Source organism: Bufo gargarizans, chromosome 2, assembly GCF_014858855.1.
Source record: "Bufo gargarizans isolate SCDJY-AF-19 chromosome 2, ASM1485885v1, whole genome shotgun sequence".
Taxonomy (NCBI): domain Eukaryota; kingdom Metazoa; phylum Chordata; class Amphibia; order Anura; family Bufonidae; genus Bufo; species Bufo gargarizans.
Genome location: NC_058081.1, coordinates 92850782 through 92922870, shown reverse-complemented (window position 1 = coordinate 92922870; position 72089 = coordinate 92850782).

Here is a 72089-nt window from a genome sequence, read left to right as displayed (position 1 = left end):
TGCCCTCAGAGGAGCTGGCCGTGACACAGCTGCCTTGGCGACCTCTTGCTCCTCCTCTGCCTTGGCCTTGGGCTTCCACTTGTTCCCCTGTGACATTTGGGAATGCTCTCAGTAGCGCGTCTACCAACGTGCGCTTGTACTCGCGCATCTTCCTATCACGCTCCAGTGCAGGAAGTAAGGTGGGCACATTGTCTTTGTAGCGTGGATCCAGCAGGGTGGCAACCCAGTAGTCCGCACAGGTTAAAATGTGGGCAACTCTGCTGTCGTTGCGCAGGCACTGCAGCATGTAGTCGCTCATGTGTGCCAGGCTGCCCAGGGGTAAGGACAAGCTGTCCTCTGTGGGAGGCGTATCGTCATCGTCCTGCCTTTCCCCCCAGCCACGCACCAGTGATGGACCCGAGCTGCGTTGGGTGCCACCCCGCTGTGACCATGCTTCATCCTCATCCTCCTCCACCTCCTCCTCATCCTCGTCCTCCTCGTCCTCCAGTAGTGGGCCCTGGCTGGCCACATTTGTACCTGGCCTCTGCTGTTGCAAAAAACCTCCCTCTGAGTCACTTCGAAGAGACTGGCCTGAAAGTGCTAAAAATGACCCCTCTTCCTCATCCTCCTCCTCCTCCTCCTGGGCCACCTCCTGTTCCATCATCGCCCTAAGTGTTTTCTCAAGGAGACATAGAAGTGGTATTGTAACGCTGATAACGGTGTCATCGCCACTGGCCATGTTGGTGGAGTACTCGAAACAGCGCAACAGGGCACACAGGTCTCGCATGGAGGCCCAGTCATTGGTGGTGAAGTGGTGCTGTTCTGTAGTGCGACTGACCCGTGCGTGCTGCAGCTGAAACTCCACTATGGCCTGCTGCTGCTCGCACAGTCTGTCCAGCATGTGCAAGGTGGAGTTCCACCTGGTGGGCACGTCGCATATGAGGCGGTGAGCGGGAAGGCCGAAGTTACGCTGTAGCGCAGACAGGCGAGCAGCGGCAGGATGTGAACGCCGGAAGCGCGAACAGACGGCCCGCACTTTATGCAGCAGCTCTGACATGTCGGGGTAGTTGTGAATGAACTTCTGCACCACCAAATTCAGCACATGCGCCAAGCAAGGGATGTGCGTCAAATTGGCTAGTCCCAGAGCTGCAACGAGATTTCGCCCATTATCACACACCACCAGGCCGGGCTTGAGGCTCACCGGCAGCAACCACTCGTCGGTCTGTTGTTCAATACCCCGCCACAACTCCTGTGCGGTGTGGGGCCTGTCCCCCAAACATATGAGTTTCAGAATGGCCTGCTGACGTTTACCCCGGGCTGTGCTGAAGTTGGTGGTGAAGGTGTGTGGCTGACTGGATGAGCAGGTGGAAGAAGAGGAGGAGGAAGCCGAGAAGGAGGAGGTGGCAACAGGAGGCAAAGAATGTTGCCCTGCGATCCTTGGCGGCGGCAGGACGTGCGCCAAACAGCTCTCCGCCTGGGGCCCAGCTGCCACTACATTTACCCAGTGTGCAGTTAGGGAGATATAGCGTCCCTGGCCGTGCTTACTGGTCCACGTATCTGTGGTTAGGTGGACCTTGCTACAGATGGCGTTGCGCAGTGCACACTTGATTTTATCGGATACTTGGTTGTGCAGGGAAGGCACGGCTCTCTTGGAGAAGTAGTGCCGGCTGGGAACAACATACTGTGGGACAGCAAGCGACATGAGCTGTTTGAAGCTGTCTGTGTCCACCAGCCTAAATGACAGCATTTCATAGGCCAGTAGTTTAGAAATGCTGGCATTCAGGGCCAGGGATCGAGGGTGGCTAGGTGGGAATTTACGCTTTCTATCAAATGTTTGTGAGATGGAGAGCTGAACGCTGGCGTGTGACATGGTTGAGACGCTTGGTGACGGAGGTGGTGGTGGTGGTGTTGGTGGTACATCCCCTGTTTGCTGGGCGGCAGGTGCCAACGTTCCTCCAGAGGCGGAGGAAGAGGCCGAGGCGGCAGCAGCAGAATAGGCCGAGGCGGCAGCAGCAGAAGAGGTAGCAGGGGGAGCCTGAGTGACTTCCTTGGTTTTAAGGTGTTTACTCCACTGCAGTTCATGCTTTGCATGCAGGTGCCTGGTCATGCAGGTTGTGCTCAGGTTCAGAACGTTAATGCCTCGCTTCAGGCTCTGATGGCACAGCGTGCAAACCACTCGGGTCTTGTCGTCAGCACATTGTTTGAAGAAGTGCCATGCCAGGGAACTCCTTGAAGCTGCCTTTGGGGTGCTCGGTCCCAGATGGCGGCGGTCAGTAGCAGGCGGAGTCTCTTGGCGGCGGGTGTTCTGCTTTTGCCCACTGCTCCCTCTTTTGCTACGCTGTTGGCTCGGTCTCACCACTGCCTCTTCCTCCGAACTGTGAAAGTCAGTGGCACGACCTTCATTCCATGTGGGGTCTAGGACCTCATCGTCCCCTGCATCGTCTTCCACCCAGTCTTGATCCCTGACCTCCTGTTCAGTCTGCACACTGCAGAAAGACGCAGCAGTTGGCACCTGTGTTTCGTCATCATCAGAGACATGCTGAGGTGGTATTCCCATGTCCTCATCATCAGGAAACATAAGTGGTTGTGCGTCAGTGCATTCTATGTCTTTCACCGCTGGGGAAGGGCTAGGTGGATGCCCTTGGGAAACCCTGCCAGCGGAGTCTTCAAACAGCATAAGAGACTGCTGCATAACTTGAGGCTGAGACAGTTTCCCTGGTATGCATGGGGGTGATGTGACAGACTGATGGGGTTGGTTTTCAGGCGCCATCTGTGCGCTTTCTGCAGAAGACTGGGTGGGAGATAATGTGAACGTGCTGGATCCACTGTCGGCCACCCAATTGACTAATGCCTGTACCTGCTCAGGCCTTACCATCCTTAGAACGGCATTGGGCCCCACCATATATCGCTGTAAATTCTGGCGGCTACTGGGACCTGAGGTAGTTGGTACACTAGGACGTGTGGATGTGGCAGAACGGCCACGTCCTCTCCCAGCACCAGAGGGTCCACTAACACCACCACGACCATGTCCACGTCCGCGTCCCTTACTAGATGTTTTTCTCATTGTTATGGTTCACCACAACAACAAATATATTATTTGGCCCAATGTATTGTATTCAAATTCAGCGGGATATAAATTTGAGGCCTAGTATTTAGGCGCTGGGTGACCGGTATGGATTTAGTGACAGAATTAGACTTGGAAATGCACAGAAGCGTGTGTGTGAAGTTATTCTGAATGACCCAATGTGCACCTTGAATATTATATACCCTTTTTGGGATAGATTTCAAATAGCTCTGATATAGCAGGAACCACTAAATTATGAAATTGCTAAATTGGGAATTGTACTTCAACCCAGAACAAAAAATGTGCTTTGACGGGCACTAAATATCTTGCCCAGCAACAACAGTACAGCGGTGGGTAACGAGAGATTTAGAGGGATTTAAATTTGAGGCCTAGTATTTAGGCGCTGGGTGACAGGTATGGGTTTAGTGACAGAATTAGACTTGGAAATACACAGTAGCGGGTGTGTGTGAAGTTATTCTGAATGACCCAATGTGCACCTTCAATATTATATACCCTTTTTGGGATAGATTTCAAATAGCTCTGATATAGCAGGAACCACTAAATTATGAAATTGCTAAATTGGGAATTGTACTTCAACCCAGAACAAAAAATGTGCTTTGACGGACACTAAATATCTTGCCCAGCAACAACAGTACAGTGGTGGGTAACGAGAGATTTAGAGGGATTTAAATTTGAGGCCTAGTATTTAGGCGCTGGGTCACCGGTATGGATTTAGTGACAGAATTAGACTTGGAAATGCACAGAAGCGTGTGTGTGAAGTTATTCTGAATGACCCTATGTGCACCTTCAATATTATATACCCTTTTAGGGATAGATTTCAAATAGCTCTGATATAGCAGAAACCACTAAATTATGAAATTGCTAAATTGGGAATTGTACTTCAACCCAGAACAAAAAATGTGCTTTGACGGACACTAAATATCTTGCCCAGCAACAACAGTACAGCGGTGGGTAACGAGAGATTTAGAGGGATTTAAATTTGAGGCCTAGTATTTAGGCGCTGGGTCACCGGTATGGATTTAGTGACAGAATTAGACTTGGAAATGCACAGAAGCGTGTGTGTGAAGTTATTCTGAATGACCCTATGTGCACCTTCAATATTATATACCCTTTTAGGGATAGATTTCAAATAGCTCTGATATAGCAGAAACCACTAAATTATGAAATTGCTAAATTGGGAATTGTACTTCAACCCAGAACAAAAAATGTGCTTTGACGGACACTAAATATCTTGCCCAGCAACAACAGTACAGCGGTGGGTAACGAGAGATTTAGAGGGATTTAAATTTGAGGCCTAGTATTTAGGCGCTGGGTGACAGGTATGGGTTTAGTGACAGAATTAGACTTGGAAATACACAGTAGCGGGTGTGTGTGAAGTTATTCTGAATGACCCAATGTGCACCTTCAATATTATATACCCTTTTTGGGATAGATTTCAAATAGCTCTGATATAGCAGGAACCACTAAATTATGAAATTGCTAAATTGGGAATTGTACTTCAACCCAGAACAAAAAATGTGCTTTGACGGACACTAAATATCTTGCCCAGCAACAACAGTACAGCGGTGGGTAACGAGAGATTTAGAGGGATTTAAATTTGAGGCCTAGTATTTAGGCGCTGGGTCACCGGTATGGATTTAGTGACAGAATTAGACTTGGAAATGCACAGAAGCGTGTGTGTGAAGTTATTCTGAATGACCCTATGTGCACCTTCAATATTATATACCCTTTTAGGGATAGATTTCAAATAGCTCTGATATAGCAGAAACCACTAAATTATGAAATTGCTAAATTGGGAATTGTACTTCAACCCAGAACAAAAAATGTGCTTTGACGGACACTAAATATCTTGCCCAGCAACAACAGTACAGCGGTGGGTAACGAGAGATTTAGAGGGATTTAAATTTGAGGCCTAGTATTTAGGCGCTGGGTCACCGGTATGGATTTAGTGACAGAATTAGACTTGGAAATGCACAGAAGCGTGTGTGTGAAGTTATTCTGAATGACCCTATGTGCACCTTCAATATTATATACCCTTTTAGGGATAGATTTCAAATAGCTCTGATATAGCAGAAACCACTAAATTATGAAATTGCTAAATTGGGAATTGTACTTCAACCCAGAACAAAAAATGTGCTTTGACGGACACTAAATATCTTGCCCAGCAACAACAGTACAGCGGTGGGTAACGAGAGATTTAGAGGGATTTAAATTTGAGGCCTAGTATTTAGGCGCTGGGTGACAGGTATGGGTTTAGTGACAGAATTAGACTTGGAAATACACAGTAGCGGGTGTGTGTGAAGTTATTCTGAATGACCCAATGTGCACCTTCAATATTATATACCCTTTTTGGGATAGATTTCAAATAGCTCTGATATAGCAGGAACCACTAAATTATGAAATTGCTAAATTGGGAATTGTACTTCAACCCAGAACAAAAAATGTGCTTTGACGGACACTAAATATCTTGCCCAGCAACAACAGTACAGCGGTGGGTAACGAGAGATTTAGAGGGATTTAAATTTGAGGCCTAGTATTTAGGCGCTGGGTCACCGGTATGGATTTAGTGACAGAATTAGACTTGGAAATGCACAGAAGCGTGTGTGTGAAGTTATTCTGAATGACCCTATGTGCACCTTCAATATTATATACCCTTTTAGGGATAGATTTCAAATAGCTCTGATATAGCAGAAACCACTAAATTATGAAATTGCTAAATTGGGAATTGTACTTCAACCCAGAACAAAAAATGTGCTTTGACGGACACTAAATATCTTGCCCAGCAACAACAGTACAGCGGTGGGTAACGAGAGATTTAGAGGGATTTAAATTTGAGGCCTAGTATTTAGGCGCTGGGTCACCGGTATGGATTTAGTGACAGAATTAGACTTGGAAATGCACAGAAGCGTGTGTGTGAAGTTATTCTGAATGACCCTATGTGCACCTTCAATATTATATACCCTTTTAGGGATAGATTTCAAATAGCTCTGATATAGCAGAAACCACTAAATTATGAAATTGCTAAATTGGGAATTGTACTTCAACCCAGAACAAAAAATGTGCTTTGACGGACACTAAATATCTTGCCCAGCAACAACAGTACAGTGGTGGGTAACGAGAGATTTAGAGGGATTTAAATTTGAGGCCTAGTATTTAGGCGCTGGGTCACCGGTATGGATTTAGTGACAGAATTAGACTTGGAAATGCACAGAAGCGTGTGTGTGAAGTTATTCTGAATGACCCTATGTGCACCTTCAATATTATATACCCTTTTAGGGATAGATTTCAAATAGCTCTGATATAGCAGAAACCACTAAATTATGAAATTGCTAAATTGGGAATTGTACTTCAACCCAGAACAAAAAATGTGCTTTGACGGACACTAAATATCTTGCCCAGCAACAACAGTACAGTGGTGGGTAACGAGAGATTTAGAGGGATTTAAATTTGAGGCCTAGTATTTAGGCGCTGGGTCACCGGTATGGATTTAGTGACAGAATTAGACTTGGAAATGCACAGAAGCGTGTGTGTGAAGTTATTCTGAATGACCCTATGTGCACCTTCAATATTATATACCCTTTTAGGGATAGATTTCAAATAGCTCTGATATAGCAGAAACCACTAAATTATGAAATTGCTAAATTGGGAATTGTACTTCAACCCAGAACAAAAAATGTGCTTTGACGGACACTAAATATCTTGCCCAGCAACAACAGTACAGCGGTGGGTAACGAGAGATTTAGAGGGATTTAAATTTGAGGCCTAGTATTTAGGCGCTGGGTGACAGGTATGGGTTTAGTGACAGAATTAGACTTGGAAATACACAGTAGCGGGTGTGTGTGAAGTTATTCTGAATGACCCAATGTGCACCTTCAATATTATATACCCTTTTTGGGATAGATTTCAAATAGCTCTGATATAGCAGGAACCACTAAATTATGAAATTGCTAAATTGGGAATTGTATTTCAACCCAGAACAAGAAATGTGCTTGAACGGACACTAAATAACTCGCCCAGCTACAGCACTAGGGACAGATTTAGCTGGATATAAATTTGAGGCCTAGTATTTAGGCGCTGGGTGACCGGTATGGATTTAGTGACAGAATTAGACTGGGATATGGCCAAAAAATGAACAGACTATTGCTGGTTAAATGCACTTGGTGTGACAGCTTCACCCTGATGTAGGCTTTAGCCAAAAAACAACCACACCATTGAGGGTTAAATGCACTTGGTGACAGGCGCAGCTTGCCCCTGATTTTGTATATGGCCAAAAAATGAACAGACTATTGCTGGTTAAATGCACTTGGTGTGACAGCTTCACCCTGATGTAGGCTTTAGCCAAAAAACAACCACACCATTGAGGGTTAAATGCACTTGGTGACAGGCGCAGCTTGCCCCTGATTTTGTATATGGCCAAAAAATGAACAGACTATTGCTGGTTAAATGCACTTGGTGTGACAGCTTCACCCTGATGTAGGCTTTAGCCAAAAAACAACCACACCATTGAGGGTTAAATGCACTTGGTGACAGGCGCAGCTTGCCCCTGATTTTGTATATGGCCAAAAAATGAACAGACTATTGCTGGTTAAATGCACTTGGTGTGACAGCTTCACCCTGATGTAGGCTTTAGCCAAAAAACAACCACACCATTGAGGGTTAAATGCACTTGGTCGCAGCTTGTGCTGGCGCACCACAAGACACAAAATGGCCGCCGATCACCCCAGAAAAATGAGACTGACAAACGGTCTGTGCAGCCTAAAAACAGTGAGCAATTGAGGATCAGCAGCTCAATGATCCACAGCTGCAGATCGATCAGTTAATCAAGTCCTTTGGAGGAGTTAATCTGCCTAATCTCGCCCTACTGTCGCAGCCGCAACCTCTCCCTACGCTAATCAGAGCAGAGTGACGGGCGGCGCTATGTGACTCCAGCTTAAATAGAGGCTGGGTCACATGGTGCTCTGGCCAATCACAGCCATGCCAATAGTAGGCATGGCTGTGATGGCCTCTTGGGGCAAGTAGTATGACGCTTGTTGATTGGCTGCTTTGCAGCCTTTCAAAAAGCGCCAAGAAAGCGTCACAAAAGCGCGAAGAAAGCGACGAACACCGAACCCGAACCCGGACTTTTACGAAAATGTCCGGGTTCGGGTCCGTGTCACGGACACCCCAAAATTCGGTACGAACCCGAACTATACAGTTCGAGTTCGCTCATCCCTAATTGCCACCTCATTTACATGTGCCCCTAACATTATACAGTTGGAGACTCTCCTTTTTGACAAATTTTGTCACCTCACCTATACTCCAGGATACGGCATGCTGGGTGACACTGTATACAGTTCAGGTAGAAAGAATCCCATCACTTGCTTTCACTTCATTTATTACACACTCGTAAAATCCTAATCCATAACGTGCCAGAGATGAGACACGCGTTTCAGGGCTTACATAGCTCGGTATGTCTAAGGGCCATGTAAGGCCTGAAACGCTTGCACATAATGATGGATTTTACAAATATCTGATAAATTAAGTGAGTTTATTCTCTGAAAAGTGGATCCTGGAATGTTTTGTACTTCAGCTGTCTATCCTGGGCCTAGGTCTACAACACGTATTTGGAAAGGTAGGAAACACCTTTATTGCACAGTAATTAACCCCTTCCCACCCTGTACTGTAATGGCATATCACGGCAAGGAAGTAGTTTGCGCAAACTGTTGTTCTATTAAAAGGGTTGACCACCTTCTGGCTACTGTTGACCAATGTTTAGGTAAGATGAATATATGACACTTACTGATATAGCCTTTGTAGATATTCAGTGCCATTTGCTATATTTTATGTACCATGACTTCTTCTTGGGCAAATGTTCTGTGCTTTCTGCATAGAGGTTCTGTCCTTAAGAGATGGCTGCTGATGGAGGTTCATGTAACCAGACACATCATTCAGACTCCTCGATGCTAACACACTGCACCTACACAAAACTCCCAACAGTGTGAATGCAGATGGCAGGTCCAGGGTATTTTAATAGAGGGGGATGCGTGATGTATCTATTACATGACCCTCCATCATCTGCCATTTTATGGAGAGGAAGTAGGAACAACACAAGACTTGGCCAACAAGGGGGCAGACTTTATGAAATATAGAAAATGAAATAGAATATCAGCAAAGGCTTTATTATTAAGTATCATATAGTTATCTTTCATACATATTGATCAACTGTAACCAGAAAGGGGTCAATTCTCGTAACCATACTATTGACACACTCATTTTTTTCTAGCTCTGGTCGTGTGCTATGCAATCAGTTGCAGGTAACAGCTGTATTAGGCTACTTTCACACTAACAATTTTGCTAAATCCGTCAGGGTTCAGCAAAAACGCTTCCTTTACTGATAATACAACCTTCTGCATCCGTTATGAAGGGATCCTTTTGTATTATCTATAACATAGCCAAGACGTATCCTTCATGAACTTCATTGAAAGTCAATTGGGAACGGATCAGTTTTCTATTGTGTCAGAGTTAAAGGGATTCGTCCCCATTGACTTGCATTGTAGGGCATGGTGGATATGTTTTGCTCCACATCCCAGGACGGAAAGCTAGTGTGAAGGTAGACTTATACGGCTGATACTCAACTCTCACAGGTAACTCTAATCCAGGGTATTTAACCCCTTAGACGTCACTGTCAATTCTGACTGTGTTATTTGCGTGGTTAGAGATAGTAAGGGTGCACCCTCTCTCGCCCCATAGGCCCCCTGCAACATAGATTGACAATTTGTTACAAATTGACTTAGGGCTAAACCAGGGAACGGAGTCTAATAATTTGTTGTTCTTCACCCTTAACCCCAGCAATAGGGTGTGGCCTCTCCCACAGGGAACTCCCAGGTCACTACCCTGAAGTGGTTTTAGTTAGCTGCGGCTGACCTCTAAAAGAGATGAAGCAACTAAGGCCTAAGTACTAAGGTAATAAGTCAGAGGACGGAAATTGTAGTCAGATGGAGTTTGAGTGAAGGCATACAGGGTTCGGTGGCAAGGGAAAAGCAGGTGTGGAAGGCAAGGAGGGCAGCAGGCAAGTTCACTGGGTCAAGAGCAAAAGCTGGGTCAAAACCATATTGAGCAGCGACAAACACACCATAGCAGACACAGAGATGAATTGGATCTTATTACGCAGACCCAGAGGAATGTGATAAACACACATATGAAGCCAGTGCACACACTTGCCCTTTAAGTGACTGGGAAATGGCCCATGCATTCGACCATTCAGCAAACCAATTTTATAGAAGAGTAAAGCAACAGCCAGGAGGAGAATGCTGGTCACCAAGAAAGGTGACCAGGCATATTGTGACACCTTGCGCAACTGCCTGACACTGGTTGCTACAGTGTGCATCTGTTCTTACAGGTGACTTTTCATAATAAGCTGTCCTGTGTGCACATACACACTTTATCTGGCCATTATATAACTTATATCCTGCATTTTCACCAGGTTTCCCGGCTTTATCTCTAATTGAGGTGGACTACCTAGTATGATGTCTTCTATACACTAAACATAGGGAAAACAAGAGAATCTGCTCCCTAACTCTCACTCTCTATAACTCAGAAGCAGCAACACCACCACAAAAGACATTATAGAGAAGTACTGATCAGTGCTGATGTGAATAAAGCACTTAGCATTATGTGATATGAGATGGGGTGAGAAAAACATTAACAGAATCATTTTTTGGTGTCTCTCTGCTCTGGATACCCTCTTTACTCTTCCTCCATGGACTTGTATGAGCATGTAACCGGATCACTTAGTGAGCTGGAAGTCCATCTTGTTTCCCAATTCAGATTTAGAGTGAGTGAACAGTTTAGGAGAGGGTGGAGAAAAGGCACTGGATAAGTTGAGAAAGAAGCATTTTTTCTGATAGAATATATTACAAGACTTGTATTAACCGGTACTATAGATTATTGCAAAGTTTATAGAAAGTACAGTGACCATTTAAGTTTACTCTACAGTTTTACCCAATGTTTACCTATATTTTATAAAATTTTGGATTGTATTTTCACTCCCCAGGTGCATTACCTAACATTTATTGGTGTTAAGTCTCGTTTCCCACTACTTTACTCAAGACGGCAACTCACTCAGGTCTTATTGTAGCTTAATACTACCCTACCCAGGATAAATGATGAGTTTTGCCATAATGTACCATAGTATAATGAAAATGTCTTATTTTTTTAAAATAATTCTCTGTGTGCTCTATTAATGTATTAAACCCATGGCATGCAAGAAAGTGATTTTTATTCAATAGATGACTTAATGAATAGGAAATAAAGATTGCAACACATATACTTTGTAAAGAAAAAATCTTGAAAGAAATACTATGCTGCATTGGACCTCCATTCAAGTCTTCCTCTGCTATTGGGCTAATGATAGTGATCACACTTATAACTTCGCCTCAAGCTATATTTCTGTAACGTAGTAGACTGTCTCATGAGTTTCTTGTGTGACAAGCCTTTCCGACAGAGAAAAGGCTCTATTAACCAAAGTAATGTAACTCTAGCCGAAGGCATACATCCCAAGGAAAAATAAACATCTAAAGCTCCCATATGAGGCATCACATTTTAGACATATGTCTGAACTGATTAGTCATATTCAATGCAAAATAGTGTTGTCTCTTCCGACCTCTGCTCCTAATGTCCCCTCACTCCACCATTCTCTTTGCTAAATAATGGAACACTAAGCATGAAGTAAGGATGCTGAGCTATATGAAAGATGTGCTGAGCACAAGACCAATAATAAAGGCTTTCTGAAGTTTTTTTTGTTGGTATCCTCTTCTCATTTCTCTGTAGAGGCTGATTCTTCAGATATGCCAATCAAGCTCATGCCATGTCAGAGAATGGCACATCAATCGGTGAGTGATGTTTTTATTTAGAGTCTACTGAATAAATCTATCAAGTATCAAACTACAAGCTGAGCCTAGTGAAGGTGATACATAAATTTATAGAAAGGCAAAAACGAACAACCGACCAAACACACATTGTCTACCTAAACAGCACACAAATAAGGTGATCCATGTTATGTGATATTAGCAATAATGTTTAGGATACACCGTGGAATTACACATGTAATAATGACATTATTCAAATGAATCTAAGCACAATCTGTCATTCAATCTAAAGGTCTGAAATGTAGTCAAGGTAAGCTGGACTTTCTTATGTTGTCCTGTTCAATCAGCAGTGCACCATGCATTCTCCATCTGGATGATGCTGGAGTCATCTACTTGGATCGAAGAATGGTGGCCACTTTATTTTCGTGAAAGATGGGGGTCCCAGAGATTAAAAAAACGCCTGTCAAATATACGTTGGATAAATTTATCATGAGGCTAACAGTTGACGTCAATTTTGCTTGAGTTTCCATTGGTGGTCAAATGTATCAAACGGCACCTATAGATTTCACGGCTATCATGGTCTGGTGGTAGTGGACCGTGACACTTTTGCCTTGCATGCTTGTTGCTGGTGGCAACGTGTTGTTAGCATGATTTTACACTTTAAAGCTGGTGTTCCTTCCCATTTTGGTTTATTTAGGGTTAAAGAAGTGTGCAAGGTGGAGCTGGGTGTGGCCTCATGACACTTCTTATACTGGAGTTGTGAGCTTGAGGTTAGTAGTATGTTTGCCTTTGTATGAGTAGGAGCTTTGCTCCTCTCTGGAAGTGTCACCTGTCCGTGAGGGCCTCCTTGTGGAACATCAAGCTCTTTAGCGATCTCTCACTTTGTTCTTCTCCTTGTTCCCTACCTTACTTGTTGTTATGTTTGCTGTGGGTTTGTTTTGGGGATTTGTTATTTCTAGTTTGGTGTTCTATGTCTGGTATGTTTGGTATAATGCCCGGCATCGTTGCTAGACATCCCCTTGTTTGTCTGTGCATCCGGAAGGGGGTCTCAGGGTTCCAGGGAGGCGGAACCACTAGTAAGTGTGCAGCTCTGCTGGAGCCGCCATGCATCCTATCCACATGGGGGTCCAGGCAATTTCTGGTTTGTGTTTTGTGCTGTGTCCTGTGAGGTGAATGGGTTCCAGTACATCTGCATGGGGTCCAGTCATCGTGGTTGCAGTGGCAGGTAAGTGCGTGTTGTTCGGGGCTCTTGCCTGCCGATCCCTTCCCTGGCAGCAAGGCCAGTGAGACTTCTATTAATCCGTGTCTGGGATGAACAGGTCGTCTCATCCTCTTTCTCTATTTGAGGGACTATTAGGGTGACTCAGGGTCCTAGGTTTACTGGATATGAGCTGTGCTACCATCTAGGTCCGCTCATATGGTGAGGAGTTAGGGCGTGGATTAGGGATGCAATAGTAGGTGACCAGCTCCCTTATCCCAGCTTCTGCCCTAGTTGCATTCCCAAATTCCCTACATTTTACGGTGGGGGGTTTCCCCTACTCCCCACCATGACAATAGGCGTATTTGGTGCATTTTAAAGCCTAATACTTTTATCTATAAATGATACTCCCCTGTTTAATGCCAATCCCTACCAAAATGAGTCTGCACCTTCTTTTGCGACTTTTTAAAAAGCTGCACTTCATAAGTCTAAAGTAAGACTAATTACTGTAGCTATCTGCACCCACTTTCCCTGCAAGATCTGGCTGGTATCCATCAGTCTAATGCATAAAAAACAATATGAGACTGTGCTATTCCATGTGTACTTTAGGTAAATGCATCCTTTTTTTTAATAGAATCCTAAGGGTGATGGACACCACTGCATCGCATCCATCATAGGCATCCATTTAATGTATACATCTTAGTGTATAGTTAAAAGGAGGCCATATTCGTGTTGTGAACAGAGTCTTATAGGAAACTATTGTCATAACTTCCATGGAGGCAGACTATCCATGGCTGCAATGCAAGTCAGGGGGAAGGTAGCCCAAAACTGAACTTTTTCTTCTGTTTCTGACATGAAAACACTGCATGCAGTTATCCACTAGGGGGACTAAGTACAGCAAGACTTTTCACAGTTTCCATTGTTGTCAATTATACCTGTATAAATCCCTATGCCATGTGCTCTCCTAGTAGTGCCTTCAGCCAGACAGTACATAGAGGGAAGCAGAGGACATACAGCTATGTGGGCAGATTTATTGATGTATTTATGTTGTGTGGTGTAAATGGTGCAGAGAATGACAATAGCTATAGGGGTAGCTGCTGCTTTGGGGCCCCAACTCAGAAGGGGCCCATCCAGGAAGAGGACTAAAAGATTGTATTGTCAGGACTCTCTCAACAGCATTATACAATGACATTATATACATTGACACTGTAGGAAATGGATGGAGTGGCTGCTGGGTCTCCTCTGACTAGCCACAGGAGTGAAGGTTGTGAAGAAGTGGAGGGGGGAAGGAACGTTCAAAAATTTGCTGTTGGGCCCAGTCATTACTAGTAACACCACTGGAAATTTACAAAGCACCTTTTCCACTTTTTCAAACATAGAGGTTGGCTAGAATTGATGAGGTGGAGGACAAGTTTTTATTGATTTTTTTTTTTTTTTTATTGCACATTTTATTTTTTATTACAATTTCTTCCACTTGTTAACAAAGAAACATACATAAAAAATAAAAAAAAATATATGAAGCACTGCGCTTTGCGTTGTGTGGGAGTAATTGATGCACACCTCCTGGTAAACTGGGTGCAGCGGGTGGCTCAGACTCATTGTTGCTATTGGGCCCCATGAGATCTGTGTATGCCTCTGTAGGAAACAGAAAACTCTTCTTATTCTTATAAGTCATTCTTAAGTCTATATCTTTTTTATTGTCCAGGCAGCTTTTCTTTTATAGGAGATGACGCTTAGAAATTGGTTCACAGATTTATTGCCGTTATCGAGATGAGTCAGCAGAATCATTGACTAGACAGCACATCACTAATTGTTCTTCCATCTTCTCAACTCAGCTTAAAAATTTATGCATCTTTCATACCTCAAAGATATACAAGTTGTTTGTTTAACAAAGCTCTTACATATTTGATGCACTTTTAATATCAGATTTTGTTACCTGAAGCCTGATGGAAAATATTTTTGTTATCCTAATCAATTTCACCCATTAACATGAAGTGAATCATTAATACTCTATAAAAGCTCGTTAAACCAGAAAAGTGTCTCGAAATGCATCCAAAACTTAAATCAAAGGGGGCGATTTATCAAAGGCAAGGTGTTTTACACTGGTTTATGATATTCCCTGCGCTGCCAGAGGAAATTTATAGTGAGGCTCAGTGCTGCCATAGATTTCTGTCTTCATTTATGCCAGAACACTGGCGTAAATGAAGAAAAATTTTCCAGGCCCACTGGTCCCCACCCTCACCATGCCTCCATTTTGGAAATTTGTCACAAGTCGCGTTTAAAAAGCTGCAAAAACAGGGTTTTGACTTTTTTATGCCATAAAAACGATGCATGGGGAGGGGTCACTGTTTTATAGCAGATATGCAGAAGAAGTAGACACACCCAAAGGCTCCTCTGCCTAAAAAAAACCAAACACAAAAAAACCCACACCAGAATTATAAATGGCACTTTCAAGGTAGGGGGTGCTATTACAAATTTTGCAATGAAGCCCAGGAGCTTCGAGATACACAGCGTTGTCCCATCCATCAGATCCATGAGGCTTCATGTAAAAAGTATTTTATCTTAACCACCTAACTCTTCAGTCCGAGCTGAGCTGGAAAGGTGGGGGCTGCTTCAGCTGCTGATATCCCCTGAATGGTAGCAGCTAGAAGCATGGTACTGGTCTTGTTTGAAAGCTGTTATTTCAGGCATTAGCACAAGCTAAGGAGATACACAGGAGATATCACTGTTAAAAACTCAGTTGGGAATAATCGCGGGTGAAACATGCTTTTACTTTCACTTTCAGCTGTATTTGCTGCATCCCGATTTCTAACAGTGATATCTTCCCATGTAGTAAAGATAATGCTGTCACTCTCTGAAAGCTTGGATTGTTTTAAAATAATACAAAGCCCATATCTCTAGCTGCTACCAAACCAGAGATATAAGCAGTTAAAAAGGACCTTTCACCTCTCCTGACATGCCTGTTTTAATTACTACATGCATTCCCCATCCAATAACAATTCTGGAGCATCTATTCTTATGGCTCTATGTTGTTCCATTCCTGTATTATTTCTACTAGAAGTTATGAATGAATTGCTAGCAGTCTGCTAGGGTACAGAGGGGTGGTAACCAGTTGGGGGGGGGGGAGGGGGTGTCCCTTCACAGACTTACTGAATCCAATCAGTGCTGCCAATATCAAACTGTGCAGGGACATCCCCCAACTTGTTAACACCCCTCTGTTCCCTTACTCCAGACTGCTTACAAGTCAATCATAACTTCCAGCAGAAATAATAAAGGCAAGGCACAACATAGAGTACATACACTACTCATAAAAAGTTAGGGATATTTGACTTTCGGATGAAATTTCTGGAAAACATAAAAAGTCTGGAGAAAGTGCAGGCCACTCCATTAAAGTTACCCGAGTCTCCAGCAGTAGTTCCCTAATGATGCTGTAATGGTAACGTACACACACACACACACAGGGGAGGATAGTGCTCCACCCTCACCCCTGGCCCTGCCTATTTGCCTCACAAGTCCTGATGACAGGGGACAACTGGACGGCAGTCCCTAACTTAGGATACGTGCAGGAAGGACAGACAAGACAAATAACGGATAGTGAACGGACCGGATCAAAACTGAAGAGGACAACGCAGTACAGAGGGATAAGCAAAGAATGGTCAGGAGAAGCCGGGGTCATAAATACCAGGAGAGTCGAGAAGTACCAAAGGAGTCCGCAAAGAATAGTCAGGTGGAAGCCGAGGTCAAAATACCAGGAAGTATGCGCAGTACAGGAGGAGCAGGCAAAGGATCGTCAGGGAATAGGATCAGGTGAGTATACAGCTATCCAACAAACGCCAGGAACCTAAATTAACAGGCAACCTGTGGCCAGCAGGCTGCCTGTATTTATAGTGGGGAGTGAGGGTCATGTGACGTGGCCAGCGTCACATGACCGACAGACCGACCAGTCGAGCACCAAGTGATCAGCGCTCAAGGCAGACCTAGGAGCAGGGAGCCTCCCAGCTAGCAACGCCGCCCTGGGAACGAGGTCAATCACAGATCCTCGCTCCCAAAGCTAAGCAGCAGGTCTGCGGCTGATCGGAGACCGAGTGTGCCTTCGGCACCCCGTTACAGTTGCGACCTTGATGAGCTGGAGAATTGTCATCCATGAAGATGAAATTAGGCCTAGTGTTGATCATGCAGAGGCACAATGACTGCATTAATGATATTCAAGTAGTATAGGCTTGTTACTGGACAATTCACAAAATGTAGGGCAGTTCTGCATTGACTAGATACGCCTGCCCACACTGTAACACCACCACCACTAAATGCTCATCAGGTGACAACAATAGTTGATGCATAGCTCTCTTCTTGATGTCTCCAACATCGTTGGCGGCCTATTTTTTCTGTTCAGCATGAATCGACTTTCATCAGTGAACAGCACTGAGGCCCACTGGTCCCTTGTCCGGTGTAGATGCTCCCTGGCCCATGTAAGACGATGACACCTGTGGTCAGGTACCCTTGCAGGTCATCTAGCATGCAGACCATGCTGATGTAAATGGTTTTGAATTGTCTGACATGACACTTGGGTGCCTCTCACCTCCCTTAAATGTGCCTGGAGTTGTGTGGCATTCATCATCCGGTTCAGCAGGGCATTGTTCACAGTGAAGCAGTCATCAGTGTGGGATGTGGCCAAAGGACGTCCACTTCTCTGACTTTCTGTGACTCTTCCAGTCTCTCTGTATCTCTGTTGCAACCTGCTTATGACACTCTGTGACACTCTAAGCTCAGTGGTCACTTCCATCTGAGAACATCCTGATTGAAGCCTCGCAATGGTGAGGTACTGTTGACAATTGTTAGGTGTCATCTTGGTCTCATGATGTCAAAATGTGAACAGCAGGATGAGGAGAACTGTTTGAATACCAATTCTAATTGAACTAGGAAATGTATTGGGCGATTCATGAATCGAACACCTGTTGTGAATTCACAGGATCCACTATTCAAAATCAATGATATCACAGTTTATCCACCTCTTTCCTGTTCAATGAGCTGAGAAGAGGTCACAGAATATGCCCAGAAAACTGTCCCAAAGAAGTAATCGAGTCATCTCCTGTCATTGTGTTCTATGGTACATGCAGCTGCTTCAAGCATATGTATGCATGCTTTTCTTTGGTTTTAATTAGTGAAAAAATATAGTTGAAAAATAAGAACAATATGGCTTTTGGATACAAACATAAAAAACGTGAAAAATCTCTGCATCCTTAAAGGGGTTGTCTCATTTCAGCAAATATCATTTATTATGTAGATACAGTTAATACAAGCCACTTACTAATGTATTTTTTATTATCCATATTGTTTCCTTTGCTGGCTGGATTCATTTTTCCATCACACTATAGAGGCCAGCACATTCTCCTATAGTGTGCAAGCATGACCACCGCTGCTGGATTGCAGGGTGGTTGTAACAATGGAAACAAGCAGTGTATAACTTGATGGAAAAATGAATCCAGCCAGCAAAGGAAGCAATATGGATAATAACACTACATTAGTAAATGTATTAACTTCCTGTACATACTAAATGCTGTTTGCTGAAGTGAGACAACCCCTTTAAGGATGCAGAGATTTTTAAGCTTTGTTATCTTTGTATCCAAGAGCCATATTGTTCTTATTTTTTTTGTGGGACAAATATTTTTTAGTGGAACATTGGGTACTTATACCTTATTTTGTAAAGGGGATCTGTCACCATGAAAATGCAGTGCAATCTGCAAGCAGCATTTTATAGAGCAGGAGATGCTGAGAAGATTGATATATTATTTTAGGGGAAAAGATTCAATAAAACTTGTAATTTACTGAATCTTTAGCCATGAAACTATATATCAATCTGCTCTATAACATGCTGTTTTTTACATTTTGAAATTTGCTCTCTTTGTCATGCAGCAGAAACATGCTACTTATGCCTCACGACTTTTGCATAGGACTGATATGTATCTAATGAATTGGCAGCAAGCAGAGATCTTGAAAGCTGTGAGGAATTAGTGGAGATAGTATTTTGGAATATTGAATGACGTTTAATTAGCCAAACAACATTTATTTGCCTAAACCAGAATACCCCTTTAACAGAATCATTGCACACTATAAGTGTGTTTTAGTAATTGAAAATGTTAGCTATCTGTCATATTATAATTATTTTATTTATAATATTTTCCATATTTTTCAAATTTGTATGTCTCATTAACCAAATAGCACCAGTTTCCTCTGCAACACAACAAAGGCTATTATGCGATTGGATATACAGTACATAGCTAATGGTCTCTCATATATGAATATACTTTGCGTAGCTCCCATACAAAACAATTTCACACCGTCATTGTTATCATATTTAGTTTTTTTGGGAAAATGGAAAGAGAAACAAAACAAAGCTTTAGCTGAGATTTTATTCTTGAAAACAAAGCCTTTAATCCAGAATTAATGCAAATACCATCATAAAACAAAAGATAGCACATTCATTTTAATCTCTACATTAGCACTTTCTGAGTAATCCCTATTCATTAGGTGGGAGGATGTTACCCCCTGCTTTAAAATAGTTTTCAGTCATTTCTAATCCCTGCATAACTATTTAAAAAAATAAAAAAATTATAACTTTTTTTCTGATATTGTAGGCTCTGAAAATACACATCATTATATCTTGATCACCCTATTGTATTGCCACTGTCAGGAGTTCTCCAAGCCAAATCACTATACAGTGTTGTGCTGGGAGGGGCTCTGGCTGGTTGAGCTTCAAATAGTAGATGACGGCAGCATCGTTCTCCATTAATTCTTTATTTGTCGTTAATCCATGAAATATGTAAAAAAAAGACCAATAATAGCAGCAACGTTTCGACTACGATGTAGTCTTTGTCAGGCTTGAAAAAGACTACATCGTAGTCGAAACGTTGCTGCTTTTATTAGTCTTTTTTGTACATATTTCAAGATTAACGAAAAATAAAGAATTAATGGAGAACGATGCTGCCGTCATCTACTATTTGAACGTCTATTGTGGGCGACTGTGTATCTGGTGCCTGAGACAGCTTGATGCATATCTCCCGAATTGAGTCAGTAAGGTACAGAAGTGCTGCTCTACACACAAAATTACGCTACTATTCGCTGGTTGACCTGTCAGTGTATAACTTTTAATAAATCATTGTTAAAAAGCCATTGGACCCTTCTGATACAAAAATTCATGATAAATATCAAAATAAATAAAAAACCTAAGTGTGGAAAGAAGTTTTTCCACTAGCCTATGTTTGCAGGATAGGCAACCAAATATTTATAATAGGCTGTTGGGGCAGTATCCCTAGATATCTTGTATCCCTAGATATCTTGTATCAGAAGGGTCCAATGGCTTTTTAACAATGATTTATTAAAAGTTATGTCTTAGAATTATTGGTATTTCTGTGAAGTCTTTTGCAATTGACCATATTCTACCATATTCCCTCGAACGGGGTTATGTTCATTCTGTGAGTTTGACCTGTCAGTGTGACTGGAAGCTGAGCCAATCAGGTTTCTGATTTTGAGTCCAATCTCAGAGTTAGGCGGGGGATTTAAGACTGCTGATTCCTAACTGACTTGCCTGTTAATTTGTTTGTATCAGGTTCTATATTGTGCAATCTCCTATTGACTTTTCTGATAAACTGACTTCAGGCTTGTTTTTGGATTTCCCAATAGCTACTGTTCCAGCATATATTGACTTTCCTGGTAACTCACCTTGGTCTGCCTCTGGATTAACCCCTCATGTACTGCATTAACCATGTCTGTCTATCCTGTTTTTGACTCTGCTGACTTCTCTTTGTACCGCCATTCTTGAAGGTTTACCACTAGTGTGCCCAGCACAAGTTTTCTGATATCTACTTTGCAGACATCACTTGGGTCTATCTAGCCTCATAGAGAGCTCTGATGAAGAACTTAGGGGTAGCCTTAGCCTCATACCATGTGGAGAGGTCTTGGAAGACTGGTAGCAGTTGTGGGGTTTGCTGGCTGTATTCTAGATGGTCATATGATCTTTCTATTGATGTGTGGACTTTCTGGTATTTTTGTAGGACAATTCTTGCTATAAAAGAGTCAGTGAGATCATGTCTCCTTTTTAAACAGAAGTCATGATACTAGTAGGAACAGATCCTTGAAGGATCACAGAACTTCACATTAGACTTTGACATACAGGTATTAACCACAAAAATGGTTTAGAATAGGAAAACATTGGAAATAGTAAGGAGCACTTTTTTTAATTCGATCAGGATTAAATTCGGCTGAATAGATCGGGTGATTCTATTCGGATGCGACCCAAATTGAAAGTGCTCCAATTGCCCTAACAAACTGTGGATGGCAGCTACTTTTAAGCTGTTAAACACCAAGCTTGCATTAGTAATCTTAAAGTGACAGCGGCATATATGGCTCTGAGTAAACACATGGGTGCTGGTGGTAACAGAAAACAAACAGCACTGTAAATAGGTCTGAAAAAGTTTTGCTTTCTGGCAGCAAATACTACCTGGGGTCATGTGATCTTCCTTCTTCTTCTTTCCTATATTTTCATCTGAAAAATGGTTCAGGCCATTTTGAAACATTTGCCGAATCAAGTTGCCATAATTTTTTTTAAATGTGAATCAGATTTTTTATTTAGAAAAACCAAGCAATAATATTTCCATACAAAATAAAACATTAAAATTGTTATTTCCATTTTCTTAACCCTTACCCCCCAATTCCTTTCAAACTCTCTCCCCTTTGTGATGTGTCTCCCAGCCCCCCCATCAACAACACGGAAAGGGGATAGTGAGGAGGTTGAGCCAGGAAAAATTTTAAATTCCATTCTCCCCATACCTTGAACCATTTATCCTTAGAGTTTCTTTGTTTATATAAAATATTTTCATGTCTTTTAATCTTATTAACGAGATTTAACCATGTATTTATACTTGGAGTATTCGATGAGAACCAAGTCTGCGCAATCAAAAGTCTCGCCAAAAACATTATTTTAACCAGAAGAGTCCTTTTATATTTATGGCACCCAACCTAGGAAAGGTCACTCAAAATCAAAAAGACTTTACTGTAAATGGAATCACCACTTTCAGTTTTGCCCCCCCCCCAATATTCTTTTAATTCTATATAAGTCCAAAACATATGTAGATGGTCAGCCTCAGGTGAATCACATCGTGGACAATTAGAAGTGTTTCTCAAACCTCATTTGTTAAGCCATAAAGGTGTAATATAGATTTTATGTAAAATATTAAATTGAATCAAAATGTGATTAAAATTATAAATTCATCAATATATTGTCCCAGTCATCTAATTGAATCATTGAGCAATCACTTACCCAGGCCTTTTGCCCAGGAGAGGGTATATTATTAAATCGTGCTTTAAGTAAACATTTATAAAGTTTAGAAATCTTAACCCTGTGCTGGCTTTGCTATCAAATCATTCAAAAATGTGGAAGTACAATGATTTTTCCTATATACTAAAAAGTGACGAACGTAACTGAAAATACCTAAACCAAGATAGATTAGATATATTTTCTCTTTGTGCTAACTCGAAAAACGAAAGACTATCCCCAACCACCTGTGCAACATAGAGATAGAGAATCTTATTATTTTGCCAATATTGATCCCCAACCAATTAATCTAGGGCCTGTAAATAGTAATTATGGCAAAGAGATGTACAACAAATGGATCCCTTTATTCCCAACCAATCTCTAATAGTACTCCAGGACTTAATAAACAGCTTTGCAGTAACTCTATAGTCCTATTGGAGATTGATTAATTGGCCAGATTCCAATAAAGTAAAGATATTATCATGTGAGGAAATCCTCACAACGGTTCTCAAAAGTGGGCTTTTCTCCCATTCATAATACAGCCATAGCCGTGATGCTATAAAATAGCCATTGAAACACAGAAGATTTAATCCTCCCTGTTCCATCGGCTTAAGCCTTACTTGCTTTCTCCCCCAAAGTAGATCATTAACGATTCTCTCAATTAATTTAAAAAACTTGTCTTCAATCCATACTGGGGATTTACTAAGGATATAAAGTAATTGGGGCAAAATCACCATCTTCACCAGGGATATTCTATCGGCTCTAGATACTGGAAGTCAGAGCCATATCGTTATTTTAGACCTCAATTTGGTTAATAAGGGGATCAAATTAAGCTGTAAAAAATCTTCAATCTTAGAAGAGATAGCAATACCCAAGTATTCAAGTGATTCAGAGATCTTCAAACTACTGGAAGACTCCTCGGTAAAAAGTTCAAATCACAAATTGGGAATAAAACGAAAACGGTGATGTCAACAATATTTAAAACCCCAACGCACACAACTCGGCAGGTGGCAGTCAAGACATGGATGGGGCACATCACCAGTGTTATCACTCTCTAACAACAGGGGAGCCCTTGTGATACATCTAGCCCCAGCACGGTCTGCCTCATTGTCTCATTCAGGACATAGTACATTTTCTATCTATTTATCTTGTTTTGATTTAAGATGTTATTCACATGAATTATCTATTTCTAACCGATCCCCTGATGAACCCTGGTGGGGGAAACGCGTCAGGGTTATAAATATTGTTGACATCACTGTTTTAGTTTTATTCCCAATACATAGGGTTGTACAGGGCCAGACAGGGCAGGCACGCGGACAGGGAAATCCCACGATCTGGGATCATCCTTCGGCAAAGGCTAATCTTGGGCTGGTACAGGGAGAGATTTTTCCCAGCACCTATTGAAGTGCCCTTAGCCTTCCTTTAGTCCATACCTATAGCCAACGTCATAAGTGCCCTTGTGGATTTTGTACTATTTATATGGCATCAAATTCACCATTCACGGTGGTAGCTGGGCGTCATTCTTGCCCTTATACATTAATTGAGGTCACCCAGATATCACAGGGTGATTAACTCTCTTTTTAATTGGAATTAATAAAAGCTATATTTTAAAGGGTCCAATACTCTACATTAATACTAACTCTGCGGACACCTATACTATTGTTATATATATATAACTTTTTTTGAGATTTTCTTATTAATGTTCAACCTCGCCTTAGGGGATTTATACAAAAGCTTAATCATATTTATAAACTTAATACCAAATCCCATCTTCTGTAGCACCCTCCAGAGGAATCTCCCTTCCATGCTGTCAAAAGCCTTACAGGCATCCAAAGACAGGATGGAACGAGAGACCCCCCGGGAGGACTGAATATTAGCAAAGGGGCGGTGCAGATTATAAGGAATAAACCCATTTTGATCAGGATGTACTGTATAATTGATTAAATAACTTTAGACAGTCTTGTGGTAAGTATCCTTAAGAGAAGCTTAACATCCTTATTAAGTAAAGAGATCAGCCTATATGAACCCATATCTAAGGCATCTTTGCCTTTTTTCAATATTAGTACTATTACAGCTTCTGTCATTGATTCCGGGAGACTACCGTCCTCTATTGACTCAGTACATACCTTCAAAAGACGGGGGAAAATAACCTCCCTATATTTACGATAAAATAAATATGGGAATCCATCAGATCCGGGAGAGGAGTTTCCCACACAAGCCTTTATTGCAGCCTCTAACTCCTACAAGTAGAGGTCCGCCTCAAGGGATTCTCTTTGAGTATCTGTAAGAACTGGAAAAGAGATAGAATCCAAATATTAATCAATCGCTTAATCTGAAACAGTATTATCTGATTTATACAATTCTGAAAAGTATTTCACAAATGTTTCTTTAATATAATCCTGATCTTGGGTAATTGTACCTTCAGAAGAACGGATACTAACTATCTCTTTTTTTTTTTATCCTGATCGGAAATCACCCTAGCCAACATTTTCCCTGGACAACCTGATTCAGAAAAATATTTTTCTCCTGTAAAAAAAAGCCTTTGCTGAACCTCATCTAGAAGAAAATCAGAATAAGCCTGTCTTGTCCTCTTCATAGTTTCCCTAGTTTGTTCTGTGTTCTTACTAGAAAACTCATCCATACTAGCAGCCGCTGCTTCTTGCAAGTCTCTCTCTTTCTTAGCATAGCTTTTTCTTAAATTAGAAATATTACTAATAAACACCCCCCTCATAAAGCCCTTGAATGCATCCCATACCAAATGGGTCCTTGCTGAGTTATACAGACGTGGACAAAATTGTTGGTACCCTTTGGTCAATGAAAGAAAAAGTCACAATGGTCACAGAAATAACTTTAATCTGACAAAAGTAATAATAAATTAAAATTCTATAAATGTTAACCAATGAAAGTCAGACATTGTTTTTCAACCATGCTTCAACAGAATTATGTAAAAAAATAAACTCATGAAACAGGCATGGACAAAAATGATGGTACCCCTAGAAAACACAGAACATAATGTGACCAAAGGGACATGTTAATTCAAGGTGTGTCCACTAATTAGCATCACAGGTGTCTACAACCTTGTAATCAGCCATTGGGCCTATATATATGGCTCCAGGTAATCACTGTGTTGTTTGGTGATATGGTGTGTACCACACTCGACATGGACCAGAGGAAGCAAAGGAAAGAGCTGTCTCAAGAGATCAGAAAGAAAATTATAGACAAGCATGTTAAAGGTAAAGGCTATAAGACCATCTCCAAGCAACTAGATGTTCCTGTGAGTACAGTTGCACATATTATTCATAAGTTTAAGATCCATGGGACTGTAGCCAACCTCCCTGGACGTGGCCGCAGGAGGAAAATTGATGACAAATCTAAGAGACGGATAATCCGAATGGTAACAAAAGAGCCTAGAAAGACTTCTAAAGAGATTCAAGGTGAACTTCATGCTCAAGGAACATCAGTGTCAGATCGCACCATCCGTCGTTGTTTGAGCCAAAGTGGACTACATGGGAGACGACCAAGGAGGACACCATTGTTGAAAACGAATCATAAAAAAGCAAGACTGGAATATGCCAAACTACATGTTGACAAGCCACAAAGCTTCTGGGAGAATGTCCTGTGGACAGATGAGACAAAAATCGAAGTTTTTGCCAAGGCACATCAGCTGTATGTTCACAGACGAAAAAATGAAGCATATCAAGAAAAGAACACTGTCCCTACTGTGAAACATGGAGGAGGCTCTGTTATGTTCTGGGGCTGCTTTGCTGCGTCTGGCACAGGGTGTCTTGAATCTGTGCAGGGTACAATGAAATCTCAAGACTATCAAGGAATTCTAGAGAGAAATGTACTAGCCAGTGTCAGAAAGCTTGGTCTCAGTCGCAGGTCATGGGTCTTGCAACAGGACAATGACCCAAAACACACCGCTAAAAACACCCAAGAATGGCTAAGAGGAAAAAAATTGGACTATTCTAAAGTGGCCTTCTATGAGCCCTGACCTCAATCCTATTGAGCATCTTTGGAAGGAGCTGAAACATGCAGTCTGGAAAAGGCACCCTTCAAACCGGACACAACTGGAGCAGTTTGCTCATGAGGAGTGGGCCAAAATACCTGCTGAGAGGTGCAGATGTCTCATTGACAGTTACAGGAAGCGTTTGATTGCAGTGATTGCCTCAAAAGGTTGCGCAACAAAATATTAAGTTAGGGGTACCATCATTTTTGTCCATGCCTGTTTCATGAGTTTATTTTTTTACATAATTCTGTTGAAGCATGGTTGAAAAACAATGTCTGACTTTCATTGGTTAACATTTATAGAATTTTAATTTATTATTACTTTTGTCAGATTAAAGTTATTTCTGTGACCATTGTGACTTTTTCTTTCATTGACCAAAGGGTACCAACAATTTTGTCCACGTCTGTAGTTGCTATCCCAAAAGAACTCTATCTCCTGTTTAATCAATTCATGGTTGTCAATTTTAGAAATTCAATGGGGGTTTAATCTAAATGGGGGCCTCACACTGTATTTATTATCTACCATACATAACTCAATGGAGAGAGGTAGATGAAGACCGATAAAGACCTAGCCTCATACTTCATACGTTTTATATACAAACCGGATTCCAAAAAAGTTGGGACACTATACAAATCGTGAATAAAAACTGAATGCAATGATGTGGAGGTGCCAACTTCTAATATTTTATTCAGAATAGAACATAAATCACGGAACAAAAGTTTAAACTGAGAAAATGTACCATTTTAAGGGAAAAATATGTTGAATCAGAATTTCATGGTGTCAACAAATCCCCAAAAAGTTGGGACAAGGCCATTTTCACCACTGTGTGGCATCTCCCCTTCTTCTTACAACACTCAACAGACGTCTGGGGACTGAGGAGACCAGTTTCTCAAGTTTAGAAATAGGAATGCTCTCCCATTCTTGGCCTCTAACTGTTCAATCGTCTTGGGCCTTCTTTGTTGCACCTTCCTCTTTATGATGCACCAAATGTTCTCTATAGGTGAAAGATCTGGACTGCAGACTGGCCATTTCAGTACCCGGATCCTTCTCCTACGCAGCCATGATGTTGTAAAAGATGCAGAATGTGGTCTGGCATTATCTTGTTGAAAAATGCAGGGTCTTCCCTGAAAGAGATGACGTCTGGATGGGAGCATATGTTGTTCTAGAACCTGAATATATTTTTCTGCATTGATGGTGCCTTTCCAGACATGCAAGCTGCCCATGCCACACGCACTCATGCAACCCCATACCATCAGAGATGCAGGCTTCTGAACTGAGCGTTGATAACAACTTGGGTTGTCCTTGTCCTCTTTGGTCCGGATGACATGGCGTCCCAGATTTCCAAAAAGAACTTCGAATCGTGACTCGTCTGACCACAGAACAGTCTTCCATTTTGCCACACTCCATCTTAAATGATCCCTGGCCCAGTGAGAACTCCTGAGCTTGTGGATCTTGCTTAGAAATGGCTTCTTCTTTGCACTTTAGAGTTTCAGCTGGCAACGGCGGATGGCACGGTGGATTGTGTTCACTGACAATGGTTTCTGGAAGTATTCCTGAGCCCATTCTGTGATTTCCTTTACAGTAGCATTCCTGTTTGTGGTGCAGTGTCGTTTAAGGGCCCGGAGATCACGGGCATCCAGTATGGTTTTACGGCCTTGACCCTTACGCACAGAGATTGTTCCAGATTCTCTGAATCTTCGGATGATGTTATGCACAGTTGATGATGATAGATGCAAAGTCTTTGCAATTTTTCGCTGGGTAACACCTTTCTGATATTGCTCCACTATCTTTCTGCGCAACATTGTGGGAATTGGTGATCCTCTACCCATCTTGGCTTCTGAGAGACACTGCCACTCTGAGAAGCTCTTTTTATATTCAATCATGTTGCCAATTGACCTAATTAGTATTAATTGGTCTTCCAGCTCTTCGTTATGCTAAAATTTACTTTTTCCAGCCTCTTATTGCTACTTGTCCCAACTTTTTTGGGATTTGTTGACACTGTGAAAATTTGAATCAACGTATTTTTCCTTTAAAATGATACATTTACTCGGATTAAACGTTTGATCTGTCATCTACGTTCTATTACAAATAAAATATTGACATTTGCCACCTCCACATCATTGCATTCAGTTTTTATTCACATTTTGTTTAGTGTCCCAACTTTTTTGGAATCCGGTTTGTATTTCAAATAATTATTTATCAGAGCTAAAGCTATCCTGGACATCGACTTCCCAGATTTGCTAACACAAGAATATGCTCGTGGCCCCTTCTCTAAGTATCCCCATACATCCACAAAACCGGATTCCTTGCAAAAACGGGACAAAGGGGACCCTTGGCACTAGGTATACATATCTCTCCCCATGGAAATCCTATCCTTTTCTGGATTGATAACACAATTAAAATCCCCATTCACTATGGAAGGACATTCAGGCCACTGATCCATAAAAGTTAATAAAAGTTAAGTACATGAAATAAAAGGGGGGGGGGGGAGAGGGATATAGATAAAAGCCAGAATGCATAATTTTCCAAATAATTATCCATAAAGGAAAACAAATCTCCCCTGCTTATCGATGGACGATGCCCGCAGACAAAATTAATCCCTTTATGAATTAATACTGTTATAAATTTATACTGAATAGCTAGTAAAAGTGGAATGATAGATCTGCACGGCCCATCCCCCAGCAAGGCGAAGGATCGCCCCCTCAGTGAAATGGGTCTCCACTAAGCTGACAATCGCTGAAAGATGTCTCTGAACCAGATCACAGACTGCCTGTCTTTTTAATTTGTCACCAAGACCCGGAACATTCTAGGTTAGAGTTCTAATTGACATCAATCAGCCAGAAGAAAAAGTTTAAAAAATTCCCAAAGTGAAGAAGCTCACATTTCCTACCCCCTCCCCCTCCAACCTGGGAGACGCATTTCAACCCACCCCACAGACTACAACCCTCCCCTTCACTTCCATCTCCACCATCTAGGCCTATCTTCCATCTCCACCATCTTTTTTTTCTAAGGTGTTACCCTCAGATCTCAACATGGGGATTTCCGTTTTAAACATTTTAACTTCCTTCTCAAAGACCTCCACAGTTTTTTCCATGGTAATTACTCTGTCCCGTATCTTTCTGACATCATCTCTTATCAAGACCACATCGGTCTAAATTACCCCAAGTTGTATTGAGATATCTTTTATTAGCTCTCCATTTTTTTTAACCGCAGCCAAGATTTCCTTAAGTGGAGAAGATTAATCTTTGGATAAGACATGTACCTCCTCTCTCTCCGCCCCCACTTCCTGAATGTAATCATCCAATACTTCTTCCACTCTAAATCCGCCTTTTTTTTCTGCATTCAGATCATGCAACCCTTTTTGTCCTGCTCTTGTCGTTACACTTGGGGGTTTCAAGAACTGTTAAATTTTTGCAGATTCAGTCGGTTTCTGGCCTGTTTTGGCAGATGTATACTCGGCGGAACGCCTGATTTTCTTAGGGGCCTTTTTTTTTTTTTTTACCCTCCCTTATAATAGGTTTGTTTTCCCTCCTTTGCCTTTTTGTCCTCTTTTTTCCTTCCCCATTTCTTCTTTTCTTCTTATATTAATTACTTAGACAAAAATAAATAAATAATATAAACAGATCTAGTCAAACTTTCTTATAATAAAAAAGGGAGAAAAAAAGCAAAAATAGTTCATCCAGAATACAGCCAGTACAAGTCCAATAGTAGAATCAGAGGCACAACAAATAAAGTGGACCTTGGAGGTAATGAAGCAAACATAGGAGGGTCGGAAGGTATACGCAGGAAACAAGTAGGAAGCAGGATCAGACAAACAAGCAGGGACGGACACAGGGCAGCGTCTCTTCAAACCTAAACCCAGAGACCAGTGTGGGGCTGAGAGCAAGGAAGCAGAGGAGCGAGGAGTGGAGAGATCAAGGAGAGCAAGCAGGGACCGGAGACAACAACCACCCATGGAGCCACCCATGGGGAGTATGTTCAAGAGGTCCGGACATGTGCAGGGCTCAGAAGCAGTGGATCCCTCAGGTCAGTCGAGACAGAGCATAGCTTAGCTTACACGGCGTGGCGAGGTGAGGTAGGCTGAACGTAGCGTAACTACGTCATCATGTCATCTGCAAAATGTGAATCAGATTTAATTAGTTTAGAATTGATTAACCCATCTCTATAAAATTATCGTATAAAGGGGTTGTCCTTTTAGGGAACAATTTTTAGCAAAGAGCTCAGGAGGATTGAAAATAATAAAATAATCTACTTACCTCAACCAAATACCCTTTTCTACAGTTCTGATGTTTACAGGATCCTGGGGTGGTCTCTCATTCTTGGTCCAGAAAATGTCAGGAAATGTCAGGAAAGGTCTGCTTAGTTAATCACTAGCTGAGGGGGTCATCACTGCAGTTAGTGGTCATAGGTGATATTCTTGTGGGTTGAAGCCAGACCAGGAAGAGGAGACCAGTGGAGCAGGGGATCAGTGAGGGTATTATCTTTTTTTTTAAACCACTTGTAACGGACCGTTTCAGCAGACAAGGGGTTAAAATCCGTTTAGGCGATATGCCCCTTTCAGACAGACAGGCACAGCTACTGCAGAACACCAACCTCCCGAACTGGATACAAAATAGCACTCCAAACTGGAACCTCGCGGATAGCTGCCGGCAGACGAACAGGAAAAGCGTATCAGTCAGCTTACACTCCTGGCAATCAGTCTCCAACAGCATACAGGGAATCCCCCCAATAACGAGACAAGGCTCCGTCTTGAGGGTCAGCAGTGATCTGACTGTACTTCAAGTACAGCCTCTTTTATTGATAAAAAACAAACATAGTACTGCCCACAGGGTTTTGAAATCCAACCAATCAGTAATTCACAACACACACAATGTAAATACAGCAACCAATCGTTCCCGCCCCCTAGAGGACCAGAAGGGAGACTGCGACACAGGACAGATACAACATATCCCCACAATGCATCATGGTTTCCACCTCTCTGCCTGGGAGACGACCGAAGACAATCTAATTATCTCTCAGGACAAAGGGGAGATCACCAATACACATGTGGAGACAACAGGACAGACATCACCATTTAAACACACAATGGGACAATGGGACAATAGAACCACACCCAGCATATTCCTCCCAAGCTGACAAGTTACACTTATTATAAGTTGTTACAACTTTGTGAGGTTACATTGTCCATACATATAACTTACATCAATTTAAACAGTATAACTTGGGGGACAAACCTATCCAAAATTCCCTGGAATAGGTTCAGGGGTTTAAAAGTTACTATGGGCCATAATCCTGAGGCAAGAGGCTTTTAAACAGCCCCCTCCAAAACCCAGTGGCGAGGTTGGTTTCGCCACACCACTCATAAGCTATTATCTCAGTTTTCAAAATCTGAGCTTGCAGTCATTCAATGGAACTATCATTGTTTACTTTCATAGGTTAATAACCTGGTCTTGTGATGGTCACACAGGTGCATGGCTCATAACAGTACAACTATCAGAGCCCTGCACCTATGTGACCATCACATGATCAGGACAGACTTTTATCCCCTGAAAATAAACAATAAAGCTTCCTATTGATTGACAGCTAGCAGAGATCTTTAAAACCACGAAGAAAGAGATGGTATTCAAATATGAATCAATCACTTAATCTGAAACAGTATAATCTGATTTATACAATTTGGAAAAGTATTTCACAAATGTTTCTTTAACCACCTCCCGACCGCTGTACGCACCGATGCGTCCGGGAGGTGGTTGATTTACTACTCCTGGACGCATCGGCGCGTCATCTCGCGATAGCCGAGATTTCCTGTGAACATTTCCACAGGAACGGAAGGTAAGCGAGTGGATCTCCAGGCTGCCAGCGGCGATCGCTCGCTAGCAGGCTGGAGATGTGATTTTTTTAACCCCTAACAGGTATATTAGACGCTGTTTTGATAACAGCGTCTAATATACCTGCTACCTGGCCCTCTGGTGGTCCCTTTTGTTAGGATCGACCACCTGAGGACACAGGTAGCTGTGTAAAGTAGCACCAAACACCACACTACACTACACCCCCCCTGTCACTTATTAACCCTTTATGAACTACTGATCACCCCATATAGACTCCCTAATCACCCCCCTGTCATTGATCACCCCCTTGTCATTGATCACCCCCCTGTAAGGCTCCATTCAGAGGTCCGTATGATTTTTATGGATCCACGGATACATGGATCGGATCCGCAAAACGCATACGGACGTCTGAATGGAGCCTTACAGGGGGGTGATCAATGACAAGGGGGTGATCAAGCATATAGACTTCCTGATCACTTCCCTGTCATTGATCACCCCCCTGTCATTGATCACCCCCCTGTAAGGCTCCATTCAGACGTCCGTATGATTTTTACGGATCCATGGATACATGGATCGGATCCGCAAAACACATACGGACGTCTGAATGGAGCCTTACAGGGGGGTGATCAATGACAGGGAGGTGATCGCCCATATAGATTCCCTGATCACCCCCCTGTCATTGATCACCCCCCTGTCATTGATCACCCCCCTGTAAGGCTCCAGTCAGACGTCCGTATGATTTTTACGGATCCACTGATACATGGATCGGATCCGCAAAACGCATACGGACGTCTGAATGGAGCCTTACAGGGGGGTGATCAATGACAAGGGGGTTATCACGCATATAGACTTCCTGATCACTTCCCTGTCATTGATCACCCCCCTGTCATTGATCACCCCCCTGTAAGGCTCCATTCAGACGTCCGTATGATTTTTACGGATCCACTGATACATGGATCGGATCCGCAAAACACATACGGACGTCTGAATGGAGCCTTACAGGGGGGTGATCAATGACAGGGAGGTGATCACCCATATAGATTCCCTGATCACCCCCCTGTCATTGATCACCCCCCTGTCATTGATCACCCCCCCTGTAAGGCTCCATTCAGACGTCCGTATGATTTTTACGGATCCACTGATACATGGATCGGATCCGCAAAATGCATACGGACGTCTGAATGGAGCCTTACAGGGGGGTGAACAATGACAAGGGGGTGATCACGCATATAGACTTCCTGATCACTTCGCTGTCATTGATCACCACCCTGTCATTGATCACCCCCCTGTAAGGCTCCATTCAGACGTCCGTATGATTTTTACGGATCCACTGATACATGGATCGGATCCGCAAAACGCATACGGACGTCTGAATGGAGCCTTACAGGGGGGTGATCAATGACAAGGGGGTGATCACCCATATACACTCCCTGATCACCCCCCTGTCATTGATCACCCCCCTGTAAGGCTCCATTCAGACGTCCGTATGCGTTTTGTGGATCCGATCCATGTATCAGTGGATCCGTAAAAATCATACGGATGTCTGAATGGAGCCTTACAGTGGGGTGATCAATGACAGGGGGGTGATCAGGGAGTCTATATGGGTGATCACCCCCCTGTCATTGATCACCCCCCCTGTAAGGCTCCAGACATTTTTTTGGCCCAAGTTAGCGGAAATTGTTTTTTTTTTTTTTTTTCTTTCTTACAAAGTCTCATATTCCACTAACTTGTGTCAAAAAATAAAATCTCACATGAACTCACCATACCCCTCACGGAATCCAAATGCGTAACATTTTTTAGACATTTATATTCCAGACTTCTTCTCATGCTTTAGGGCCCCTAAAATGCCAGGGCAGTATAAATACCCCACATGTGACCCCATTTCGGAAAGAAGACACCCCAAGGTATTCCGTGAGGGGCATATTGAGTCCATGAAAGATTTACATTTTTGTCCCAAGTTAGGCTACTTTCACACTAGCGTTCGATCGGATCCGTTCTGAACGGATCCGATCATAATAATGCAGACGGAGGCTCCGTTCAGAACGGATCCGTCTGCATTATTTTAGCATATAACAGCTAAGTGTGAAAATAGCCTCGTACGGATCCGTCCAGACTTTCAATGTAAAGTCAATCGGGGACGGATCCGCCTGAAGATTGAGCCATATTGTGGCATCTTCAAACGGATCCGTCCCCATTGACTTACATTGTAAGTCTGGACGGATCCGCACGCCTCCGCACGGCCAGGCGGACACCCGAACGCTGCAAGCAGCGTTCAGCTGTCCGCCTGTCCGTGCGGAGGCGAGCGGAGCGGAGGCTGAACGCCGCCAGACTGATGCAGTCTGAGCGGATCCGCTCCATTCAGACTGCATCAGGGCTGGACGGCTGCGTTCGGGTCCGCTCGTGAGCCCCTTCAAACGGAGCTCACGAGCGGACCGACGAACGCTAGTGTGAAAGTAGCCTTAGCGGAAAGGGAGACTTTGTGAGAAAAAAAAAAAAAAACAATTTCGGCTAACTTGTGGCCAAAAAAGAAATTTCGATGAACTCGCCATGCCCCTCATTGAATACTTTGGGGTGTCTTCTTTCCAAAATGGGGTCACATGTGGGGTATTTATACTGCCCTGGCTTTTTAGGGGCCCTAAAGCGTGAGAAGAAGTCTGGGATCCAAATGTCTAAAAATGCCCTCCTAAAAGGAATTTGGGCCCCTTTGCACATCTAGGCTGCAAAAAAGTGTCACACATGTGGTATCGCCGTACTCAGGAGAAGTTGGGGAATGTGTTTTGGTGTGTCATTTTACATATACCCATGCTGGGTGAGAGAAATATCTTGGTCAAATGCCAACTTTGTATGTCATTGATCACCCCCCTGTAAGGCTCCATTCAGACGTCCGTATGATTTTTATGGATCCACTGATACATGGATCGGATCCGCAAAACGCATACGGACGTCTGAATGGAGCCTTACAGGGGGGTGATCAATGACAAGGGGGTGATCACGCATATAGACTTCCTGATCACTTCCCTGTCATTGATCACCCCCCTGTCATTGATCACCCCCCTGTAAAGCTCCATTCAGACGTCCGTATGATTTTTACGGATCCACTGATACATGGATCGGATCCGCAAAACACATACGGACGTCTGAATGGAGCCTTACAGGGGGGTGATCAATGACAGGGAGGTGATCACCCATATAGATTCCCTGATCACCCCCCTGTCATTGATCACCCCCCTGTAAGGCTCCATTCAGACGTCCGTATGATTTTTACGGATCCACTGATACATGGATCGGATCCGCAAAACGCATACGGACGTCTGAATGGAGCCTTACAGGGGGGTGATCAATGACAAGGGGGTGATCACGCATATAGACTTCCTGATCACTTCCCTGTCATTGATCACCCCCCTGTAAGGCTCCATTCAGAAGTCCGTATGCGTTTTACGGATCCACTGATACATGAATATGAGACTTTGTAAGGAAAAAAGAAAAAAAAATCATCATTTTCCGCTAACTTGTGACAAAAAAGAAAAAATTCTAGGAACTCGCCGTGCCCCTCACGGAATACCTTGGGGTGTCTTCTTTCCAAAATGGGGTCACTTGTGGCGTTGTTATACTGCCCTGGCAATTTAGGGGCCCAAATGTGTGAGAAGTACCTTGCAATCAAAATGTGTAAAAAATGACCTGCGAAATCCGAAAGGTGCTCTTTGGAATGTGTGCCCCTTTGCCCACCTTGGCTGCAAAAAAGTGTCACACATCGGGTATCGCCGTACTTAGGAGAAGTTGGGGAATGTGTTTTGGAGTGTCATTTTACATATACCCATGCTGGGTGAGATAAATATCTTGGCAAAAGACAACTTTTCCCATTTTTTTAGACAAAGTTGGCATTTGACCAAGATATTTTTCTCACCCAGCATGGGTATATGTAAAATGACACCCCAAAACACATTCCCCAACTTCTCCTGAGTACGGCGATACCAGATGTGTGACACTTTTTTGCAGCCAAGGTGGGCAAAGGGGCACATATTCCAAAGTGCATCTTTCGGATTTCGCAGGCCATTTTTTACACATTTTGATTGCAAAGTACTTCTCACACATTTGGGCCCCTAGAATGCCAGGGCAGTATAACTACCCCACAAGTGACCCCATTTTGGAAAGAAGACACCCCAAGGTATTCCGTGAGGGGCATGGCGAGTTCCTAGAATTTTTTTTATTTTTTGTCGCAAGTTAGTGGAATATGAGACTTTGTAAGAAAATAAAAAATAAAAAATCATCATTTTCCGCTAACTTGTGACAAAAAATAAAAACTTCTATTAACTCACTATGCCCATCAGCGAATACCTTAGGGCAGTGGTGGCGAACCTATGGCACGGGTGCCAGAGGCGGCACTCAGAGCCCTCTCTGTGGGCACCCACGCCCTGGAAAAAGTCTATGGTGTACCAATATGCCTTTTCCTGCCATGCATCAGCACAGGGCGCGCTATGAACAGACCAGGCAGAGCATTGAATGTAGGCAGGCTATTATAGCTAAAGGAAAAAGTACTTGGAAGATATACTGTATTGGTAGTCAGGTTAAATTGCCATGTAGGCACTTTGCAATAAATAAGTAATGTTTTGGACTGCAGTTTGGGCACTCGGTCTGTAAAAGGTTCACCATCACTGCCTTAGGGTGTCTACTTTCCGAAATGGGGTCATTTGTGGTGTTTTTCTACTGTCTGGGCATTGTAGAACCTCAGGAAACATGACAGGTGCTCAGAAAGTCAGAGCTGCTTCAAAAAGCGGAAATTCACATTTTTGTACCATAGTTTGTAACCGCTCTAACTTTTACCCAAACCAATTTTTTTTTTTGCCCAAACATTTTTTTTTATCAAAGACATGTAGAACAATAAATTTAGTGAAAAATTTATATATGAATGTGGTTTTTTTTGCAAAATTTTACAGCTGAAAGTAAAAAATGTCATTTTATTGCAAAAAAAATGTTAAATTTCGAGTAATAACCAAAAAAGTAAAAATGTCAGCAGCAATGAAATACCACCAAATGAAAGCTCTATTAGTGAGAAGAAAAGGAGGTCAAATTCATTTGGGTGGTAAGTTGCATGACCGAGCGATAAACGGTGAAAGTAGTGTAGTGCAGAAGTGTAAAAAGTGGCCTGGTCATTAAGGGGGTTTCAGCTAGCGGGGTTGAAGTGGTTAATATAATCCTGATCTTGGGTAATTGTACCTTCAGAAGAACGGATACTAACTATCTTTGGATACTAACTATCTCTTTTTTTTTATCCTGATTAAAAATCACCCTAGCCAACATTTTCCATGGATGACCTGATTCTGAAAAATATTTTTCTCCCCTAAACACAGACACAATAATCGCACTGTAAGCGGCCACGTGACCTGTTGTCAGAGCAACCAGACGCCGGATGGCTGCACTTGCCGGCTACCAGGAAGTTTTTTCTTCCGGTCACGTGATCGCAATCAATGCAATCACGTGACTTGGTTGCTGCGGAGCGGTGTGTGTGCGCTCCTCGGCTGTATTGCTGGAATTTGCTCTATTGGTGTAATTTTAAATCCTAAGTAGAGTTGAGCGAACACCTGGATGTTCGGGTTCGAGAAGTTCGGACGAACTTCCCGGAAATGTTCGGGTTCGGGATCCGAACCCGATCCGAACTTCGTCCCGAACCCGAACCCCATTGAAGTCAATGGGGAACCGAACTTTCCGGCACTAAAACGGCTGTAAAACAGCCCAGGAAAGGGCTAGAGGGCTGCAAAAGGCAGCAACATGTAGGTAAATCCCCTGCAAACAAATGTGGATAGGGAAATGAATTAAAATAAAAATTAAATAAATAAAAATTAACCAAAATCAATTGGAGAGAGGTCCCATAGCAGAGAATCTGGCTTCCCGTCACCCACCACTGGAACAGTCCATTCTCAGATATTTAGGCCCCGGCACCCAGGCAGAGGAGAGAGGTCCCGTAACAGAGGATCTGGCTTCATGTCAGCAGAGAATCAGTCTTCATGTCATAGCAGAGAATCAGGCTTCACGTCACCCACCACTGCAACAGTCCATTTTCATAAATTTAGGCCCAGCACCCAGGCAGAGGAGAGAGTTCCCGTAACAGACAATCTGGCTTCATGTCAGCAGAGAATTAGTCTGCATGTCATAGCAGAGAATGAGGCTTCACATCAGCCACCACTGCAACAGTCCATTGGCATATATTTAGGCCCAGCACACAGGCAGAGGAGAGAGGTCCCGTAACAGAGGATCTGGCTTCATGTCAGCAGAGAATCAGTCTTCATATCATAGCAGAGAATCAGGCTTCACGTCACCCACCACTGCAACAGTCCATTGGCATATATTTAGGCCCAGCACACAGGCAGAGGAGAGAGGTCCCGTAACAGACAATCTGGCTTCACGTCAGCAGAGAATTAGTCTGCATGTCATAGCAGAGAATGAGGCTTCACGTCAGCCACCACTGCAACAGTCCATTGGCATATATTTAGGCCCAGCACACAGGCAGAGGAGAGAGGTCCCGTAACAGACAATCTGGCTTCATGTCAGCAGAGAATTAGTCTGCATGTCATAGCAGAGAATGAGGCTTCACGTCAGCCACCACTGCAACAGTCCATTGGCATATATTTAAGCCCAGCACACAGGCAGAGGAGAGAGGTCCCGTAACAGAGGATCTGGCTTCATGTCAGCAGAGAATCAGTCTTCATGTCATAGCAGAGAATCAGGCTTCACGTCACCCACCACTGCAACAGTCCATTTTCATAAATTTAGGCCCAGCACCCAGGCAGAGGAGAGAGGTCCCGTAACAGACAATCTGGCTTCATGTCAGCAGAGAATTAGTCTGCATGTCATAGCAGAGAATGAGGCTTCACATCAGCCACCACTGCAACAGTCCATTGGCATATATTTAGGCCCAGCACACAGGCAGAGGAGAGAGGTCCCGTAACAGAGGATCTGGCTTCATGTCAGCAGAGAATCAGTCTTCATATCATAGCAGAGAATCAGGCTTCACGTCACCCACCACTGCAACAGTCCATTTTCATAAATTTAGGCCCAGCACCCAGGCAGAGGAGAGAGGTCCCGTAACAGACAATCTGGCTTCACGTCAGCAGAGAATTAGTCTGCATGTCATAGCAGAGAATGAGGCTTCACGTCAGCCACCACTGCAACAGTCCATTGGCATATATTTAGGCCCAGCACACAGGCAGAGGAGAGAGGTCCCGTAACAGAGGATCTGGCTTCATGTCAGCAGAGAATCAGTCTGCATGTCATAGCAGAAAATCAGGCTTCACGTCAGCCACCACTGCAACAGTCCATTGTCAGATATTTAGGCCCAGCACCCAGGCAGAGGAGAGAGGTCCCGTAACAGAGAATCTGTCTTCATGTCAGCAGAGAATTAGTCTGCATGTCATAGCAGAGAATCAGGCTTCACGTCACCCAACATTGGAACAGTCCATTGGCATATATTTAGGCCCCGGCACCCAGACAGAGGAGAGGTTCATTCAACTTTGGGTAGCCTCGCAATATAATGGTAAAATGAAAATAAAAATAGGATTGAATGAGGAAGTGCCCTGGAGTCCAATATTATATGGTTAAGGGGAGGTAGTTAATGTCTAATCTGGACAAGGGACGGACAGGTCCTGTGGGATCCATGCCTGGTTCATTTTTATGAACGTCAGCTTGTCCACATTGGCTGTAGACAGGCGGCTGCGTTTGTCTGTAATGACGCCCCCTGCCGTGCTGAATACACGTTCAGACAAAACGCTGGCCGCCGGGCAGGCCAGCACCTCCAAGGCATAAAAGGCTAGCTCTGGCCACGTGGACAATTTAGAGACCCAGAAGTTGAATGGGGCCGAACCATCAGTCAGTACGTGGAGGGGTGTGCACACGTACTGTTCCACCATGTTAGTGAAATGTTGCCTCCTGCTAACACGTTGCGTATCAGGAGGTGGTGCAGTTAGCTGTGGCGTGTTGACAAAAGTTTTCCACATCTCTGCCATGCTAACCCTGCCCTCAGAGGAGCTGGCCGTGATACAGCTGCCTTGGCGACCTCTTGCTCCTCCTCTGCCTTGGCCTTGGGCTTCTACTTGTTCCCCTGTGACATTTGGGAATGCTCTCAGTAGCGCGTCTACCACCGTGCGCTTGTACTCGCGCATCTTCCTATCACACTCCAGTGCAGGAAGTAAGGTGGGCACAGTGTCTTTGTAGCGTGGATCCAGCAGGATGGCAACCCAGTAGTCCGCACAGGTTAAAATGTGGGCAACTCTGCTGTCGTTGCGCAGGCACTGCTCATGTGTGCCAGGCTGCCCAGGGGTAAGGACAAGCTGTCCTCTGTGGGAGGCGTATCGTCATCGTCCTGCCTTTCCCCCCAGCCACGCACCAGTGATGGACCCGAGCTGCGTTGGGTGCCACCCCGCTGTGACCATGCTTCATCCTCATCCTCCTCCACCTCCTCCTCATCCTCGTCCTCCTCGTCCTCCAGTAGTGGGCCCTGTCTGGCCACATTTGTACCTGGCCTCTGCTGTTGCCAAAAACCTCCCTCTGAGTCACTTCGAAGAGACTGGCCTGAAAGTGCTAAAAATGACCCCTCTTCCTCCTCCTCCTCCTCCTCCTCCTGGGCCACCTCCTCTTGCATCATCGCCCTAAGTGTTTTCTCAAGGAGACATAGAAGTGGTATTGTAACGCTGATAACGGCGTCATCGCCACTGGCCATGTTGGTGGAGTACTCGAAACAGCGCAACAGGGCACACAGGTCTCGCATGGAGGCCCAGTCATTGGTGGTGAAGTGGTGCTGTTCTGTAGTGCGACTGACCCGTGCGTGCTGCAGCTGAAACTCCACTATGGCCTGCTGCTGCTCGCACAGTCTGTCCAGCATGTGCAAGGTGGAGTTCCACCTGGTGGGCACGTCGCATATGAGGCGGTGAGCGGGAAGGCCGAAGTTATGCTGTAGCGCAGACAGGCGAGCAGCAGCAGGATGTGAACGCCGGAAGCGCTAACAGACGGCCCGCACTTTATGCAGCAGCTCTGACATGTCGGGGTAGTTGTGAATGAACTTCTGCACCACCAAATTCAGCACATGCGCCAAGCAAGGGATGTGCGTCAAATTGGCTAGTCCCAGAGCTGCAACGAGATTTCGCACATTATCACACACCACCAGGCCGGGCTTGAGGCTCACCGGCAGCAACCACTCGTCGGTCTGTTGTTCTATACCCCGCCACAACTCCTGTGCGGTGTGGGGCCTGTCCCCCAAACATATGAGTTTCAGAATGGCCTGCTGACGTTTACCCCGGGCTGTGCTGAAGTTGGTGGTGAAGGTGTGTGGCTGACTGGATGAGCAGGTGGAAGAAGAGGAGGAGGAAGCCGAGAAGGAGGAGGTGGCAACAGGAGGCAAAGAATGTTGCCCTGCGATCCTTGGCGGCGGAAGGACGTGCGCTAAACAGCTCTCCGCCTGGGGCCCAGCTGCCTCTACATTTACCCAGTGTGCAGTTAGGGAGATATAGCGTCCCTGGCCGTGCTTACTGGTCCACGTATCTGTGGTTAGGTGGACCTTGCTACAGATGGCGTTGCGCAGTGCACACTTGATTTTATCGGATACTTGGTTGTGCAGGGAAGGCACGGCTCTCTTGGAGAAGTAGTGGCGGCTGGGAACAACATACTGTGGGACAGCAAGCGACATGAGCTGTTTGAAGCTGTCTGTGTCCACCAGCCTAAATGACAGCATTTCATAGGCCAGTAGTTTAGAAATGCTGGCATTCAGGGCCAGGGATCGAGGGTGGCTAGGTGGGAATTTACGCTTTCTCTCAAATGTTTGTGAGATGGAGAGCTGAACGCTGCCGTGTGACATGGTTGAGACGCTTGGTGACGGAGGTGGTGGTGGTGTTGGTGGTACATCCCCTGTTTGCTGGGCGGCAGGTGCCAACGTTCCTCCAGAGGCAGAGGAAGAGGCCGAGGCGGCAGCAGCAGAAGAGGTAGCAGGGGGAGCCTGAGTGACTTCCTTGGTTTTAAGGTGTTTACTCCACTGCAGTTCATGCTTTGCATGCAGGTGCCTGGTCATGCAGGTTGTGCTCAGGTTCAGAACGTTAATGCCTCGCTTCAGGCTCTGATGGCACAGCGTGCAAACCACTCGGGTCTTGTCGTCAGCACATTGTTTGAAGAAGTGCCATGCCAGGGAACTCCTTGAAGCTGCCTTTGGGGTGCTTGGTCCCAGATGGCGGCGGTCAGTAGCAGGCGGAGTCTCTTGGCGGCGGGTGTTCTGCTTTTGCCCACTGCTCCCTCTTTTGCTATGCTGTTGGCTCGGTCTCACCACTGCCTCTTCCTCCGAACTGTGAAAGTCAGTGGCACGACCTTCATTCCATGTGGGGTCTAGGACCTCATCGTCCCCTGCATCGTCTTCCACCCAGTCTTGATCCCTGACCTCCTGTTCAGTCTGCACACTGCAGAAAGACGCAGCAGTTGGCACCTGTGTTTCGTCATCATCAGAGACATGCTGAGGTGGTATTCCCATGTCCTCATCATCAGGAAACATAAGTGGTTGTGCGTCAGTGCATTCTATGTCTTTCACCGCTGGGGAAGGGCTAGGTGGATGCCCTTGGGAAACCCTGCCAGCGGAGTCTTCAAACAGCATAAGAGACTGCTGCATAACTTGAGGCTGAGACAGTTTCCCTGGTATGCATGGGGGTGATGTGACAGACTGATGGGGTTGGTTTTCAGGCGCCATCTGTGCGCTTTCTGCAGAAGACTGGGTGGGAGATAATGTGAACGTGCTGGATCCACTGTCGGCCACCCAATTGACTAATGCCTGTACCTGCTCAGGCCTTACCATCCTTAGAACGGCATTGGGCCCCACCATATATCGCTGTAAATTCTGGCGGCTACTGGGACCTGAGGTAGTTGGTACACTAGGACGTGTGGATGTGGCAGAACGGCCACGTCCTCTCCCAGCACCAGAGGGTCCACTAACACCACCACGACCATGTCCACGTCGGCGTCCCTTACTAGATGTTTTCCTCATTGTTATGGTTCACCACAACAACAAAAATATTATTTGGCCCAATGTATTGTATTCAAATTCAGCGGGATATAAATTTGGGGCCTAGTATTTAGGCGCTGGGTGACCGGTATGGATTTACTAACAGAATTAGACTTGGAAATGCACAGTAGCGTGTGTGTGAAGTTATTCTGAATGACCCTATGTGCACCTTGAATATTATATACCCTTTTAGGGATAGATTTCAAATAGCTCTGATATAGCAGAAACCACTAAATTATGAAATTGCTAAATTGGGAATTGTATTTCAACCCAGAACAAAAAATGTGCTTTGACGGACACTAAATAACTTGCCCAGCCACAACAGTACAGCGGTAACGACAGATGTAGCGGGATATAAATTTGAGGCCTAGTATTTAGGCGCTGGGTGACCGGTATGGATTTACTAACAGAATTAGACTTGGAAATGCACAGTAGCGTGTGTGTGAAGTTATTCTGAATGACCCTATGTGCACCTTGAATATTATATACCCTTTTAGGGATAGATTTCAAATAGCTCTGATATAGCAGAAACCACTAAATTATGAAATTGCTAAATTGGGAATTGTATTTCAACCCAGAACAAAAAATGTGCTTTGACGGACACTAAATAACTTGCCCATCCACAACAGGACAGCGGTAACGACAGATTTAGCGGGATATAAATTTGAGGCCTAGTATTTAGGCGCTGGGTGACCGGTATGGATTTAGTGACAGAATTAGACTTGGAAATGCACAGTAGCGTGTGTGTGAAGTTATTCTGAATGACCCTATGTGCACCTTGAATATTATATACCCTTTTAGGGATAGATTTCAAATAGCTCTGATATAGCAGGAAACCACTAAATTATGAAATTGCTAAATTGGGAATTGTATTTCAACCCAGAACAAAAAATGTGCTTTGACGGACACTAAATAACTTGCCCAGCCACAACAGTACAGCGGTAACGACAGATTTAGCGGGATATAAATTTGAGGCCTAGTATTTAGGCGCTGGGTGACCGGTATGGATTTACTAACAGAATTAGACTTGGAAATGCACAGTAGCGTGTGTGTGAAGTTATTCTGAATGACCCTATGTGCACCTTGAATATTATATACCCTTTTAGGGATAGATTTCAAATAGCTCTGATATAGCAGAAACCACTAAATTATGAAATTGCTAAATTGGGAATTGTATTTCAACCCAGAACAAAAAATGTGCTTTGACGGACACTAAATAACTTGCCCAGCCACAACAGTACAGCGGTAACGACAGATGTAGCGGGATATAAATTTGAGGCCTAGTATTTAGGCGCTGGGTGACCGGTATGGATTTACTAACAGAATTAGACTTGGAAATGCACAGTAGCGTGTGTGTGAAGTTATTCTGAATGACCCTATGTGCACCTTGAATATTATATACCCTTTTAGGGATAGATTTCAAATAGCTCTGATATAGCAGAAACCACTAAATTATGAAATTGCTAAATTGGGAATTGTATTTCAACCCAGAACAAAAAATGTGCTTTGACGGACACTAAATAACTTGCCCATCCACAACAGGACAGCGGTAACGACAGATTTAGCGGGATATAAATTTGAGGCCTAGTATTTAGGCGCTGGGTGACCGGTATGGATTTAGTGACAGAATTAGACTTGGAAATGCACAGTAGCGTGTGTGTGAAGTTATTCTGAATGACCCTATGTGCACCTTGAATATTATATACCCTTTTAGGGATAGATTTCAAATAGCTCTGATATAGCAGAAACCACTAAATTATGAAATTGCTAAATTGGGAATTGTATTTCAACCCAGAACAAAAAATGTGCTTTGACGGACACTAAATAACTTGCCCAGCCACAACAGTACAGCGGTAACGACAGATGTAGCGGGATATAAATTTGAGGCCTAGTATTTAGGCGCTGGGTGACCGGTATGGATTTACTAACAGAATTAGACTTGGAAATGCACAGTAGCGTGTGTGTGAAGTTATTCTGAATGACCCTATGTGCACCTTGAATATTATATACCCTTTTAGGGATAGATTTCAAATAGCTCTGATATAGCAGAAACCACTAAATTATGAAATTGCTAAATTGGGAATTGTATTTCAACCCAGAACAAAAAATGTGCTTTGACGGACACTAAATAACTTGCCCAGCCACAACAGTACAGCGGTAACGACAGATGTAGCGGGATATAATTTGAGGCCTAGTATTTAGGCGCTGGGTGACCGGTATGGATTTACTAACAGAATTAGACTTGGAAATGCACAGTAGCGTGTGTGTGAAGTTATTCTGAATGACCCTATGTGCACCTTGAATATTATATACCCTTTTAGGGATAGATTTCAAATAGCTCTGATATAGCAGAAACCACTAAATTATGAAATTGCTAAATTGGGAATTGTATTTCAACCCAGAACAAAAAATGTGCTTTGACGGACACTAAATAACTTGCCCAGCCACAACAGTACAGCGGTAACGACAGATGTAGCGGGATATAAATTTGAGGCCTAGTATTTAGGCGCTGGGTGACCGGTATGGATTTACTAACAGAATTAGACTTGGAAATGCACAGTAGCGTGTGTGTGAAGTTATTCTGAATGACCCTATGTGCACCTTGAATATTATATACCCTTTTAGGGATAGATTTCAAATAGCTCTGATATAGCAGAAACCACTAAATTATGAAATTGCTAAATTGGGAATTGTATTTCAACCCAGAACAAAAAATGTGCTTTGACGGACACTAAATAACTTGCCCAGCCACAACAGTACAGCGGTAACGACAGATTTAGCGGGATATAAATTTGAGGCCTAGTATTTAGGCGCTGGGTGACCGGTATGGATTTACTAACAGAATTAGACTTGGAAATGCACAGTAGCGTGTGTGTGAAGTTATTCTGAATGACCCTATGTGCACCTTGAATATTATATACCCTTTTAGGGATAGATTTCAAATAGCTCTGATATAGCAGAAACCACTAAATTATGAAATTGCTAAATTGGGAATTGTATTTCAACCCAGAACAAAAAATGTGCTTTGACGGACACTAAATAACTTGCCCAGCCACAACAGTACAGCGGTAACGACAGATTTAGCGGGATATAAATTTGAGGCCTAGTATTTAGGCGCTGGGTGACCGGTATGGATTTACTGACAGAATTAGACTTGGAAATGCACAGTAGCGTGTGTGTGAAGTTATTCTGAATGACCCTATGTGCACCTTGAATATTATATACCCTTTTAGGGATAGATTTCAAATAGCTCTGATATAGCAGAACCACTAAATTATGAAATTGCTAAATTGGGAATTGTATTTCAACCCAGAACAAAAAATGTGCTTTGACGGACACTAAATAACTTGCCCAGCCACAACAGTACAGCGGTAACGACAGATTTAGCGGGATATAAATTTGAGGCCTAGTATTTAGGCGCTGGGTGACCGGTATGGATTTACTAACAGAATTAGACTTGGAAATGCACAGTAGCGTGTGTGTGAAGTTATTCTGAATGACCCTATGTGCACCTTGAATATTATATACCCTTTTAGGGATAGATTTCAAATAGCTCTGATATAGCAGAAACCACTAAATTATGAAATTGCTAAATTGGGAATTGTATTTCAACCCAGAACAAAAAATGTGCTTTGACGGACACTAAATAACTTGCCCAGCCACAACAGTACAGCGGTAACGACAGATGTAGCGGGATATAAATTTGAGGCCTAGTATTTAGGCGCTGGGTGACCGGTATGGATTTACTAACAGAATTAGACTTGGAAATGCACAGTAGCGTGTGTGTGAAGTTATTCTGAATGACCCTATGTGCACCTTGAATATTATATACCCTTTTAGGGATAGATTTCAAATAGCTCTGATATAGCAGAAACCACTAAATTATGAAATTGCTAAATTGGGAATTGTATTTCAACCCAGAACAAAAAATGTGCTTTGACGGACACTAAATAACTTGCCCATCCACAACAGTACAGCGGTAACGACAGATTTAGCGGGATATAAATTTGAGGCCTAGTATTTAGGCGCTGGGTGACCGGTATGGATTTAGTGACAGAATTAGACTTGGAAATGCACAGTAGCGTGTGTGTGAAGTTATTCTGAATGACCCTATGTGCACCTTGAATATTATATACCCTTTTAGGGATAGATTTCAAATAGCTCTGATATAGCAGAAACCACTAAATTATGAAATTGCTAAATTGGGAATTGTATTTCAACCCAGAACAAAAAATGTGCTTTGACGGACACTAAATAACTTGCCCAGCCACAACAGTACAGCGGTAACGACAGATGTAGCGGGATATAAATTTGAGGCCTAGTATTTAGGCGCTGGGTGACCGGTATGGATTTACTAACAGAATTAGACTTGGAAATGCACAGTAGCGTGTGTGTGAAGTTATTCTGAATGACCCTATGTGCACCTTGAATATTATATACCCTTTTAGGGATAGATTTCAAATAGCTCTGATATAGCAGAAACCACTAAATTATGAAATTGCTAAATTGGGAATTGTATTTCAACCCAGAACAAAAAATGTGCTTTGACGGACACTAAATAACTTGCCCAGCCACAACAGTACAGCGGTAACGACAGATGTAGCGGGATATAAATTTGAGGCCTAGTATTTAGGCGCTGGGTGACCGGTATGGATTTACTAACAGAATTAGACTTGGAAATGCACAGTAGCGTGTGTGTGAAGTTATTCTGAATGACCCTATGTGCACCTTGAATATTATATACCCTTTTAGGGATAGATTTCAAATAGCTCTGATATAGCAGAAACCACTAAATTATGAAATTGCTAAATTGGGAATTGTATTTCAACCCAGAACAAAAAATGTGCTTTGACGGACACTAAATAACTTGCCCAGCCACAACAGTACAGCGGTAACGACAGATTTAGCGGGATATAAATTTGAGGCCTAGTATTTAGGCGCTGGGTGACCGGTATGGATTTACTAACAGAATTAGACTTGGAAATGCACAGTAGCGTGTGTGTGAAGTTATTCTGAATGACCCTATGTGCACCTTGAATATTATATACCCTTTTAGGGATAGATTTCAAATAGCTCTGATATAGCAGAAACCACTAAATTATGAAATTGCTAAATTGGGAATTGTATTTCAACCCAGAACAAAAAATGTGCTTTGACGGACACTAAATAACTTGCCCAGCCACAACAGTACAGCGGTAACGACAGATGTAGCGGGATATAAATTTGAGGCCTAGTATTTAGGCGCTGGGTGACCGGTATGGATTTACTAACAGAATTAGACTTGGAAATGCACAGTAGCGTGTGTGTGAAGTTATTCTGAATGACCCTATGTGCACCTTGAATATTATATACCCTTTTAGGGATAGATTTCAAATAGCTCTGATATAGCAGAAACCACTAAATTATGAAATTGCTAAATTGGGAATTGTATTTCAACCCAGAACAAAAAATGTGCTTTGACGGACACTAAATAACTTGCCCAGCCACAACAGTACAGCGGTAACGACAGATGTAGCGGGATATAAATTTGAGGCCTAGTATTTAGGCGCTGGGTGACCGGTATGGATTTACTAACAGAATTAGACTTGGAAATGCACAGTAGCGTGTGTGTGAAGTTATTCTGAATGACCCTATGTGCACCTTGAATATTATATACCCTTTTAGGGATAGATTTCAAATAGCTCTGATATAGCAGAAACCACTAAATTATGAAATTGCTAAATTGGGAATTGTATTTCAACCCAGAACAAAAAATGTGCTTTGACGGACACTAAATAACTTGCCCAGCCACAACAGTACAGCGGTAACGACAGATTTAGCGGGATATAAATTTGAGGCCTAGTATTTAGGCGCTGGGTGACCGGTATGGATTTACTAACAGAATTAGACTTGGAAATGCACAGTAGCGTGTGTGTGAAGTTATTCTGAATGACCCTATGTGCACCTTGAATATTATATACCCTTTTAGGGATAGATTTCAAATAGCTCTGATATAGCAGAAACCACTAAATTATGAAATTGCTAAATTGGGAATTGTATTTCAACCCAGAACAAAAAATGTGCTTTGACGGACACTAAATAACTTGCCCAGCCACAACAGTACAGCGGTAACGACAGATGTAGCGGGATATAAATTTGAGGCCTAGTATTTAGGCGCTGGGTGACCGGTATGGATTTACTAACAGAATTAGACTTGGAAATGCACAGTAGCGTGTGTGTGAAGTTATTCTGAATGACCCTATGTGCACCTTGAATATTATATACCCTTTTAGGGATAGATTTCAAATAGCTCTGATATAGCAGAAACCACTAAATTATGAAATTGCTAAATTGGGAATTGTATTTCAACCCAGAACAAAAAATGTGCTTTGACGGACACTAAATAACTTGCCCAGCCACAACAGTACAGCGGTAACGACAGATGTAGCGGGATATAAATTTGAGGCCTAGTATTTAGGCGCTGGGTGACCGGTATGGATTTACTAACAGAATTAGACTTGGAAATGCACAGTAGCGTGTGTGTGAAGTTATTCTGAATGACCCTATGTGCACCTTGAATATTATATACCCTTTTAGGGATAGATTTCAAATAGCTCTGATATAGCAGAAACCACTAAATTATGAAATTGCTAAATTGGGAATTGTATTTCAACCCAGAACAAAAAATGTGCTTTGACGGACACTAAATAACTTGCCCAGTCCACAACAGTACAGCGGTAACGACAGATGTAGCGGGATATAAATTTGAGGCCTAGTATTTAGGCGCTGGGTGACCGGTATGGATTTACTAACAGAATTAGACTTGGAAATGCACAGTAGCGTGTGTGTGAAGTTATTCTGAATGACCCTATGTGCACCTTGAATATTATATACCCTTTTAGGGATAGATTTCAAATAGCTCTGATATAGCAGAAACCACTAAATTATGAAATTGCTAAATTGGGAATTGTATTTCAACCCAGAACAAAAAATGTGCTTTGACGGACACTAAATAACTTGCCCAGCCACAACAGTACAGCGGTAACGACAGATTTAGCGGGATATAAATTTGAGGCCTAGTATTTAGGCGCTGGGTGACCGGTATGGATTTACTAACAGAATTAGACTTGGAAATGCACAGTAGCGTGTGTGTGAAGTTATTCTGAATGACCCTATGTGCACCTTGAATATTATATACCCTTTTAGGGATAGATTTCAAATAGCTCTGATATAGCAGAAACCACTAAATTATGAAATTGCTAAATTGGGAATTGTATTTCAACCCAGAACAAAAAATGTGCTTTGACGGACACTAAATAACTTGCCCAGCCACAACAGTACAGCGGTAACGACAGATGTAGCGGGATATAAATTTGAGGCCTAGTATTTAGGCGCTGGGTGACCGGTATGGATTTACTAACAGAATTAGACTTGGAAATGCACAGTAGCGTGTGTGTGAAGTTATTCTGAATGACCCTATGTGCACCTTGAATATTATATACCCTTTTAGGGATAGATTTCAAATAGCTCTGATATAGCAGAAACCACTAAATTATGAAATTGCTAAATTGGGAATTGTATTTCAACCCAGAACAAAAAATGTGCTTTGACGGACACTAAATAACTTGCCCAGCCACAACAGTACAGCGGTAACGACAGATGTAGCGGGATATAAATTTGAGGCCTAGTATTTAGGCGCTGGGTGACCGGTATGGATTTACTAACAGAATTAGACTTGGAAATGCACAGTAGCGTGTGTGTGAAGTTATTCTGAATGACCCTATGTGCACCTTGAATATTATATACCCTTTTAGGGATAGATTTCAAATAGCTCTGATATAGCAGAAACCACTAAATTATGAAATTGCTAAATTGGGAATTGTATTTCAACCCAGAACAAAAAATGTGCTTTGACGGACACTAAATAACTTGCCCATCCACAACAGGACAGCGGTAACGACAGATTTAGCGGGATATAAATTTGAGGCCTAGTATTTAGGCGCTGGGTGACCGGTATGGATTTAGTGACAGAATTAGACTTGGAAATGCACAGTAGCGTGTGTGTGAAGTTATTCTGAATGACCCTATGTGCACCTTGAATATTATATACCCTTTTAGGGATAGATTTCAAATAGCTCTGATATAGCAGAAACCACTAAATTATGAAATTGCTAAATTGGGAATTGTATTTCAACCCAGAACAAAAAATGTGCTTTGACGGACACTAAATAACTTGCCCAGCCACAACAGTACAGCGGTAACGACAGATTTAGCGGGATATAAATTTGAGGCCTAGTATTTAGGCGCTGGGTGACCGGTATGGATTTACTAACAGAATTAGACTTGGAAATGCACAGTAGCGTGTGTGTGAAGTTATTCTGAATGACCCTATGTGCACCTTGAATATTATATACCCTTTTAGGGATAGATTTCAAATAGCTCTGATATAGCAGAAACCACTAAATTATGAAATTGCTAAATTGGGAATTGTATTTCAACCCAGAACAAAAAATGTGCTTTGACGGACACTAAATAACTTGCCCAGCCACAACAGTACAGCGGTAACGACAGATTTAGCGGGATATAAATTTGAGGCCTAGTATTTAGGCGCTGGGTGACCGGTATGGATTTACTGACAGAATTAGACTTGGAAATGCACAGTAGCGTGTGTGTGAAGTTATTCTGAATGACCCTATGTGCACCTTGAATATTATATACCCTTTTAGGGATAGATTTCAAATAGCTCTGATATAGCAGAAACCACTAAATTATGAAATTGCTAAATTGGGAATTGTATTTCAACCCAGAACAAAAAATGTGCTTTGACGGACACTAAATAACTTGCCCATCCACAACAGTACAGCGGTAACGACAGATTTAGCGGGATATAAATTTGAGGCCTAGTATTTAGGCGCTGGGTGACCGGTATGGATTTACTGAACAGAATTAGACTTGGAAATGCACAGTAGCGTGTGTGTGAAGTTATTCTGAATGACCCTATGTGCACCTTGAATATTATATACCCTTTTAGGGATAGATTTCAAATAGCTCTGATATAGCAGAAACCACTAAATTATGAAATTGCTAAATTGGGAATTGTATTTCAACCCAGAACAAAAAATGTGCTTTGACGGACACTAAATAACTTGCCCATCCACAACAGGACAGCGGTAACGACAGATTTAGCGGGATATAAATTTGAGGCCTAGTATTTAGGCGCTGGGTGACCGGTATGGATTTAGTGACAGAATTAGACTTGGAAATGCACAGTAGCGTGTGTGTGAAGTTATTCTGAATGACCCTATGTGCACCTTGAATATTATATACCCTTTTAGGGATAGATTTCAAATAGCTCTGATATAGCAGAAACCACTAAATTATGAAATTGCTAAATTGGGAATTGTATTTCAACCCAGAACAAAAAATGTGCTTTGACGGACACTAAATAACTTGCCCAGCCACAACAGGACAGCGGTAACGACAGATTTAGCGGGATATAAATTTGAGGCCTAGTATTTAGGCGCTGGGTGACCGGTATGGATTTACTAACAGAATTAGACTTGGAAATGCACAGTAGCGTGTGTGTGAAGTTATTCTGAATGACCCTATGTGCACCTTGAATATTATATACCCTTTTAGGGATAGATTTCAAATAGCTCTGATATAGCAGAAACCACTAAATTATGAAATTGCTAAATTGGGAATTGTATTTCAACCCAGAACAAAAAATGTGCTTTGACGGACACTAAATAACTTGCCCATCCACAACAGGACAGCGGTAACGACAGATTTAGCGGGATATAAATTTGAGGCCTAGTATTTAGGCGCTGGGTGACCGGTATGGATTTAGTGACAGAATTAGACTTGGAAATGCACAGTAGCGTGTGTGTGAAGTTATTCTGAATGACCCTATGTGCACCTTGAATATTATATACCCTTTTAGGGATAGATTTCAAATAGCTCTGATATAGCAGAAACCACTAAATTATGAAATTGCTAAATTGGGAATTGTATTTCAACCCAGAACAAAAAATGTGCTTTGACGGACACTAAATAACTTGCCCAGCCACAACAGTACAGCGGTAACGACAGATTTAGCGGGATATAAATTTGAGGCCTAGTATTTAGGCGCTGGGTGACCGGTATGGATTTACTGACAGAATTAGACTTGGAAATGCACAGTAGCGTGTGTGTGAAGTTATTCTGAATGACCCTATGTGCACCTTGAATATTATATACCCTTTTAGGGATAGATTTCAAATAGCTCTGATATAGCAGAAACCACTAAATTATGAAATTGCTAAATTGGGAATTGTATTTCAACCCAGAACAAAAAATGTGCTTTGACGGACACTAAATAACTTGCCCAGCCACAACAGTACAGCGGTAACGACAGATTTAGCGGGATATAAATTTGAGGCCTAGTATTTAGGCGCTGGGTGACCGGTATGGATTTACTGAACAGAATTAGACTTGGAAATGCACAGTAGCGTGTGTGTGAAGTTATTCTGAATGACCCTATGTGCACCTTGAATATTATATACCCTTTTAGGGATAGATTTCAAATAGCTCTGATATAGCAGAAACCACTAAATTATGAAATTGCTAAATTGGGAATTGTATTTCAACCCAGAACAAAAAATGTGCTTTGACGGACACTAAATAACTTGCCCAGCCACAACAGTACAGCGGTAACGACAGATTTAGCGGGATATAAATTTGAGGCCTAGTATTTAGGCGCTGGGTGACCGGTATGGATTTACTAACAGAATTAGACTTGGAAATGCACAGTAGCGTGTGTGTGAAGTTATTCTGAATGACCCTATGTGCACCTTGAATATTATATACCCTTTTAGGGATAGATTTCAAATAGCTCTGATATAGCAGAAACCACTAAATTATGAAATTGCTAAATTGGGAATTGTATTTCAACCCAGAACAAAAAATGTGCTTTGACGGACACTAAATAACTTGCCCAGCCACAACAGTACAGCGGTAACGACAGATTTAGCGGGATATAAATTTGAGGCCTAGTATTTAGGCGCTGGGTGACCGGTATGGATTTACTAACAGAATTAGACTTGGAAATGCACAGTAGCGTGTGTGTGAAGTTATTCTGAATGACCCTATGTGCACCTTGAATATTATATACCCTTTTAGGGATAGATTTCAAATAGCTCTGATATAGCAGAAACCACTAAATTATGAAATTGCTAAATTGGGAATTGTATTTCAACCCAGAACAAAAAATGTGCTTTGACGGACACTAAATAACTTGCCCATCCACAACAGTACAGCGGTAACGACAGATTTAGCGGGATATAAATTTGAGGCCTAGTATTTAGGCGCTGGGTGACCGGTATGGATTTAGTGACAGAATTAGACTTGGAAATGCACAGTAGCGTGTGTGTGAAGTTATTCTGAATGACCCTATGTGCACCTTGAATATTATATACCCTTTTAGGGATAGATTTCAAATAGCTCTGATATAGCAGAAACCACTAAATTATGAAATTGCTAAATTGGGAATTGTATTTCAACCCAGAACAAAAAATGTGCTTTGACGGACACTAAATAACTTGCCCAGCCACAACAGTACAGCGGTAACGACAGATTTAGCGGGATATAAATTTGAGGCCTAGTATTTAGGCGCTGGGTGACCGGTATGGATTTACTAACAGAATTAGACTTGGAAATGCACAGTAGCGTGTGTGTGAAGTTATTCTGAATGACCCTATGTGCACCTTGAATATTATATACCCTTTTAGGGATAGATTTCAAATAGCTCTGATATAGCAGAAACCACTAAATTATGAAATTGCTAAATTGGGAATTGTATTTCAACCCAGAACAAAAAATGTGCTTTGACGGACACTAAATAACTTGCCCAGCCACAACAGTACAGCGGTAACGACAGATTTAGCGGGATATAAATTTGAGGCCTAGTATTTAGGCGCTGGGTGACCGGTATGGATTTACTAACAGAATTAGACTTGGAAATGCACAGTAGCGTGTGTGTGAAGTTATTCTGAATGACCCTATGTGCACCTTGAATATTATATACCCTTTTAGGGATAGATTTCAAATAGCTCTGATATAGCAGAAACCACTAAATTATGAAATTGCTAAATTGGGAATTGTATTTCAACCCAGAACAAAAAATGTGCTTTGACGGACACTAAATAACTTGCCCAGCCACAACAGTACAGCGGTAACGACAGATTTAGCGGGATATAAATTTGAGGCCTAGTATTTAGGCGCTGGGTGACCGGTATGGATTTACTAACAGAATTAGACTTGGAAATGCACAGTAGCGTGTGTGTGAAGTTATTCTGAATGACCCTATGTGCACCTTGAATATTATATACCCTTTTAGGGATAGATTTCAAATAGCTCTGATATAGCAGAAACCACTAAATTATGAAATTGCTAAATTGGGAATTGTATTTCAACCCAGAACAAAAAATGTGCTTTGACGGACACTAAATAACTTGCCCAGCCACAACAGTACAGCGGTAACGACAGATTTAGCGGGATATAAATTTGAGGCCTAGTATTTAGGCGCTGGGTGACCGGTATGGATTTAGTGACAGAATTAGACTTGGAAATGCACAGTAGCGTGTGTGTGAAGTTATTCTGAATGACCCTATGTGCACCTTGAATATTATATACCCTTTTAGGGATAGATTTCAAATAGCTCTGATATAGCAGAAACCACTAAATTATGAAATTGCTAAATTGGGAATTGTATTTCAACCCAGAACAAAAAATGTGCTTTGACGGACACTAAATAACTTGCCCAGCCACAACAGTACAGCGGTAACGACAGATGTAGCGGGATATAAATTTGAGGCCTAGTATTTAGGCGCTGGGTGACCGGTATGGATTTACTAACAGAATTAGACTTGGAAATGCACAGTAGCGTGTGTGTGAAGTTATTCTGAATGACCCTATGTGCACCTTGAATATTATATACCCTTTTAGGGATAGATTTCAAATAGCTCTGATATAGCAGAAACCACTAAATTATGAAATTGCTAAATTGGGAATTGTATTTCAACCCAGAACAAAAAATGTGCTTTGACGGACACTAAATAACTTGCCCAGCCACAACAGTACAGCGGTAACGACAGATTTAGCGGGATATAAATTTGAGGCCTAGTATTTAGGCGCTGGGTGACCGGTATGGATTTACTGACAGAATTAGACTTGGAAATGCACAGTAGCGTGTGTGTGAAGTTATTCTGAATGACCCTATGTGCACCTTGAATATTATATACCCTTTTAGGGATAGATTTCAAATAGCTCTGATATAGCAGAAACCACTAAATTATGAAATTGCTAAATTGGGAATTGTATTTCAACCCAGAACAAAAAATGTGCTTTGACGGACACTAAATAACTTGCCCAGCCACAACAGTACAGCGGTAACGACAGATGTAGCGGGATATAAATTTGAGGCCTAGTATTTAGGCGCTGGGTGACCGGTATGGATTTACTAACAGAATTAGACTTGGAAATGCACAGTAGCGTGTGTGTGAAGTTATTCTGAATGACCCTATGTGCACCTTGAATATTATATACCCTTTTAGGGATAGATTTCAAATAGCTCTGATATAGCAGAAACCACTAAATTATGAAATTGCTAAATTGGGAATTGTATTTCAACCCAGAACAAAAAATGTGCTTTGACGGACACTAAATAACTTGCCCAGCCACAACAGTACAGCGGTAACGACAGATTTAGCGGGATATAAATTTGAGGCCTAGTATTTAGGCGCTGGGTGACCGGTATGGATTTACTAACAGAATTAGACTTGGAAATGCACAGTAGCGTGTGTGTGAAGTTATTCTGAATGACCCTATGTGCACCTTGAATACTATATACCCTTTTAGGGATAGATTTCAAATAGCTCTGATATAGCAGAAACCACTAAATTATGAAATTGCTAAATTGGGAATTGTATTTCAACCCAGAACAAAAAATGTGCTTTGACGGACACTAAATAACTTGCCCAGCCACAACAGTACAGCGGTAACGACAGATGTAGCGGGATATAAATTTGAGGCCTAGTATTTAGGCGCTGGGTGACCGGTATGGATTTACTAACAGAATTAGACTTGGAAATGCACAGTAGCGTGTGTGTGAAGTTATTCTGAATGACCCTATGTGCACCTTGAATATTATATACCCTTTTAGGGATAGATTTCAAATAGCTCTGATATAGCAGAAACCACTAAATTATGAAATTGCTAAATTGGGAATTGTATTTCAACCCAGAACAAAAAATGTGCTTTGACGGACACTAAATAACTTGCCCAGCCACAACAGTACAGCGGTAACGACAGATTTAGCGGGATATAAATTTGAGGCCTAGTATTTAGGCGCTGGGTGACCGGTATGGATTTACTAACAGAATTAGACTTGGAAATGCACAGTAGCGTGTGTGTGAAGTTATTCTGAATGACCCTATGTGCACCTTGAATATTATATACCCTTTTAGGGATAGATTTCAAATAGCTCTGATATAGCAGAAACCACTAAATTATGAAATTGCTAAATTGGGAATTGTATTTCAACCCAGAACAAAAAATGTGCTTTGACGGACACTAAATAACTTGCCCAGCCACAACAGTACAGCGGTAACGACAGATGTAGCGGGATATAAATTTGAGGCCTAGTATTTAGGCGCTGGGTGACCGGTATGGATTTACTAACAGAATTAGACTTGGAAATGCACAGTAGCGTGTGTGTGAAGTTATTCTGAATGACCCTATGTGCACCTTGAATATTATATACCCTTTTAGGGATAGATTTCAAATAGCTCTGATATAGCAGGAACCACTAAATTATGAAATTGCTAAATTGGGAATTGTATTTCAACCCTGAACAAAAAATGTGCTTTGATGGACACTAAATAACTTGCCCAGCCACAACAGTACAGCGGTAACGACAGATTTAGCGGGATATAAATTTGAGGCCTAGTATTTAGGCGCTGGGTGACCGGTATGGATTTAGTGACAGAATTAGACTGGGATATGGCCAAAAAATAACCACACTATTGCTGGTTAAATGCACTTGGTGTGACAGCTTGACCAACCACACTACTGAGGGTTAAATGCACTTGGTGACGGGCGCAGCTTGCCCCTGATGTAGTATATGGCCAAAAAATGAACAGACTATTGCTGGTTAAATGCACTTGGTGTGACAGCTTCACCCTGATGTAGGCTTTAGCAAAAAAACAACCAAACCATTGAGGGTTAAATGCACTTGGTGACAGGCGCAGCTTGCCCCTGATGTAGTATATGGCCAAAAAATGAACAGACTATTGCTGGTTAAATGCACTTGGTGTGATAGCTTCACCAACCACACTACTGAGGGTTAAATGCACTTGGTGACGGGCGCAGCTTGCCCCTGATGTAGTATATGGCCAAAAAATGAACAGACTATTGCTGGTTAAATGGACTTGGTGTGACAGCTTGACCAACCACACTACTGAGGGTTAAATGCACTTGGTGACGGGCGCAGCTTGCCCTTGATGTAGTATATGGCCAAAAAATTAACAGACTATTGCTGGTTAAATGCACTTGGTGTGACAGCTTCACCCTGATGTAGGCTTTAGCCAAAAAACAACCACACCATTGAGGGTTAAATGCACTTGGTGACAGGCGCAGCTTGCCCCTGATGTAGTATATGGCCAAAAAATGAACAGACTATTGCTGGTTAAATGCACTTGGTGACGGGCGCAGCTTGCCCCTGATTTAGTATATGGCCAAAAAATTAACAGACTATTGCTGGTTAAATGCACTTGGTGACGGGCGCAGCTTGCCCCTGATTTAGTATATGGCCAAAAAATTAACAGACTATTGCTGGTTAAATGCACTTGGTGTGACAGCTTCACCCTGATGTAGGCTTTAGCCAAAAAACAACCACACCATTGAGGGTTAAATGCACTTGGTGACGGGCGCAGCTTGCCCCTGATGTAGTATATGGCCAAAAAATAAACAGACTATTGCTGGTTAAATGCACTTGGTGTGACAGCTTCACCCTGATGTAGGCTTTAGCCAAAAAACAACCACACCATTGAGGGTTAAATGCACTTGGTCGCAGCTTGGATGCACTTGGTCGCAGCACCGCACAAGACACAAAATGGCCGCCGATCACCCCAGAAAAAAGTGACTGACAAACGGTCTGGGCAGCCTAAAAACAGTGAGCATTTGAATTTCAGCAGCTCAATGATGCACAGCTGCAGATCGATCGATTAATCAAGTCCTTTGGAGGAGTTAATCTGCCTAATCTCGCCCTACTGTCGCAGCCGCAACCTCTCCCTACGCTAATCAGAGCAGAGTGACGGGCGGCGCTATGTGACTCCAGCTTAAATAGAGGCTGGGTCACATGGTGCTCTGGCCAATCACAGCCATGCCAATAGTAGGCATGGCTGTGACGGCCTCTTGGGGCAAGTAGTATGACGCTTGTTGATTGGCTGCTTTGCAGCCTTTCAAAAAGCGCCAAGAAAGCGTCACAAAAGCGCCAAGAAAGCGACGAACACCGAACCCGGACTTTTACGAAAATGTCCGGGTTCGGGTCCGTCTCACGGACACCCCAAAATTCGGTACGAACCCGAACTATACAGTTCGAGTTCGCTCATCCCTAATCCTAAGAACAGCCCTCCATAAAAATTTGTTGCATGCTTGGATACGCTATGTTTTTGGAATTGCTTCTTTACATTAGACCTGTGCTTGTTTAGTCTGTTTCTTAGTGTTTGTGTGGTGCGGCCTACATATAGTAGGCCACATGGGCATTCCAGTTTTTTCCATGGTAGTTACTCTCTCCCGTATCTTTGTGACATCATCTCTTATCAAGACCACATCGGTATGAATTAACCCAAGTTGTATTGAGATAACTTTTATTAGCTCAGAGGAGCGAGGAGCGGAGAGATCAAGGAGAGCAAGCGGGGAACGGAGACAACAACCATCCACGGAGCACCAAGGAAGAGCAGGGAGTCACAGCACAGCAATGGGGAGGATGTTCAAGAGGTCCGGACGTGTGCCAGGCTCAGAAGCAGTGTATCCCTCAGGTCGGTCGAGGCAGGGCATAGCTTAGCTTACATGGCATGGCGAGGTGAGTGGGAGGAGGTAGGCGCAACGTAGTGATAACTACGTAATCTGCGAAATGAGAATCAGATTTAATTAGTTTAGAATTAGCTGAGGGCGTCATCATTGCAGTTAGTGGTCATAGGTGATATTCTTGTGGGTTGAAGCCAGACCAGAAAGTGGAGACCAGTGGAGCAGGGGATCAGTAAGGGTATTATCTTTTTATTTATTTTAAAACACTCTAAGCTATTATCTCCGTTTTCAACATCTGAGCTTGCAGTCATTCAATGGAACTATAATTGTTTACTTTCGTAGGATAATAACCTGCCCTGGTCTTGCGATGGTCACACAGGTGCATGGCTCATAACAGTACAACTATCAGAGCCCTGCACCTATGTGACCATCACATGATCAGGACAGACTTTTATCCCCTGGAAATAAACAATGAAGCTTCCGATTGATTGACAGCTAGCAGAGATCTTTAAAACCACAAAGAATTGATACAAAAAGTGTATTGGAAATGTGTTTAGGTTTTCACCGTACAATGAATAACCTTTATTTTCTAAAATATATAATACCCTTTTAACTTCTAGCAGTTGTTCTGTCAAAGGACGGATGAAAAGACCACCAGGGTACTATCCACACAGTGTGCCCCAGTTGTATAACCCAAAGAATAATTGCTACATATTTTTAGTTTATTCTGTACAATTACTGCTCCGATATACATTGAAAAACCCCAAAATAGTAAAATGCTTGTTAAATCCCTTCAGTTTGTTAATTAAGAGCAGATTTAACAAAAAAGCTGATGGCAGGTGTGTCCTGTGGTATATTGATTGGGAATCGCTGTGGCAGGATTATCTTACTCTTTGATGGCAAACAAAACACCTTGAAACAAGCAGAGAAAATCCATAAATTCTTAAAAGATCATTACATGCAAATAAGCAATGGGCATCAGGGAAACGGTAAGATTACAATCAAAATTTAATGCGCTCAGCTGCATATGTCACCACGGTTATGCACAAACACGGTAAAATAACATTACTGCTAAGCATGCTTATGCACAATGTATCTGTTTATTTTACATATTAATTTTCCATGTATCAGTCACTGAACATCAAGTAGTATTATTGCAGAATTGTAGCACTCTAAGGCCTGAAGCCAGACACTCGCTGAGTGTGGCAGTGTGATTTCCCATTCTGACCTCTGCTCCTTTGACCGGATTCGCACAGTATTAGGCCTCATGCACACGACCGTATGTATTTTGCAGTCTGCAAAAAAACGGATCCGCAAAAAATACGGATGACATCCGAGTGCATTCCATATTTTGCGGAACGGAACAGCTAGCCATTGTGCATTTTGACCCATTGAAATGAATGGTCCACGAAAAAAAGGGAAACGGACATGGAAAGAAAATACCTTCGTGCGCATGAGGCCTTATAATGCTTTATAAGACTGTGTGTCACTGTGAGCCCTGAAATATTTTATATTACATAGACAGCATTATGTCAGTGTAATTCAATAGATTCCAGGTCTAGCAGGGATGCAAAGCATTATAAATCATTATATGGCCGAATGCACACGGCCGTTTTTCACGGCCGTGAGCAGTCCGTGGAACCACGGGCTGGATTCCTGCTGAGAGCAGGAGCGCACGGCGTCATTGGTTGCTATGACGCCGTGCACTTCCTGCTGCCGTCGCAGTACAGTAATACACTGGTATGATCTATACCAGTGTATTACTGTACAGCGGCGGCAGGAGGGAGCGCACGGCGTCATAGCAACCAATGACGCCGTGCGCTCCTGCTCTCAGCAGGAATCCAGCCCGTGGTTCCACGGACTGCTCACGGCCGTGAAAAACGGCAGTGTGCATTTGGCCTTATGCTGTGTAATCCTGTCAGAAATGCAGAGATCAGAACTGGAAATCACACTGCCACACTCAGCGGTTTTCTCGAATTGAACTCTCTCTCGAGTTTGTCTGGTCTAATAGTATAGATCCAGTAATTTCAACAAATTTACAGCTGTTTCAGGCTTATTAGCCTTCAGCAGTGCAAGATAGAGAAACAAGACTTCTTGGAGAGCAATCAAACAGTTTGGTAACAGTGGGACTAGAAACTAGTGAATCAATTCTGTAGAATTAAAATTCAACCTGAATAAAAAAAAAAAAACACAATTCTATAAATCAGAATTTTTGCAGATTAAATTTTTAGTGAGAGAAAGAAAGAGAACACCAAAGCCATCCAGAGTTTTTCAGGGCATTTGAAGTACTTCCAATTCGGGTTGAATCGATTCAGGATTGATTACAGTTGAACGGTGGAATCAGACCCCAATCGAAAATTCACTTGTCATTAAGTGGGACTAGTAATATTTTTTACACCAGTGCTTGGTGAAGATGACATCCAGAATGCAAATTTCAAAGCAAATTCTGTGCAACTCTGGATTATAATGGGAGGAATAACTCAGGATCAGTAGTAGATAAGTAATATACAATTACTCAAAGTTTCACAAAAATGTATGGGGTTTTCTGGGACTTAAATCCATCCTAGAACATGAATAAGACAGGTTGCATTCTGCTGTAGAGATGCCTGGGGAAGGGGGGGGGGGGGGCATGGTAAGACAGGGGCAGGAGCGGCCTGGGAACTTAAATTGGCCCTAGAAAAAAAACTAAAAGTGGCCTCATGTTGCAGGCGGGTCCAAATTGACAGAAGGCGGGACAACACAAGTAGGCAGGGCCAGCAATACTGCAGAATAAAATACCCCCAGCTGAACCAAAAACCACAGTGCAGCATAAAATACTGCCGCCAGACGAAAAAATATGAAACTATATCATCGTCCTGAGGATGGCAATGTCATTGAATTCAGGTAGGGCAACCCCTGGCCAGGTGTATAAGTCCCTGATACTCCTACATTAATTAATGCTGAGAGCATCAGATTTGTATGTAATTTACTGACGGCCAAGAGGAGGGATTAAGTGGTCCCCAGAGCATGGGCCCACCGGAGAAAGTTCCCTCTAGGGTCTATGGCCAATCTGGCCATGGAGAGGGGCAGGGCCTTGTTTCACTAGCACTGCATTCAGGAGCCCAGCTGTATGTGCACTTTAGGTCTCTCCATTCCCATCACATTTCAGCCTAGGCACATCACGTCTACTTAATTGTAGAGCAGAGTTTCTGCTCTACAATTAGAGCAGGAGGCATAATGAGGAATGTACAAATCTAGCATTCATTAAATGAACATTCGTCATGCCACAAACACAAATTATAGCACACCACGCAGGTAAAATATCAGTAAGCTGCATTGGAGTAACTATATCTGAGAGGGAAAAGGGAACAAGATAGCAGACAACCAATGAATGGTACATCAACTAAAACAAGTATATAATGCATTCGGAAACTTTTTAGACCCTTTCACTTTTTTCACATTTTGTTATGTTGCGCCATTGTGCTTAAAAAAAAGTTCAAATTTTTCCCTATCCATCTGCACTCATTATCCCTCAATGACAAAGTGAAAACAGAATGTTTGAAGTTTAATTTATTGAAAAGGAAGAACTAAAATCTTGCATTGACGTAAGTATTCAGACCCTTTACTCAGTACTTAGTTGAAGCATTGTTGGCAGTAATGACAGTCTCCAGTCTTGAGGGTATGATGCCTCAAGATTTGCACAGCTGGATTTTCTGCCATACCTCTCTGCAGATTCTCCCAAGCTCTGTCACGTTGGATAGGGATCGTCGGTTGACTGATGTTCAATTGGGTTCCAGTCAGGGCTCTGGCTGGGCTGCTCAAGGACATTCACAGAGTTGTTCCTAAGCCACTGCTGTGTTGTCTTGTCTGTGCGCTTAGGGTCATTGTCTTGTTTGAAAAGTGAATCTTCGGCCAAGTCTGAGGTGCAGAGTACTTTGGATCAGATTTTCATTAAGAATATTTCTGTACATTACTCCATTTAGCTTTCCCTCAACTCTGCTAAGTCTATCTGTCCCTGCCACCACTGTGATTCCCTGTAGGGATGGTATTGGGCAGGTGATTGGCAGTGCATGTTTTCCTCCAAACATGACACTTAGAATTGAGGCCAAAAAGTTCAATCTTTATTTCATCAGACAATCTTATTTCTCATAGTCTGAGAGTAGAGTTGAGCGAACACCTGGATGTTCGGGTTCGAGAAGTTCGGCCGAACATCCCGGAAATGTTCGGGTTCGGGATCCGAACCCGATCCGAACTTCGTCCCGAACCCGAACCCCATTGAAGTCAATGGGGACCCGAACTTTTCGGCACTAAAACGGCTGTAAAACAGCCCAGGAAAGGGCTAGAGGGCTGCAAAAGGCAGCAACATGTAGGTAAATCCCCTGCAAACAAATGTGGATAGGGAAATTAATTAAAATAAAAATTAAATAAATAAAAATTAACCAAAATCAATTGGAGAGAGGTTCCATAGCAGAGAATCTGGCTTCCCGTCACCCACCACTGGAACAGTCCATTCTCAGATATTTAGGCCCCGGCACCCAGGCAGAGGAGAGAGGTCCCGTAACAGAGAATCTGTCTTCATGTCAGCAGAGAATTAGTCTGCATGTCATAGCAGAGAATGAGGCTTCACGTCAGCCACCACTGCAACAGTCCATTGGCATATATTTAGGCCTAGCACACAGGCAGAGGAGAGAGGTCCCGTAACAGAGAATCTGGCTTCATGTCAGCAGAGAATCAGTCTGCATGTCATAGCAGAGAATGAGGCTTCACGTCAGCCACCACTGCAACAGTCCATTGGCATATATTTAGGCCCAGCACACACACAGGCAGAGGAGAGAGGTCCCGTAACAGAGAATCTGGCTTCATGTCAGCAGAGAATCAGTCTGCATGTCATAGCAGAGAATGAGGCTTCACGTCAGCCACCACTGCAACAGTCCATTGGCATATATTTAGGCCCAGCACACACACAGGCAGAGGAGAGAGGTCCCGTAACAGAGAATCTGGCTTCATGTCAGCAGAGAATCAGTCTGCATGTCATAGCAGAGAATGAGGCTTCACGTCAGCCACCACTGCAACAGTCCATTGGCATATATTTAGGCCCAGCACACACACAGGCAGAGGAGAGAGGTCCCGTAACAGAGAATCTGGCTTCATGTCAGCAGAGAATCAGTCTGCATGTCATAGCAGAGAATGAGGCTTCACGTCAGCCACCACTGCAACAGTCCATTGGCATATATTTAGGCCCAGCACACACAGGCAGAGGAGAGAGGTCCCGTAACAGAGAATCTGTCTTCATGTCAGCAGAGAATTAGTCTGCATGTCATAGCAGAGAATGAGGCTTCACGTCACCCACCACTGCAACAGTCCATTGGCATATATTTAGGCCTAGCACACAGGCAGAGCAGAGAGGTCCCGTAACAGACAATCTGGCTTCATGACAGCAGAGAATCAGTCTGCATGTCATAGCAGAGAATGAGGCTTCACGTCACCCACCACTGCAACAGTCCATTGGCATATATTTAGGCCTAGCACACAGGCAGAGCAGAGAGGTCCCGTAACAGACAATCTGGCTTCATGTCAGCAGAGAATCAGTCTGCATGTCATAGCAGAGAATGAGGCTTCACGTCACCCACCACTGCAACAGTCCATTGGCATATATTTAGGCCTAGCACACAGGCAGAGCAGAGAGGTCCCGTAACAGACAATCTGGCTTCATGACAGCAGAGAATCAGTCTGCATGTCATAGCAGAGAATGAGGCTTCACGTCACCCACCACTGCAACAGTCCATTGGCATATATTTAGGCCTAGCACACAGGCAGAGCAGAGAGGTCCCGTAACAGACAATCTGGCTTCATGTCAGCAGAGAATCAGTCTGCATGTCATAGCAGAGAATGAGGCTTCACGTCACCCACCACTGCAACAGTCCATTGGCATATATTTAGGCCTAGCACACAGGCAGAGCAGAGAGGTCCCGTAACAGACGATCTGGCTTCATGTCAGCAGAGAATCAGTCTGCATGTCATAGCAGAGAATCAGGCTTCACGTCAGCCACCACTGCAACAGTCCATTGTCATAAATTTAGGCCCAGCACCCAGGCAGAGGAGAGAGGTCCCGTAACAGACAATCTGGCTTCATGTCAGCAGAGAATTAGTCTGCATGTCATAGCAGAGAATCAGGCTTCATGTCAGCCACCACTGCAACAGTCCATTGGCATATATTTAGGCCTAGCACACAGGCAGAGGAGAGGTTCATTCAACTTTGGGTAGCATCGCAATATAATGGTAAAATGAAAATAAAAATAGGATTGAATGAGGAAGTGCCCTGGAGTCCAATAATATATGGTTATGGGGAGGTAGTTAATGTCTAATCTGGACAAGGGACGGACAGGTCCTGTGGGATCCATGCCTGGTTCATTTTTATGAACGTCAGCTTGTCCACATTGGCTGTAGACAGGCGGCTGCGTTTGTCTGTAATGACGCCCCCTGCCGTGCTGAATACACGTTCAGACAAAACGCTGGCTGCCGGGCAGGCCAGCACCTCCAAGGCATAAAAGGCTAGCTCTGGCCACGTGGACAATTTAGAGACCCAGAAGTTGAATGGGGCCGAACCATCAGTCAGTACGTGGAGGGGTGTGCACACGTACTGTTCCACCATGTTAGTGAAATGTTGCCTCCTGCTAACACGTTGCGTATCAGGTGGTGGTGCAGTTAGCTGTGGCGTGTTGACAAAAGTTTTCCACATCTCTGCCATGCTAACCCTGCCCTCAGAGGAGCTGGCCGTGACACAGCTGCCTTGGCGACCTCTTGCTCCTCCTCTGCCTTGGCCTTGGGCTTCCACTTGTTCCCCTGTGACATTTGGGAATGCTCTCAGTAGCGCGTCTACCAACGTGCGCTTGTACTCGCGCATCTTCCTATCACGCTCCAGTGCAGGAAGTAAGGTGGGCACATTGTCTTTGTAGCGTGGATCCAGCAGGGTGGCAACCCAGTAGTCCGCACAGGTTAAAATGTGGGCAACTCTGCTGTCGTTGCGCAGGCACTGCAGCATGTAGTCGCTCATGTGTGCCAGGCTGCCCAGGGGTAAGGACAAGCTGTCCTCTGTGGGAGGCGTATCGTCATCGTCCTGCCTTTCCCCCCAGCCACGCACCAGTGATGGACCCGAGCTGCGTTGGGTGCCACCCCGCTGTGACCATGCTTCATCCTCATCCTCCTCCACCTCCTCCTCATCCTCGTCCTCCTCGTCCTCCAGTAGTGGGCCCTGGCTGGCCACATTTGTACCTGGCCTCTGCTGTTGCAAAAAACCTCCCTCTGAGTCACTTCGAAGAGACTGGCCTGAAAGTGCTAAAAATGACCCCTCTTCCTCATCCTCCTCCTCCTCCTGGGCCACCTCCTGTTCCATCATCGCCCTAAGTGTTTTCTCAAGGAGACATAGAAGTGGTATTGTAACGCTGATAACGGTGTCATCGCCACTGGCCATGTTGGTGGAGTACTCGAAACAGCGCAACAGGGCACACAGGTCTCGCATGGAGGCCCAGTCATTGGTGGTGAAGTGGTGCTGTTCTGTAGTGCGACTGACCCGTGCGTGCTGCAGCTGAAACTCCACTATGGCCTGCTGCTGCTCGCACAGTCTGTCCAGCATGTGCAAGGTGGAGTTCCACCTGGTGGGCACGTCGCATATGAGGCGGTGAGCGGGAAGGCCGAAGTTACGCTGTAGCGCAGACAGGCGAGCAGCGGCAGGATGTGAACGCCGGAAGCGCGAACAGACGGCCCGCACTTTATGCAGCAGCTCTGACATGTCGGGGTAGTTGTGAATGAACTTCTGCACCACCAAATTCAGCACATGCGCCAAGCAAGGGATGTGCGTCAAATTGGCTAGTCCCAGAGCTGCAACGAGATTTCGCCCATTATCACACACCACCAGGCCGGGCTTGAGGCTCACCGGCAGCAACCACTCGTCGGTCTGTTGTTCAATACCCCGCCACAACTCCTGTGCGGTGTGGGGCCTGTCCCCCAAACATATGAGTTTCAGAATGGCCTGCTGACGTTTACCCCGGGCTGTGCTGAAGTTGGTGGTGAAGGTGTGTGGCTGACTGGATGAGCAGGTGGAAGAAGAGGAGGAGGAAGCCGAGAAGGAGGAGGTGGCAACAGGAGGCAAAGAATGTTGCCCTGCGATCCTTGGCGGCGGCAGGACGTGCGCCAAACAGCTCTCCGCCTGGGGCCCAGCTGCCACTACATTTACCCAGTGTGCAGTTAGGGAGATATAGCGTCCCTGGCCGTGCTTACTGGTCCACGTATCTGTGGTTAGGTGGACCTTGCTACAGATGGCGTTGCGCAGTGCACACTTGATTTTATCGGATACTTGGTTGTGCAGGGAAGGCACGGCTCTCTTGGAGAAGTAGTGCCGGCTGGGAACAACATACTGTGGGACAGCAAGCGACATGAGCTGTTTGAAGCTGTCTGTGTCCACCAGCCTAAATGACAGCATTTCATAGGCCAGTAGTTTAGAAATGCTGGCATTCAGGGCCAGGGATCGAGGGTGGCTAGGTGGGAATTTACGCTTTCTATCAAATGTTTGTGAGATGGAGAGCTGAACGCTGGCGTGTGACATGGTTGAGACGCTTGGTGACGGAGGTGGTGGTGGTGGTGTTGGTGGTACATCCCCTGTTTGCTGGGCGGCAGGTGCCAACGTTCCTCCAGAGGCGGAGGAAGAGGCCGAGGCGGCAGCAGCAGAATAGGCCGAGGCGGCAGCAGCAGAAGAGGTAGCAGGGGGAGCCTGAGTGACTTCCTTGGTTTTAAGGTGTTTACTCCACTGCAGTTCATGCTTTGCATGCAGGTGCCTGGTCATGCAGGTTGTGCTCAGGTTCAGAACGTTAATGCCTCGCTTCAGGCTCTGATGGCACAGCGTGCAAACCACTCGGGTCTTGTCGTCAGCACATTGTTTGAAGAAGTGCCATGCCAGGGAACTCCTTGAAGCTGCCTTTGGGGTGCTCGGTCCCAGATGGCGGCGGTCAGTAGCAGGCGGAGTCTCTTGGCGGCGGGTGTTCTGCTTTTGCCCACTGCTCCCTCTTTTGCTACGCTGTTGGCTCGGTCTCACCACTGCCTCTTCCTCCGAACTGTGAAAGTCAGTGGCACGACCTTCATTCCATGTGGGGTCTAGGACCTCATCGTCCCCTGCATCGTCTTCCACCCAGTCTTGATCCCTGACCTCCTGTTCAGTCTGCACACTGCAGAAAGACGCAGCAGTTGGCACCTGTGTTTCGTCATCATCAGAGACATGCTGAGGTGGTATTCCCATGTCCTCATCATCAGGAAACATAAGTGGTTGTGCGTCAGTGCATTCTATGTCTTTCACCGCTGGGGAAGGGCTAGGTGGATGCCCTTGGGAAACCCTGCCAGCGGAGTCTTCAAACAGCATAAGAGACTGCTGCATAACTTGAGGCTGAGACAGTTTCCCTGGTATGCATGGGGGTGATGTGACAGACTGATGGGGTTGGTTTTCAGGCGCCATCTGTGCGCTTTCTGCAGAAGACTGGGTGGGAGATAATGTGAACGTGCTGGATCCACTGTCGGCCACCCAATTGACTAATGCCTGTACCTGCTCAGGCCTTACCATCCTTAGAACGGCATTGGGCCCCACCATATATCGCTGTAAATTCTGGCGGCTACTGGGACCTGAGGTAGTTGGTACACTAGGACGTGTGGATGTGGCAGAACGGCCACGTCCTCTCCCAGCACCAGAGGGTCCACTAACACCACCACGACCATGTCCACGTCCGCGTCCCTTACTAGATGTTTTTCTCATTGTTATGGTTCACCACAACAACAAATATATTATTTGGCCCAATGTATTGTATTCAAATTCAGCGGGATATAAATTTGAGGCCTAGTATTTAGGCGCTGGGTGACCGGTATGGATTTAGTGACAGAATTAGACTTGGAAATGCACAGAAGCGTGTGTGTGAAGTTATTCTGAATGACCCAATGTGCACCTTGAATATTATATACCCTTTTTGGGATAGATTTCAAATAGCTCTGATATAGCAGGAACCACTAAATTATGAAATTGCTAAATTGGGAATTGTACTTCAACCCAGAACAAAAAATGTGCTTTGACGGACACTAAATATCTTGCCCAGCAACAACAGTACAGTGGTGGGTAACGAGAGATTTAGAGGGATTTAAATTTGAGGCCTAGTATTTAGGCGCTGGGTCACCGGTATGGATTTAGTGACAGAATTAGACTTGGAAATACACAGTAGCGGGTGTGTGTGAAGTTATTCTGAATGACCCTATGTGCACCTTCAATATTATATACCCTTTTAGGGATAGATTTCAAATAGCTCTGATATAGCAGAAACCACTAAATTATGAAATTGCTAAATTGGGAATTGTACTTCAACCCAGAACAAAAAATGTGCTTTGACGGACACTAAATATCTTGCCCAGCAACAACAGTACAGCGGTGGGTAACGAGAGATTTAGAGGGATTTAAATTTGAGGCCTAGTATTTAGGCGCTGGGTCACCGGTATGGATTTAGTGACAGAATTAGACTTGGAAATGCACAGAAGCGTGTGTGTGAAGTTATTCTGAATGACCCTATGTGCACCTTCAATATTATATACCCTTTTAGGGATAGATTTCAAATAGCTCTGATATAGCAGAAACCACTAAATTATGAAATTGCTAAATTGGGAATTGTACTTCAACCCAGAACAAAAAATGTGCTTTGACGGACACTAAATATCTTGCCCAGCAACAACAGTACAGCGGTGGGTAACGAGAGATTTAGAGGGATTTAAATTTGAGGCCTAGTATTTAGGCGCTGGGTGACAGGTATGGGTTTAGTGACAGAATTAGACTTGGAAATACACAGTAGCGGGTGTGTGTGAAGTTATTCTGAATGACCCAATGTGCACCTTCAATATTATATACCCTTTTAGGGATAGATTTCAAATAGCTCTGATATAGCAGGAACCACTAAATTATGAAATTGCTAAATTGGGAATTGTACTTCAACCCAGAACAAAAAATGTGCTTTGACGGACACTAAATATCTTGCCCAGCAACAACAGTACAGCGGTGGGTAACGAGAGATTTAGAGGGATTTAAATTTGAGGCCTAGTATTTAGGCGCTGGGTCACCGGTATGGATTTAGTGACAGAATTAGACTTGGAAATGCACAGAAGCGTGTGTGTGAAGTTATTCTGAATGACCCTATGTGCACCTTCAATATTATATACCCTTTTAGGGATAGATTTCAAATAGCTCTGATATAGCAGAAACCACTAAATTATGAAATTGCTAAATTGGGAATTGTACTTCAACCCAGAACAAAAAATGTGCTTTGACGGACACTAAATATCTTGCCCAGCAACAACAGTACAGCGGTGGGTAACGAGAGATTTAGAGGGATTTAAATTTGAGGCCTAGTATTTAGGCGCTGGGTGACAGGTATGGGTTTAGTGACAGAATTAGACTTGGAAATACACAGTAGCGGGTGTGTGTGAAGTTATTCTGAATGACCCAATGTGCACCTTCAATATTATATACCCTTTTTGGGATAGATTTCAAATAGCTCTGATATAGCAGGAACCACTAAATTATGAAATTGCTAAATTGGGAATTGTATTTCAACCCAGAACAAGAAATGTGCTTGAACGGACACTAAATAACTCGCCCAGCTACAGCACTAGGGACAGATTTAGCTGGATATAAATTTGAGGCCTAGTATTTAGGCGCTGGGTGACCGGTATGGATTTAGTGACAGAATTAGACTGGGATATGGCCAAAA